This window comes from Hemitrygon akajei, chromosome 29, assembly GCF_048418815.1.
Source record: "Hemitrygon akajei chromosome 29, sHemAka1.3, whole genome shotgun sequence".
Taxonomy (NCBI): domain Eukaryota; kingdom Metazoa; phylum Chordata; class Chondrichthyes; order Myliobatiformes; family Dasyatidae; genus Hemitrygon; species Hemitrygon akajei.
Window position 1 is genome coordinate 7,558,620 of NC_133152.1, and position 72,089 is coordinate 7,630,708.

Consider the following 72,089-nt stretch of genomic DNA (forward strand, 5'->3'; position numbering starts at 1 on the left):
GTAGATTAGTTACCTGGACCAGATGGACTACACCCCAGGGTTCTGAAAGAGGTAGCTGAAGAGATTGTGGAGACATTAGTGATGATATTTCAAGAACCACTAGATTCTGGAATGGTTCCAGAAGACTGGAAAATTGCAAATGTCACTCCACTCTTCAAGAAGGGTGGGAGGCAGAAGTTAGCCTGACCTCAGTTGTTGGGAAGATGTTGGATTTGATCGTTAAGGATGAAGTTTCAAGGTACTTGGAGGCACATGCCCAAATAGGCAAAAGTCAGCATGGTTTCCTTAAGGGAAAATCTTGCCTGACAAATCTGTTGGAATTCTTTGAAGAAATAACAAGCAGGATGGACAAAACAGAATTGTTAGATGTTATGTACTTGGATTTTTAAAAGGCCTTTGACAAAGAGCCAGATGTGAGACTGCTTAGCAAGACGAGACCCCATGGTATTACAGGAAAGATATTAGTTTGGATAGAACATTGTCTGATTGGCTGCAAACAAACAGAGGAAACCTTTTCTGATTGGCTGTTGGTGACTAATGGTGTTCTGAAGGGGCCAGTGTTGGTATCACTTGCTTTTACATTATATGCCAAATATTTGGATCATAGACCATAGAACATAGAAAACCCACGACACAGTACATGGAACTGATGGCTTTGTGGCCAAGTTTTCAGATGATAGGTGAAAGGGTAGATAGTGTTGAGGAATCTGGGAGACTACAGAATGACTTAGATCAGGAGACTGGACAAAGAAGTGCTAGATGTAATATAGTGTAGAGAATTGAATGGTCATACACTTTGGTTGAAGGCATAAAAGCGTAGATGATTTTCTAACCAGAGAGAAAATTCAAAATTCGAGGCGCAAAGGGACTTGAGAATCCTCTTACAGGATTCCCTAAATGTTAACTTGCAGGTTGATTCAGTGGTGAGGAAGACAAATGCAATGTTAGCATTCATTTCAAGAGGACTAGAACATAAAAACAAGGATGTAATGTTGAGGCTTTATAAGGCTTCGGTGACTATTGTGAGCACATCTAAGAATGAATGTGCTGACATTGGAGAGGGTTCAAAGGAGGTTCACAAAAATGATCTGTGATTGAAAAACTTTTTGTATGAGGAATCTTTGATAGCTTCGGGCCTGCTCTAGCAGAAATTTTGAGGAATGAAGAGGTATCTTGCTGAACCAATAAAATGTTGAGAAACCTAGATAGCATGGACATGGAGAGGATGTTTCCTGTAACAGGGGAGTCTAGAACCAGAGGGCACAAGCTCAGAATAGTAGGGCTTCCATTTAGAATGGAGGTGAGGAGGAATTACTTTAGTAGTGAATCTGTTGCCACAGACAGCTGTGGAGGCTGTTGCGTGCATTTTAAGCAGACATTGAAAGTTGCTTGATAAATCAGGGCAGGTAGTTTATAAGGAGAAAGCAGGAGAATTGAGTTGAGAGGGAACTGAATCAGCCATAATCAAAAGGCAGAGCAGGCTTGAATGGCCAAATAGCCTAATTCTGCTCCAATGTCCTATGGTCTTATGGTCTTATAACAAAGGAATTATATTTACCACTGAAATCTCTGAATCTCTCAGGACATAACAAGGCAATCCTCATACTCTGTCAAAGTAATATAGTTCAAAGAGAAAAGCTGAAAGCCAGGCTGACGTGGACCCACAGCAAACACCCTCAACTTGTTCTGTGTGTATAAGCGAGCACATCAGGTCCCGATCAGAGCAGAGAATTCCCAGTGAAGAAATGGATGGAAGCATGACTTCACCAGGAAGGATTCATGGTGTTCCAACTCAGTCAAACTTTAATTAATTTTATTAGATTGTTTATGATAAAACCAGTGAAATCCAATTGAAATAATCATTTTTTGACATCTGGCATTTTTGATTTCCCACTGAATCTCCAGATGTCTGCATCTATGATGTCCAATGTATACTGCATTTCCTAATTTATGGGGGGGGGCTTTGTTTTTAACGTACTTTCACACTCCTGTGATGAGGTGCAGGCTTGTGTTTTAGATAGTTCTCTGCTTTTGGAGCAGATGCCTGTTGATAATGAATATATGGGATTTATATTAAGGCTAAATTTCTGAGTTAAACATGCAGAATAAGTTCTGCACAATGGCATTATTGTCATCACCAATTGGTAGAATGTTGTGATTCACAGCATTGGCTGGCTTTGAAGGAAATGAAGTTTTGTATTTAAATAGCAACTTTCACATCCCTTTACGAATGTCCTAAAGTGAGCATTTCTTAAAATGTCAGATGACATATAAATTAAACGCCATTGACTGTATGGACCAGGCCATGTGACTAAGAGTTTTGTTTAACCTGGACTGGAATACGTTTGCAAGTATTTCCGTGTCACGTTTAGCAATTCTGGAGACTGGACCAGACATAGGATAGGTTGTAAAGCTGTCAGTAATAAGATCATAAAACATAGGAGCAGAATTAGGCCATTCAGCCCATTGAGTCTGTTCCACCATTTGACTATGGCTGATCCATTTCCCTCTCAACATCATTCTCCTGCCTTCCCCTCATAACCCTTCATGTCCTGACTAATCAAAAATCTATCAACCTCTGACTTGGCCTCCATGGCCACCTGTGGCAACAAATTCTACAGATTCACCACCCTCTGGCTAAAGAAATCCCTCATCTCCTGAGGTTGAACCCTCTGGTGCCTCACCATAGGGAACATCCTCTCCACAACCACTCAATCTAGACCTTTCATTTCATTCCTTGTGTCCAGCTGTTGTTGAACATGTCCTCCTCTGACAGAAACTTCAGACTCTTTGGGGCCCGTTGTCCCTGATTGAAAATATCCAGTCAACACTGACATTTCCACTGAGACCAATTTACGATTTTCGGTGGGTACACCCGCACCAATCCTGCTGACAGTGCCTATAGAATAGGAACCTCAGGTCAAGGATATCTCCTTCCTCTCACCACATCCTCCACCCCCCACCTTCTGCCTGCATCCTCTCTGACCGCAACTTCACTTCTCTTGGGTTCTTCATGACTCCATGTCTCCCTCTCCCCCTTGTTTTCTATCAGTGTCCAAGCTGGTGCTTAGTGCTGTCAGGTACAATAATGAAGGAAGTTCTCTCACACCACAATCCTCCCTTCCTCTCCCTCTACCATCCTCCTCTCTGCTTATCATGTGCCTCCTCCTCCTCCTCCTCCTCCTCCTCCTCCTATTCCCTTCCTTTGCAGGACATCCTTTAGGGTAACAGGTTGTGATAATTATTCAGAGAAGGGGGTCAAGGGTTATGCGTCAACTGTCCAACACCCAACAGGGATGACCCTTACTCTCATCCATACAGTGCTTTGCAGGACGGCCTCCCATTTCAGCAAACCACCATCTATACAGCTCCCTCATGTTACTTTACACAAGAGTCTGATCTAAAAAGAGGCACATGTCATACATGTGTGTGTGTGTGTGTGTGTGAGAGAGAGAGAGAGAGAGAGAGAGAGCTGGAGGAATTAAACTTGAGGAAGAAGTTTAGCACTGAAGGTCTCAACTTGAAATATCTTCCTAGAGATTTATCCCATCTGACCACACTTGGCAGCATCTGAATGCCTCCATCAGGCAGTGATGCCTCCTCCAGTCAGGTATGTCCAGGACACAGACTGAAACACTTTCAAGATCTACCCCTTCTGACCATCCTTGGCAGCATTTGATTGCCTCCTCCAGGCAGGTATGTCCAGGACACAGACTGAAATGCCTCTGTGGTAACCACAGTGTGTTACTGCTGACAGATCATCATGGGCATAGCCCCTTTATGAACGAAGCATTATTCTATAAAATATGCAGCTTCAGTAACATTGGATGAATGGATTTTTCAAGCACTGGGCCAACCTGATTCAGGGTGTGAAAGGTTACGAGGAGAAGGCATGAGAATGGGGTTGAGCAGGAAATGGATGAGATGGCAGAGCAGAGTGAATGGACCAAACGGCCTAATTCTGCTCTTCCGTCTGGCCTATGGAGCTTGTTGCAGCCTGTCAATCACGTGTTGGTGAGCTACTTCCTGTCGGTCCCAGTGCTTCAGGGTGGAACAGGATTGAACCAGCCTGTCTGTCTGTGAGGCAACTGCAGCAAGGGTGGTGTTGCTCACTCCCAGCTCCCCTATTGTTAACTTTGCACGAGGCTGGCTTGAACATTCAGCTATTTTCCAGCAGTTTAGCTAGTGGCACTCAAATCTGTCACTGCTGCAGCTCTCTGAAGTTAAAGGAATGGCCATCATAACGCGTACTGCTTCCCATAAACAGATGCACTTCATGAAAAAATGTTCTTGCAGTTTTGCCCTGTGTTTGGATTTGAAGAATGTGATAATAATCCACAATCAGGTTGGTGTGTGGGCACTAGGTAATGGTTAGCTAACACTCCAAACATGGAGCTAATAGATTTCTAGACATCTTTGTGCAACACATCTGAAAATATCCGTAAATAACTCTTTCCTCAAACCTGTCGCAAGCACATTCACCTCCTGCAGTTCACTTTAATGACTACCAGTTAGAATACGAGGCTTTAATAAAACATGGGTTTCAAACAAGCAACTGGGTAAAAATCATGACCATTTGTAATCCACACATTAACAACAGCCATGTACAAATAACCTCCAGTGGGTCATGAAATGAGATGATACCTTTTGCACAGAATAATGAGAAGCACTATAAACTAAATAGAATTTATAAAAGTTTGAAGAAATAGAAATTACCTTTAAAGGCAAAAGCTAATAAATGTTTTAAGAGGGTGACAGCTTCTCAAGCTGTAGGGTTCAGAAGTACAGTTGCAAAGAAGTTATATCAAGACTTTGTAAACATTGGTTACATTTAGTGAGAGTATAGCGCTCTGATAGAAATATTGTCAAAACTTTCAGGTAGCTGAGAAGACATTACCTAATGGAGTTTAATTGTCTATAGAGACTGGAAGAGTGGAGATAATTTCCTTGGAGCAGTAAAGCTTAAGGGAAAGTTTATCAGAGATATTGAAAATCTTGAACTTCATTGACAACACAAGAAGGAAGAAACTGTCTTTTTCTTCAGAAGAAGGATCAGTAACCCCAGGATATCCCGGAAGTGAACAATGGGGCAGTGAAAATTATTTGATAAACTGCCTCTAAGAATGGTATAAGTAGATTGAATAGTGAATTTTAAATGGAAATTCAAATATGTGCTTGAAATAGAAACATTAGCAAGACGGCAGGAAAAAGATCAACACTGATTGGATCCTTCTTCAAAGAAACAATACAGAAGCGATGGCCTTTAGACAAAATGATTCCATGTGCTGTTGAATCAGCAATAACTGTCTGGCCTGCTGAGTTTTGCCAGCATTTTGTGTTTTTATTTAGACTAAAATCAGATATGGTTCACAGCATAAGACTAGTTGTGGGAATTGCATAGCCTAGCCCTGAGCTGGGAATGAGTGGGAAACTAAGGTTATCTGCAGTTAATAACATGGAAACAGGATCCTGTTCTATGTCTGTGATAGTGAAAGTGACTCCTTCCCTTCCCCCTCACTGTTAAGCCTCAAGTCATCCTCTGAAGAGTGAACAGGAGTGAATACAGAATGCTCGTCCAGGCAGCAGAGGTTTACAGTGATGTGTTATAGAGATGGAGGAGTGGAAGGAAAAAAATTTGAACCATGATCAGCAACTGCTTGGCTGAAAACATGGTTGATTCTTCCTGCTGCCTTGGTTTAAGCCATCATGTTCAAAAACACCTTCCACCCCAGACATTCTGCCTTCTCCTCCCTCCCATCAGATACAACAGCCTGAAAGCATGCACCATCAGGCTCAAGGACAGCTTCCACCTCACTGTTATAAGACTATTGAATGGCTCTCTAGTATAATAAGATGTACCCTTGGCCTCACAATCTTCCCCTTATTAACTTCCTCCAGGGTACTTTCTCCGTAAGCACAACGTTTTATTCTGCATTCTCTCACTGCCTTTCCTTTGAAATACCTTGATGTACTGATGTGTTGAATATGTTGGATAGCACGTAAAAACAAAGTTTTTCACTGTACCTCAGTACATGTGACAATAATAAACCAATTTACCAAAAGTAAATTGGATTCCAAGTGGGAGTTGGGATGGCGTAGGGAGTGAGGCAGATGGGATTCTTCTACATGGATTTGACCAGGATTCAAAGAGCTGCAGAACCTCCTGTAGTGTAATAATTCTGTGGAACAGAGGATAGAATCATTTTGGACAGTTTAGCAATTATTTTCTCATTACTTTAATGTTTTAATTTATCTCTATTGTAATTATAATCTGATCGATGCTCAAACTATTGCCAAAAAGACTGGATTGCTGGAATTATGTTTTATGTGCAATCTGTTCTGATTTTAATGCAAAGTCCTTTGCAAAGGAATGTTGTGGACTTCCTGTGAGTTGCAATGTATTAAATCCACAATTTTCCTTCTGCTACTGCAGGCACCTGAGGGACAGATGTACTGTACAAAGGAGCCCAGTCCTGTCTAGTTTAAGAGTGTGTAGCCTGTGCCTGGACCTGCTTCTCTGCTCTTGACACAGTCCCAGCACTTGGACAATATGGGCCCTTCGTCCAAAAATTGCCTCCACTCTTCAGTGGTTATCATTCAGTCCTAAGCCTTGATCAGTATGATTAAGAACATTGTCATCTGTATTCATCAAAAGAAATATTTATTTGATGAGCTATAGGAACGTTACTTAAAGTATCTGGGCCTAGAGGTTGATGGCTACCTGGTTCATTGTGTAATGTGGTGGTGTGTAAATGGGTCGTTTGCAATGGGTCAATGTGCAAATTGGTATAAATGTGTAATGGAGACATATGCAGTGGGGCAGTACATAGAGGGTCTGCATGTAACAGGGGTATGTGTAATGACTGTGTGTAATCAAGCGTTTGTAATGGGATCATGTTTTGTTGCATGAATGAAGTCACTGGAGTAAAGTACTGGCCATTATGAAGCAGCCTCTTTATTCGACAAAACAAGATATATCAGGCATCAGTGGAAAGGTCTGCCTATGCCCAGCACTACACACAATTTATCTGCTAAAGATCGAAAAAAAATTCAGGACAATTCAAATAAATCCATCTTTATGATAGTAGTTTAAAATGTCTGGATCTTCCCACCATCACACCCAAAGCAAGTATTAATCACTATCACATCCATGCAGTGGAACATGTGATTGGACTCATGCATATGCAGACAATCAGCTAAGTGCCTGTTTCCTGGCCTGACTCGTCTGTGATTAGAACCTGTTGTTCAGAGCTGCATTAAAATCAAATTCATAATCCATATTCAGATCTGAAGACAAATGGCCAAAGTTATCTGCTAAATGTGCTAAACCCAAAAGTTGCTTTAATAGTCCTTCATCTTGGCCCTCCTAGACAAAAATAAATTTGTACCTTAGGCAGCAAAAATGTCCTGCCTCGGAATTTCCGCCCAATTATTTTTTGTGCATCTACATCTATCCTATCATCCCTAATCATTTTCCTACAAAATGTTGAACAGAGAGATGGTCCAAAAATTAGAACAGCTGTCAGTGGAAATGTGGCTTTGCGCATATGCCCGTTGGCTGTTGCCCTGCTGTCCAGATGCAGCTTAATTGTCTTCCTTGTCTTCACCCCTTCAGTCTCTGATAGCTAAAACTCTCTTTCCAAAGGCACCAGCAAGGTAAACACATCAGGCTCAGAGGTCCTCTCATCAATTTACAGGAAGGGGTTGGGTGGTCTCTATTTGAACGACTACAAGGACCTGTCCCCAGTGGAACCCCCTTCCGAACTGTCCAGATGATCACTGGCCCGACTGCAGAAAGGGCCCGGCTCATTTGTATTCACTCCCCATTCAGAATGCCTTCAGATTCCACGTGCAATCTTTCTCAGTCTCCAATGCCATCAGAGTCGTGGAACCTGATGTCTCTGCTTTAACTTAAATCCCTCTCCAATATCTTTTCTGTTTTATGCTATTCCACTAATCCTCTACCTTCAGGAACCAGTCTTCATTGGAGTTCCATTACCATTACACTTTAGCATGCTATTTATGGCTTTCTATCACGCTCTTGGTGTCTTCTGCCGTCACATTTGCTGTGGGTCTGTTTCCACCAACTGTGGTCAGGTCCGGTGTGGCCGACCAGTCTTCATCTCTTAAGTTCTCTGTAATTACACGGTTACTGGGTGCGCGTGATCTCCTGCTCTGTCTGTGCAGGAGCAATAACAAAGTGAGTCATACCATTTAACCTAAGTCCAGTGTTTCCACTGGCTGCCTTGCCAAGTCTGCACACAGACACAAGTAACATTCATTAAAAGTATCATCTGTGTTTCTATCCACCTAGGACTAAACCTCGCCCTTTCTAGTTGCACCCTCACCCATGACTTGGTCACCCTGCTGTGGGAGGACTATCCCCTTTCCCTCCAGCTCTCTCTGATCAACAATGTGCTGCTGTTGTTTTGTTCGGTCCTTCAACACTTTAACTTGGTTGAAAGGTCTTTCACACACTGTGTCCTTCTACCTCATAGGCCCCAGGCTCACCACAACCTGTAATTACCCCATAAAGGAATCACATTGCTTATCCCTTCAATAACTCGTAGGGGCTGAGACCCAGTGTGCAGTTTGCAGTTACTCATAATCCCATCAGGATTCCTGGTCTACCTGATCAACCCATGTCTTTCCCGCCTCAGCTGTAGCTTTGGTTAAGGCATACTTGATTGTTTGGTTCATCCTTTTTACCATCCCTGAACTCTGAGGTTGGTAGGGTAGTTGGAGCTGTTGTTGAATCCCTAATGGTTGGTACATTTCCTTCATCACTTTCTCTGTGAAATATGCTCCTTGATCCGCGTCCACCTGGACTGGGGTTCCCCACCTGGCAGTGCCATCCCTTGCTGGGCCTCTGTACCTCCCTCTGCAATTGGATCCTCGACTTCCTAACTGGAAGACCACAATGTGTGCGGATTGGTGATAACATCTCCTCGCTGACAATCAACACTGGCACACCTCAAGAGTGTGTTCTTAGCCCACTGCTCTACACTCTATATACACAAGACTGTGTGGCTAGGCATAGCTCAAATACCATTCATAAATTTGCTGATGATACAACCATTGTTTGTAGAATCTCAGATGGTGACGAGAGGACATGCAGGACTGAGATATGCCAACTAGTGGAGTGGTACCGCAGCAACAATCTGGCACTCAACGTCAGTAAGACAAAAGAGTTGATTGTGGAATTCAGGAAGGGTAAGACAAAAGAACACATACCAATCCTCATAGATAGATCAGAAGTGGAGAGAGTGAGCAGCTTCAAGTTCCTAGTTGTCAAGATCTTTGAGGATCTAACCTGGTCCCAACATATCGATGTAGTTGAATTTCCCCATGGGGATGAATAAAGTATCTATCTATCTATCTATCTATCTATCTATTTAGTTATAAAGAAGGCAAGACATCAGATATACTTTATTAAGAGTTCAAAGAGATTTGGCATGTCAACAAATACACACAAAATATAGTTGTACCATGGAGTTGTACCATGAAGAGCATTCTGACAGGCTGCATAGTGATGGATAGTCTGGTATGGAGGGGCTACTGCACAGGACCGAAAGAAGCTGCAGAGGGTTGTAAATCTAGTCAGCTCCATCTTGGGCACTAGCCTACAAAGTACCCAGGACATCTTTAGGGAACAGTGTCTCAGAAAGGCAGAGTCCATTATTAAAGACCTCCAGCACCCAGGGCATGCCCTTTTCTCACTGTTGCCATCAGGTAGGAGATACAGAAGCCTGAAGGTACACACTCAGCGATTCAGGAACAGCTTCTTCCCCTCTGCCATCCAATTCCTAAATGGACATTGAATCTTTGGACACTATCTCACTTTTTTTTAACATACATTATCTCTGTTTTTGCACATTTTTTAACTTATTCAATATACATAATTGATTTGCTTGTTTATTTATTATTAATTTTTTTCCTCTGCTAGATTATATATTGCATTGAACTGCTGCTGCTAAGTTAACAGATTTGTCGTCACACGCCGGTGATAATAAACCTGATTCTGATTCTGATTCTGTTGGGAAAGCCTCTACCCACCGGGTGAAATAGTCTATAATTACTGGATAGTAGCGTTTCGCCCTGCTTTTCGTCAGGGGCTCCTTCACTTTACTCTGAACAGCTGTCAGTGCGGCTACACTGGTTACATTGTGTTCTCTGCTGGTTGTGTGCGTTCGTTGCCCCTGGCTTCTCCAGATTATTTCCCCCTTTCCTGAATCTATAATGGCACCTGCTTCCCTCAGGATGTCTAGTCCAAGGGTAGTACTCTCATTATCAGAACAGACCCAGAAATAGTCTGGAAGCTGCATGCTGCCGATATCAAGTATCTGTGACTCACATCTGTCTGCTTTCACCATTTTTCCACCTACAACTATAATATAAATAGCCTGTCCGGTTGTTGGCAAGAGGTGGTCAGTTATCGATACCGATGCCCCTGTGTCAACTAACATCTCGGATTGCCGGCCCCCTAAACATGCTGTTGTGTGCACCCATGGGTCACCAGTGCTGGCAATGGGGGCCACAGCCACATCTTTTTCTGACTTAGAAGCTGTCTTCACTTGCCCTGTGATCTGATCGACAGTCGGATGGGTCAGACTGGGTGCTGATGGAGTGAGAGATTTTGTGTCTGCTGTGTCTTTCATCTGTTTTTCTTTCCTATTTTTGGACAGTGCCTCCAACCATGTCCAGACAGGCCACAGCTGTAACATATCCACTCCTTTACCCTCCCATGTCTATTCCAGCAGTTCCTTGCCACATTCCCCAGCTGCAGGCACACAAAACAAACCCTCACAGCAGCTGAATCTACAATAGCCACTTTACGATTTCTCTTGCACTCTCTTTAGTCTATCTCACTGGCCCACAAAGCTATCACAAACTAGGTCAACCCCACCGCCATCCCTAAATCTAAATCTTCCTAATGGGTTGAGCTCAAGCCTTCCTTCATCATTTTCAGGAAGACTGGGTCAACCCTCCCTGGATTATCCGATCTGGAATACTCCTCATAAACTGGATATTTACATTCTGCTTAATCCTTGGCCATCTCACCAGCTCTTTGAATCACTGCCATTATCACTCACTCCCCCCAGTCGCTGCCTCACTTCCCCTTTGAAGAAACGATATCTGTCTTCATTGCTGGTGTTCCTGGAAGTTGCTGATGTACCATCCCGCACCTCCTGGGCCATCCTAATCCACATATTCCTCAGGCACTTCGCTTTTACCAACACATGCATATCATCAGGGTGCATCTGGTGAATTTCAACCATTTCCTCAAATTTGTGCCAGAATTCTGAATTGCCACATGTGACTTTAAACGAGGGCAACTCTGACAAAATGCCCTGTTTCTCCCTGATGACAAAGGGTTTATGAATGGTTATAATCAGGGTCAAGGGCTGTCACAGATCATCAAGGTTCTCGACCCGACACTGCCTGACCTCAGTAGGTGCCATCCTTACAGATATATCCTTTCCCCAAAATATCTCCACACTAATTCCCACGCCACACAAAATTTAAATGACAAGTACCAGTTAATCGAACGTACTTAAAACTGCAGAGTAAGTACTCCGCAATCTGCCAGTTTTGAGCACCTGACCTCATGATGCCCGCTGTACTCCATTGCAAAACACAAGAAAATTCAGGAGAATTCAAACAAATTCATATTTACAATAACAGTTTGAAATGTGTGGATCTTCCCACCATCACGTCCAAAACAAGTATTAATCACTGTCACATCCATGCAATGGAACGTGTGAGTGGACTCATGCATACGCAGACAATCGGCTAAGTGCCTGTTTCATGGCCTGTCTTGTCTGTGATTAGAACCTATTGTTCAGAGCTGCATTAAAATCAAATCCACAATCCATATTCAGATCTGAAGATTGGTGGCCGAAGTTATCTGCTAGATGTGCTAAACCCAAAAGTCACTCTAACGTGGGGTCATGGTCTGTACATAAAGGAATATCAAAGCAATGCAGATAAGTGGGATTTGTGTAGAGAGGCATGCTGGTCAGCATAGACATGGAGGATCTATCTGAATCCTGAGTTTGTGAGTTCAAGTGTCGTTCCACTGAATTAGTCACTCAATGCTTTATTGGTGCTAAGTTTTCAGAGTGAGATGAATTCGTCACTACTCCAGTGTTGTGCTGGGAGTGTGGCCTTGTCAGAGGTACTCACCACTGGGTGAAAAGTTAAATTGTAGTCCATCATCTGAAAATATCGTTCAATCTCTTGGATATTTAGTCAATAAAAGCAATGCAGTGCTAGCTGTGTTTTTAAATAATCCTCACCATTCTTCACAGCCATGAAAGGTTCCTTCAAAGAGCTGTAGACTACCTTTAAGATTTACCATGCTGACTAAAATCTGCTAAACCTATGCAGATTACTCCCATACTGCAAACTGTATACCAATTTTTAGGTTTTCACCCATTTTGTCCTTGTGTGATCCACTGCGAGGTAAATCTCTCAACACTTATACCAGTTCAATGGCTCAAGAGCTGTTGCAAAGTATTACAGGATTATTTTTGCAGGTGCATGGGGATTCTGCTCAATTTTTTATTACTACAGATCAAATTACATCTTCCAGATGTAATGGTTCAAATGTGAGCAGTAGTATCGCTCATTAATTCGGAGTTAACCCTGCCTCTCAATAAAAAAACCTTTCATCGCTAGATGAGCTACGATAACCTCTCATAAAACATTTTTAACTCAATATCAGTCCCCCACATAGAACCACCCATTAGTGCTAAGTTTTAGTATCCTAGTCAGGTCATGGTGGGGTGAATTCAAGACCAAAAATAAGAGGTGATTCAATAGGAGAGTGAAATGTGAGCCCACATCTGAAAAAGAGGAAGTTTCTTCATGGGTATGAATGTTTATCCAAATCCATTCAGTACCAAAGTAGCTGGAGACAAAGGAGTGACCTGAGAGGTATTTTTCCAGTCCCGTAACAATATTTCTTCTATGATATAATCAATCGGAATAAAAATTAAGGGCATTACCAAAATCAGAAGTCCCTGAATACTCCTGCCATTTGGATAGCACAGGTTTTCAGACCCCTACTAGGTACACCATCTGGGCCTGACACCTTGTTCACCCTCTTGAAAGATGTTCTGACATCGGCCTCTGGGATAGAGATTACAGGTTCACCAGATTCTGCAGGGATTCACACAGGTGTACTTTCATTCCCCCTTTCAAAACGTGCATAAAAGGCATTGAGCTCATCTGGGAGTGAGGCATCACAGTCATTCCTGATGTTAGCTTTCACTTTGTAGGAAGTAATGGCCTGCAAACCCTGCCAGAGCTGACATTCTAAGTTCAAAGTTCAAAAGTCCATGTACGTTTTATTATCAAATTATATTCTAATTATTATCAAATTATAAATTATACAACCCTGAAATTCATCTACCTACAGGCAGCCATAAAAGAGGAAACCCAATTTTATAAAAAGACCCAATGCACAGAGAGGGAAAAACAAATCAAGTCAAATCATGCAAACAATAAAGCAAGCATCAGTGTTCAGTACAGAATGGAGAAATAAACCCGAAGCTGGGAGCAGCCGAATTAGGCCTGTGGTCTCAATCCCAGTCCATCACACAGAGGCAAATTACCGCGAAGCTGGCTTACACTCAGACCAGAGCAGCGGGGTACGACACTGCCTCAGTCTCAGTGCCAAGGAGAGCGGAGTAAAACGTCGCAGAGCAGAACCGGCTCGACACCCACCTCCGGTCCCGACACCTTGCCTTTCCAGTCCATTTGGCCTGGCATTTAAATCGTCCAAGCACTAGGTCATCCCCTGAACTCGGACCCCACTGCAGCAACATGCTCTGGGCCTGGACCCTACTTTCCAGCCTGTGCTCGACCTTTCCAAACTGGCACTTAGCACGTATCAACCCTCGAATCGGCCTTGCTTCTTCATGGTTTGCAGTGATCATTTACCACATTTTCCAAATAAAAACATGTTGTCAAAAAAGAGTAGATTAATAATGTGCATCCAATTCCACCTCTGATCTCAATCAGAATTGGTTTTTTTACCCTTAAATAGCTCTCCATAGGCCACACCTGGACCTTTTGTATAGTTCTGGATCACTGTTCTTGAAAGCTGCAGATCCTAGCCCTCGGCAGACTACGAATCATTCTATCTCAATTTTCTAAATACATTATCAGAAATGATATGAGAGATGAGAAAGAAATACTGGTCACAACTTGCCTATTGATAAATTCAAATTCTTACTTTCTGGCAGTTGTTTGGGGTGCTGAACCATGAGGGTGGATGTTTGGGACTGCAATGTGGGGCAGCACCACTGGAGTTGTGTGGACATGTGAAAAATCCTGGAGACGAGAGACAGAGCAGGTCCTGGAATCTGTAGCAACAAACAATCTACTGGAGAACTCAGCAGGTCAAACAGCATCCATGGGGCGGGCAATGATTTGTCTGCGTTTTGGGTCAAGTCAGGACCTACAAAGAGGAAACAGTGAGAGAGAGTCCTGATGCAGGGTTCTGACGTGAAGTATCACCAATTCCTTCCTACCACAGATTCTGCTCAACCCGCGGAGACCATCCAGCAGATTGTTTGTTGCATGTGAGAAAACCTCACTGGAAACATCCGGCCAGGAAGGAAACAGCAGCAGAATAGCTGGAGAAATCCAGTAGGAATGAGCTGCATTGGATGCAGGTGTCTGATCTGACCAGTTTTGTGAGATTGAAATTTAGAGACAGTGACCTGTTGAGAACAAGGTTTTTCTTCAGTCTCCTCTTCCTCTTGGGATTGACTTTACCCACTTCAGCTGCTGCACACAACATGATTCCCCATCCCCACTCTGACAGAACTTCCTAAAGAAATGAGATCCATTCAGAATCTGCCCTCTCTCTGGAATTAACTGAACACAGAAAATCAGCACATCATCAACAGAAGACAGAGCTGTGGCGGGATGCAGATTCCTGGCTGAAAATTCAGGTGAAAACAATTCCAAGCCAGCTGTGAAGTGTACACACAGTAGTCCTTCAAAGATCCGCTTTGACAATGTTAAGATTCCTGGAGAAGCAGCTCTGTCATTGTCCCTGCCTTACCACAACGCCTGCATTACATACAGCCTTTCGTTTATTGTGTGGTTTCATTTATGCTGAATGTCCAAATCTGCCACAGCAGGTCTCTAGCAGAAGTTATCTCACTGGCCCTCCACTCTGCTTTAAAGCACCTAGTCAACAACAGAACATATTCAGCCTGCTGTTCATCAATTACAGCTCAGAATTCAATTCTATCTTCCTCTTAGTACTAATTGTCATGCTTCTAAACCTGAGCCTCTGTACCTGCCTCTGCAATTAGATCCTTAACATCCTCATTAGGAGACCACAGTCAGTGTGGATCAGAAATAACATCTCCTTCTCACTGACAATCAACATAAGTGCACCTCAAGGATGCATGCATAGCTCATTGCTCTAGCCAGTCGATACTCATGACTGTGCAGCTAAGCACAGCTCAAATGCCATCTATAAATTTACAGATGATATCACTGTTGTTAAAATCGCAAGTAGTGATGAGGATGTGCACAGGAGTGGGATAGATCAGCTGCTTAAGTGGGGCTAAAATAACAATTTTTCACTGGACAGCAGCAAGACCAAAGAATTGATTTGGACTTCAGGAAGAGGAAATCAGGAGTACACACACCAGCCCTCGTCAAGGGCTCAGATGTGTGAGCAGCTCTAAATTCCCAGGTATCAACATCCTGGAGGATCCGTTCTGGGCCAACACAATGATGAAATCAGAAAGAAGGCACGCCAGCAGCTCTACTTCATTAGAAGCTTGAGGAGATGGCTCTAAAAAAGGCACAAATGCCACCCCGTTGGAAGGAAGCGATAATCTCAGCTATAACGAAAGAAGGCAAGGATAAAATGGAATGCGGGTCATTTAGACCAATATCCGTTCTTAATGTAGATTATAGGTTATTTACCTCCATCATGGCCAAACGATCAGAGGAGTTTCTACCCATACTGATACGTAACGATCAGATAGGTTTTATATGACAACGCCAGACACAAGGCAATATATGAAGGACTCTTCACATTATGGATCATATACAAAAATATAAAATTGAAGCAATAGTGATAAGCATGGACACTGAAAAAGCTTTTGATTCCGTTAATTGGAATTTTCTTTACAGAGTTTTACATAGATTTGGTTTCCAAGACGCAATTATTAAAACTATACAGACACTATATGACAATCCTACTGCTAGGATTAAAATCAATGGATATTTATCAAATAGTCTTACCCTAGAAAGGGGCATGAGACAGGGTTGTGCATGGTCACCGCTACTCTTCATGTTATATCTGGAACCATTAGCTCAATACATCAGACAAAATGAAGATATCAGGGGAATTACTATTAAAGGGACAGAGCATAAATTGGCTTATTATGCAGATGACATTTTGATCTATCCACGGCAACCAACATATTCTTTACCTAAATTGATGCAATCCTTTGAACAATATGGTCAATTATCAGGATACAAGATCAACATAGATAAAACCCAATTACTTTCATATTACTATAGCCTACCAAGAGAAATTGAAATTCTCCCTGGGCATGGCACACAGAGTCTTTCAAATATTTAGGCATCGTTATGCCAAAAGATTTGGCAAAATTATCAGAATGTAATTATCAGCTTTTATATAAAAATATTAAGGAAGATGTGGCAAGATGGAACCTGATTCCTTTTTTCAGTCTCAGTTCAAGGATTGAGTCTATTAAAATGAACATACTGCCGAGACTGTTATATCTCTTTCAGACCCTACCAATAGAGATTAATCAAAATCAATTCAATAAATGGAACAAGATGTTATCAAGGTATATTTGGCAGGGTAAAAGGCCTAGAGTTCGTCTCAAACCTTTTCAATTAGCAAAGGAAAAGGGGGGATGGGACCTACCTTCTCTTAGAGATTATTATTTTGCTGCACAGTTGAGAGCTGTGATATGTTGGTGCAACCCATCATATGACGCTCAATGGAAAAACATTGAGGAGCGGGTACATCCCATCCCCATACAAGCAATTTTGGCTGATAACAACCTGCAAAGGTACATAAATACTATTGATAACCCATGGGTGAAATTGACTCTTAAAATATGGAAAACTACTATAAAAGAATATAATCTAGAGGGAGATATTGCAATTCTTAAATGGTGTGCATATGACTCGGATTTTCACCAAATAAATTGGATGCTAGATTTAAGGACTGGACAGCTAAAGGAATAACAGTTCTTTGCAACATAATGAAAGAAGGAACACTGTTCAGATTTGAAATGCTTAAAGAGAAACACTTATTAGAAAAACACGATTTTTATCGGTATTTAATAAGACCCTTCAAAATGTAACCGAAGCAAGTACATGCTTGATAGAGCTATTTAGAAAAGCATATAATTCAGATAATGGTAGTAGAATCATTTCAAGCATGTATAAGGGGTTGTCAAATCTTAAAACACATTTGACTTCATACATTAAAACAAAATGGGAGAAGGAAGGAGGGATAATTTATATCTGAGGAAGAATGGACAATAATATGGAAGTATCAATGAAAGTGTACCAGTTCACAGAAATGGAGGGAGCTTGGATGGAAAAACTTCAAAGATATTTTATTACACCCTCTCAGAAATCCCATTATGATAGTAACCTCCCTACTTGCTGGAGAAATTGTGGAAATCAAAATGCAAATCATTATCATATTTTTTGGGACTGCCCTGTTATCAAAAACTATTGGAGGGGGATACACAATGCCCTACAAGACATCTTTAAATGTGAAATACCCTTAGAGAGTAAGACCATATATTTTGGATATATACCTCAAGAATGGTTGAAAAGAGATAAATATTTAATGAATATACTGTTGGTGACTGGTAAAACGACTCTTACTAGGAAATGGTTATCACAGGAGAGCCCAACTTTAAATACATGGATGGAAATTACAATGGACATTTACAAAATGGAGAAGATAACAGCATCTGTTAACCATAAGCTGGAACAATCTGATTCATACTGGGAAAAATGGTTTAACTACATAACACTTCATAGGCCTGATTTTATTCTCACAAATCAATATGTTGTAAAAAAAAAAGATCACTTCCTACTTGTACATTGTTCTTTCCTTTTGCTTGTTTTTTCTTTCCACTCTTTTCTATAAGTGTATACCTCAGATAAATACTTTGTGGAGATTTGTGATATATATGATTATATGATATATATGTACAATGTCTGAAATATATCTTATGGAAATGTTTGTTTGATGAACTTCAATGAAAAAAAATTACAAAAAAAATGACTAGTTGCATCACAGCCCAGTAGAGAGACTCCAAAGTTCAAAGTAAAATGTACTATCAGAGTACATACAACCCTGAGATTCTTTTTCTTGCGGGCATATTTAGCAAATCTAGAGAACAGTGACTGTAAACAGGATCAATGAACAACAAATGTAAATATAAATAAATAACAATCGATAATGAATATGAAATAACATGAAATGAAAGAGCATGAAATAACAAGATAACGAGTCCTTAAAATGAGACCATCGGCTGTGGGAACACCAGAAACAGAATGCATGTAGTTGTCCCCTTTTGTTCAAGAGCCTAATGGTTGATGGGTAGTAACTGTTCTTGAACCTGGCAGTATAAGTCCTGAGGTACTTGTACCTTCTACCTGATGGCAGCAACGAGAAAAGAGCCCGGCCTGGGTGGTGAGCATCTCTGATGATGGATGCTGCTTTTCTATGGCAATGTTTCATGTAGATGTGCTCAGTGGTTGGGAGGGCTTTATCAGTGATGTACTGGGCTGAATCCATTACCCTCTGTAGGATTTTCTGCTCAGAGTCATTGGTGTTGCCATACTAGGGTATAATGTAGCCAGTCAGCACACTTTCCACCACACAACTATAGAAGTTTGCCAAGGTTTTTGATTACGTGCCAAACCTCTACAGACTCCTGAGGAAGTAGAAGTGCTGTCGGGCTTTCTTTGCAATTATATTTATATGATGGGTCCAGGACAGGTCCTCTGACATAGTGATCACAAAAGGCTGCAGAGTGTTATAGACACAGCCAGTTCCATAACATATGCAACATTTCCCACTACAAGGGATAATTTCAAGAGGCATTGTCAAGAAGACAACACCCATCACTAAAGACCCTCACCATCCTGGACATGCCTCTTCTCATTACTACATTCAGTAGGAGGTACGGGAGTCTGACAGCTGACATTCTTTGATTCAGAACCAGTTTCTTCCCTTCTGCCATCACATATCTGAACACTCCATGAATCTATAAACTACACTTCATTATTCCTTTTTTGCACTGTTTAATGTATTGATTTTGTAATTCATAGTAATTTTATGACTTTGCACTGTACTGCTGCTGTAAAACAACAAATTGCATGTTATATTAGAGAATAAGTCCTAATTCTGATTCATTACTCTCGGTTTCCTACATATAGAAGACTAACATTCTTAGAAGACAGAATGTTATTGCTTTTCCCTTGAACTACTTCAATGCACTGACGTGCTGAGTGATCTGTGTGGATGGCATGGAAACCAATGTTTTCACTGTATCTCAGTACATGTGGCAATAATAAACCAATTTACCAGTGTTTATTTGTAAGTTTCTGGCCTCATGCTACTTGAATCTGTAAAACTAAGCATACAGTAAACTCCTACATGTTAAGAACAGTTAAAGTTCAAGTCAAAAAATATTTCACTGGGGAACAATACTTCCCATCACTGAGAACAGGTAGTATAACACTATTCCCTGTGCTCTACAGGTCCAAACTTAAATCTGAAGACCATCTCTAATTCTATGCCAGCTGCTTCTTAAGAAGAACCATGTCAAACCTCTAGAACTTAAATAGATGATAACATCTGTAGACAAATACTAATCATATCTTTTTAATCCTTCAAAACATTCAGTTGGGAATGCATCTAACAAAGTTGTCTGAGTTTTCAATCCTATTATATTATTCCTATTAACAATTCGAACAGTTTAGCCAAAACACATAACATGATACATTGGTAATTGTTTTCCTTCTGGTCTTATTTAAATACCAATGACATTACCAAAGCTTAGTTTAATACTGCAGACTCCAAAGATACTTGAAAGATTATAGTGAAAACTTTTACCATTTTTTCATCCACTCCTCCTTAATATCCTGATGTAAAAAAAAGCATTAAGGTTTCAAAATTTCTCTATAATAAGCTGCATTCATTTCGCCATTCCCAAGTCTGCTTTTATATTTAAAAATCTATCCAAATGATTCATTTTTGATATTTCATTTATGAGATTCCCATTGATGGTTTCTCTTTCCCTATAGAGTAATCCTCTTTTGAAATTCCTCATCCCTGTTCCAAATGGATGTTTCTGCTTTCTGAGGCTGTGCTCTCTGGTCCTAGATTCACCAGCTATAGGAAACATCCTCCTTACATCCGCTTTATCCAGACCAGTCAATAATCTATAAATTTCAATGAGAACCCTTTTCATTCTTCTAATCTTCAGCTAGTACAGGCCAGAGCTTTCAAATGCTTCTCATAAGTTAACCTTTTCATTATTGTGAACCTCATCTGGCTCCTCTCCAATGTCAGCACATCTTTCCTCAGTTAAGGGGACCAAAACTGCTCACGAGTATGGGCAAGTATATTCTGATCAATGCCTTATAAAGCCTCAGCATTACATCCTTGCACTTATATTCCAGTCCTCTGGAAATGAATACTAACATTACATTTGCCTTCCTTTCCACTGACTCAACCTACAAGTTAACCTTTAGGGAATCCTGCACAAGGACTCCCAAGTCCCTTTGCACCTCTACTTTGGTTGCAAGAACAGGAAAACAGATTATTATCTGAACGGAGTCCGATTAGGAAAAGGGTAGGTGCAACGAGACCTGGGTGTCATTGTACACCAGTCATTGAAGGTGGGCATGCAGGTACAGCAGGCGGTGAAAAAGGCAAATGGTATGTTGGCATTCATAGCAAAAGGATTTGAGTACAGGAGCAGGGACGTTCTACTGCAGTTGTACAAGGCCTTGGTGAGACCGCACCTAGAATATTGTGTGCAGTTTTGGTCCCCTAATCTGAGGAAAGACATTCTTGCCATAGAGGGAGTACAGAGAAGATTCACCAGATTGATTCCTGGGATGGCAGGACTTTCATATGAAGAAAGACTGGATCGACTAGGCTTATACTCACTGGAATTTAGAAGATTGAGGGGGGATCTTTTTGAAACGTATAAAATTCTAAAGGGATTGGACAGGCTAGATGCAGGAAGATTGTTTCCGATGTTGGGGAAGTCCAGAACAATGGGTCACAGTTTAAGGATAATGGGGAAGCCTTTTAGGACCGAGATGAGGAAAAACTTCTTCACACAGAGAGTGGTGAATCTGTGGAATTCTCTGCCACAGGAAACAGTTGAGGTCAGTTCACTGGCTATATTTAAGAGGAAGTTAGATATGGCCCTTGTGGCTAAAGGGATCAGGGGGTATGGAGAGAAAGCAGGTACGGGGTTCTGAGTTGGATAATCAGCCATGATCATATTGAATGGTGGTGCAGGCTAGAAGGGCCAAATGGCCTACTCCTGCACCTATTTTCTATGTTTCTATGTTTCTATGTTTACTTCCCTACACTATATTCTGTTGCGCATTCTCCCAATCTGTCTAAGTCCATCTGCAGACACCCTGCTTCCTCAAAACTACTTGTCCCTCTGCCTATCTTTGTATTGTCCGCAAACTTGGTCACAAAACGTAAGAAGAATTGGACACAGAAACGACCCCTGCAAAAGGCCACTGATCACTGGCAGCCAACCAGAAAAGGCCTCCTTTATTCCCACTCTTTGTCTTCTGACAGTCAGCCAATTTTTCTCTCCATGCTAGCTTCTTTCCTGTCATACCATGGGCAAAAAATCTTGTTAAGCAGCCTCATGTGCAGCACCTTGTCAAAAGCCTTCTGAAAATCTAAGTAAACAATATTGATTGATTCTCCTGCGTCTATTTTGTCTGTTATTTCCCGGAAGTCTTACAAAGAAGTATTGCAAGACTTTCATTTAAGGAAACCATTCTGACTTTGGCCTATTTTATCATCTGCACCAAAACCACATCCTTAAATATAGATTCCAACTCTCAACTCTGACCCTAACACTCTTGAATTTCTGGTATACTGCTGGTATCTTAAACTGTGAAGACTAATGCAAAATACTTATCAAGTTTGTGTGCCATTTCTTTGTCCCCCAACCCATTACTACCTCTTCAGCGTCATTGTCCAGCAATCCATATAATCATATAACAATTACAGCATGGAAACAGGCCATCTCGGCCCTTCTAGTCCGTGCCGATATCCAATATTGACTCTTGCCTCACTTTTACTCCTTATATATTTGAAATATCTTTTGGTTCCATCTTTTATATTATTGGCTAGCTTACCTTCATATCTCATCATTTCTTTCCTTATGGCTATTTTAGCTGCCTTCTGTTTGTTTTTAAAAGTTACCAAATCCTCTAACTTCCCACTGATTCTTGCGATATTATATGCCCTGTCTTTTGCTTTTATGTTGTCTTTGACTTCCCTTGTCAACCACGGTTACATCATCCTCCCTTTAGAGTACTTCTTCATTTTGGGGATGTATCTTTCTCGTGCCTTCTGAATTACGCCAGAAACTCTAGACATTGTTGTTTTGCCATCATCCATACTTGTGTCTCCTTCCAATCAAGCTCCTCTCTCATGCCTCTGTAATTCCCATTACTCCACTGCACTACCAATGCATCTGACTTTATCTTCTCCTTCTCAAACTGCAGGGTGAATTCTTTCATATAATGAACACTGCCTCCTAATGGTTTATTTACCTTGTGCTCCCTAATCAAATCTGGTTCAGTACACAACACCCAGTCCAGAATTGTCTTCCCCCTAGTGGGCAACAACCACAAGCTGCTCTAAAAAACATCTCATTGGCATTCAATAAATTCCCACAGTTGGATGTTAAGCTCGAACTATGATCTTCTTTCAGTGCTAACTCAGCAATGCCCACAAAGTTGTATCTGCCATCTCTAATTGCACTCCAAGGTCATCTACCTTATTCCATATACTGTGCGCATTCAAATACAAAACCTTCACTCTCTGGTACACTTTGAACACCAATAGTGTTCAAAGTGTATACTTATCATTGAGGGAAATGGCCACAGGAGTACTCTGCACTGGCTACCTATTCCTGGTCCCTCTCCAGAAACTTATGGGTGACCACCTCCCTGTAGCTCCTATCTATCACCTTCTCATTCTCCCATATGAGCTGAATGTGATCAAGATGCAGCTTCAGTTCCTTAACATGGTCTCTAAGGAGCTGCAGCTCAATGCTTTTCATTCAGATGCAGTTATCAAGGAGATTGAATGTCTCCCAAAGTTTCCACATCTCACACAGATGTTACTTTCCACTCATCAGCCCAATCTGGAACTTTCTCTTAATCTTGTTAGATGATGCTGTGGACAATGTTAATATCTGGAGATTTCCAAATGAACAGAACATCATGCATTCTTCAGCAATCATGCCCATTTCTCAATGAATGGGTGGGCATTGATGAAGATCTGCAAATGAATCAGTTTCAGATATAAACAGCTCTGGAGCTTAGAGGTTTGGTGCCAAGCAGCATCCAACCACAACGACTATGTTGGGTGGAGGACCAGCTAGGGCTGAGTGTTCTCCTCCGTTTATATTGACTCAAACTTCATGAAGGACCAGGTGCTGCAAGGCTGTCCAGGGACTCGGTGTTACCTGTGTAACCCTCTCACAGGGGCTCATATACATACCTGGCTCGTTAGCTAACTCTGCTAACAGCCACATGACTCCGCAGTGAGAAGTATCACAAGTTGAGGGTCAGTATGATTTGGGTTCAACCAAACAAGAAAGTTGGGATGTTCAGATTAAGGAACATTTATTGTAGCAAACACTGTGTAAATACTGCCCCATACAAAGCTAACATTCGCCAGAAAGATAGCGAATTGTACACCACCATAAAATTGCAAAGAAAATATATTTACCAATATTTCAACCTTAACAAAGAGTTAAGAGGAAAAGAAAAGAACAATGAAAGGGCCCATTACAGATAAACCAGCTCAAATGCGCACATAAACAGGGAGAAGATCCAAAAATCTGAGATACAAAGGGACTTGGAAGTCCATGTACAGGACACCCTAAAGGTTAACTTGCAGATTGAGTTAGTGGTGAGGAAGGCAAATATAATGTTCGCATTCATTTCAAGAGGTCTTGAATACAAGAGCAGGGATGTGATGCTGGGCCTTTATAAAGCACTGGTGAGACATCACCTTGAGTATTGTGAACAGTTTTGGGCTCCTCAGCTATGAAGAGAAAAGAAAAGAAGGTCCAGAGGAGGTTCACCAGGATTATTCATTGAATGTAAGGGTTATCATACGAGGAACATTTGATGGCTCTGGGCCTGTACTCGCTGGAACTTAGAAGGTTTAGAGGAGGATTTCATTTAAACCTTTCACATGTTAAAAGGTCTAGATAGAGGAGATGTGGAAAGGCTGTTTCCATTGATGGTGAATCTAAGACAAGGGGGCACAGCGTCAAGATAGAGGGGCATCCATTTAAAACAGAAAAGCAGAGAGATTTCTTTAGCCAGAGAGTGGTGAATTTGTGGAACTTGTAGCCACAGGCAGCTGTGGAGGCCAGGTTGTTGGGTGTATTTACGGCGAAGGTTGATAGGTTCTTGATTGGACATGGCACCAAAGGTTACAGGGAGAAGGTTGGGGTTGAGGAGGGGAAAAAAGGACCAGTCATGATTGAAGGGCAGAGCAGACGCAATGGGCCAAATGGCCTAATTCTGCTCCTATGCCCTATGGTTGTATGGTCTTATATCAACAAAAACACACCATCCCTACTGTGAAGCATGGTGGTGGTTACATCATGCTGTGCATTACTTCACTGCATGGTAAAATGAATGCAGCAAAATACAGGGAAATCGTGGAGGAAAACCTAATGCAGTCTGCAAAAGAACTGTGACTTGGGAGAAGATTTGTTTTCCAGCAAGACAATGACCCCAAACATAAAGTCAAAGCTACACAACAATGGCTTAAAAACAATAAAGTTAATGTCCTGGAGTGGCCAAATCAGAGTCCAGACCACAATCCAACTGAGAATTTGTGGCTGAACCTGAATAGGGCTGTTCACTCACAATCCCCATGCAATCTGACAGAGCTTGAGCAGTTTTGTAAAGAAGAATGGGAAAAAATTCCAGTACCTTGAAGTGCAAAGCTGATAGAGATGTATCCACACAGACTCAAGGCTGTAACTGCTGCCAAAGGTGCATCTACTAAACACTGACTTGAAGGGGTGAGTAGTTACACAATCAATTATTTTGTGTTTTATAATTGTAATAAATTTAGACCAATTTGCAAAAATGTGTATTCACTTTGACACATAAGAATCTTTTCTGGTGACCAGTATCAAAACAGCCAAATTAAATCCACTGTGATTCAATGTTGTAAAACAATAAAAACAGAAAACTTACGAGGGGCTGGGGTAAATAATTTTTATCTGCACTGTATATATATGCCCATGACTTTTACACGCTATTTGATTTATTGTGTTTGTTATTGTGTTGTTTGTCTTACTTTGCTTTTTGGACTGTATCAGAGCCAAAGTAACAATTATTTTGTTCTCCTTTAAACTTGTGTACTGCAAATGATGCTGAACAATTTTGAATCTTGAATGCCAATAGTAACCAAAAATGTGCATGAAGTCGGTTGATTATTGTAAGTGTCCCCTCAGAGTGTCTATCGTAATAATAACAGGGAAGTCAGTAGGCCAATGCAAGAGTATGTTGCAGGGGTGGAAGGGACTGAGGAGAGAGGGAAAGGGAACCATAAGGTTGTTTAGAATTTGTCGGGATTAGAAAGACAATCCTCTGTCTTAAGAAGTAAGATCATCGAAATGTCTGTTGACTCTAATTTTCTCTGGTCACTGAGTTTACCTGCTCTGCTGAATGATCCAAGTATCTCTTTTATTTCAGATACCAACAGCTGCATCGTACCAATCAATGAAGCATTTTAATCTCTCCTGCAATAACTCACAAAGTGCCGGAGGAACTGGACAAACCAGGCAACATCAATGGAGGGAAATGGACAAAGGATGAAGACCTGCACTTTGTTTTATAAACCAGTCTTCATTTACACCTCATGCAGTGAGATCCACTGTGATTCACAAGCCTTCCCATGCAGCACCATCTGTGTTATTCAGATCCACTATGATTCACAAGGCTTCCCATGCAGCACCATCTGTGTTAGATCCACTGTGATTCACAAGCCTTCCCATGCAGCACCATCTGTGTTATTCAGATCCACTGTGATTCACAAGCCTTCCCATGCAGCACCATCTGTGTTAGATCCACTGTGATTCACAAGCCTTCCCATGCAGCACCATCTGTGTTATTCAGATCCACTGTGATTCACAATCCTTCCCATGCAGCACCATCTGTGTTATTCAGATCCACTGTGATTCACAAGCCTTCCCATGCAGCACCATCTGTGTTATTCAGATCCACTGTGATTCACAAGCCTTCCCATGCAGCACCATCTGTGTTAGATCCACTGTGATTCACAAGCCTTCCCATGCAGCACCATCTGTGTTAGATCCACTGTGATTCACAAGCCTTCCCATGCAGCACCATCTGTGTTATTCAGATCCACTGTGATTCACAAGCCTTCCCATGCAGCACCATCTGTGTTAGATCCACTGTGATTCACAATCCTTCCCATGCAGCACCATCTGTGTTATTCAGATCCACTGTGATTCACAAGCCTTCCCATGCAGCACCATCTGTGTTATTCAGATCCACTGTGATTCACAATCCTTCCCATGCAGCACCATCTGTGTTATTCAGATCCACTGTGATTCACAAGCCTTCCCATGCAGCACCATCTGTGTTATTCAGATCCACTGTGAATCACAAGCATTCCCATGCAGCACCATCTGTGTTAGATCCACTGTGATTCACAAGCCTTCCCATGCAGCACCATCTGTGTTAGATCCACTGTGATTCACAAGCCTTCCCATGCAGCACCATCTGTGTTATTCAGATCCACTGTGATTCACAAGCCTTCCCATGCAGCACCATCTGTGTAATTCAGATCCACTGTGATTCACAAGCCTTCCCATGCAGCACCATCTGTGTTAGATCCACTGTGATTCACAAGCCTTCCCATGCAGCACATCTGTGTTATTCAGATCCACTGTGATTCACAAGCCTTCCCATGCAGCACCATCTGTGTTATTCAGATCCACTGTGAATCACAAGCCTTCCCATGCAGCACCATCTGTGTTATTCAGATCCACGGTGATTCACAAGCCTTCCCATGCAGCACCATCTGTGTTATTCAGATCCACTGTGATTCACAAGCCTTCCCATGCAGCACCATCTGTGTTAGATCCACTGTGATTCACAAGCCTTCCCATGCAGCACTATCTGTGTTATTCAGATCCACTGTGATTCTCAATCCTTCCCATGCAGCACCATCTGTGTTATTCAGATCCACTGTGATTCACAAGCCTTCCCATGCAGCACCATCTGTGTTATTCAGATCCACTGTGATTCACAAGCCTTCCCATGCAGCACCATCTGTGTTAGATCCACTGTGATTCACAAGCCTTCCCATGCAGCACATCTGTGTTAGATCCACTGTGATTCACAAGCCTTCCCATGCAGCACCATCTGTGTTAGATCCACTGTGATTCACAAGCCTTCCCATGCAGCACTATCTGTGTTATTCAGATCCACTGTGATTCACAAGCCTTCCCATGCAGCACATCTGTGTTAGATCCACTGTGATTCACAAGCCTTCCCATGCAGCACCATCTGTGTTATTCAGATCCACTGTGATTCACAAGCCTTCCCATGCAGCACCATCTGTGTTAGATCCACTGTGATTCACAAGCCTTCCCATGCAGCACTATCTGTGTTATTCAGATCCACTGTGATTCACAAGCCTTCCCATGCAGCACATCTGTGTTAGATCCACTGTGATTCACAATCCTTCCCATGCAGCACCATCTGTGTTATTCAGATCCACTGTGATTCACAAGCCTTCCCATGCAGCACCATCTGTGTTAGATCCACTGTGATTCACAAGCCTTCCCATGCAGCACCATCTGTGTTAGATCCACTGTGATTCACAAGCCTTCCCATGCAGCACCATCTGTGTTATTCAGATCCACTGTGATTCACAAGCCTTCCCATGCAGCACCATCTGTGTTAGATCCACTGTGATTCACAAGCCTTCCCATGCAGCACCATCTGTGTTATTCAGATCCACTGTGATTCACAAGCCTTCCCATGCAGCACCATCTGTGTTAGATCCACTGTGATTCACAAGCCTTCCCATGCAGCACCATCTGTGTTATTCAGATCCACTGTGATTCACAAGCCTTCCCATGCAGCACCATCTGTGTTATTCAGATCCACTGTGATTCACAAGCCTTCCCATGCAGCACCATCTGTGTTAGATCCACTGTGATTCACAAGCCTTCCCATGCAGCACCATCTGTGTTAGATCCACTGTGATTCACAAGCCTTCCCATGCAGCACCATCTGTGTTATTCAGATCCACTGTGATTCACAAGCCTTCCCATGCAGCACCATCTGTGTTATTCAGATCCACTGTGAATCACCAGCCTTCCCATGCAGCACCATCTGTGTTAGATCCACTGTGATTCACAAGCCTTCCCATGCAGCACCATCTGTGTTATTCAGATCCACTGTGATTCACAAGCCTTCCCATGCAGCACCATCTGTGTTATTCAGATCCACTGTGATTCACAAGCCTTCCCATGCAGCACCATCTGTGTTATTCAGATCCACTGTGATTCACAACCCTTCCCATGCAGCACCATCTGTGTTATTCAGATCCACTGTGATTCACAAGCCTTCCCATGCAGCACCATCTGTGTTATTCAGATCCACTGTGAATCACAAGCCTTCCCATGCAGCACCATCTGTGTTATTCAGATCCACGGTGATTCACAAGCCTTCCCATGCAGCACCATCTGTGTTATTCAGATCCACTGTGATTCACAAGCCTTCCCATGCAGCACCATCTGTGTTAGATCCACTGTGATTCACAAGCCTTCCCATGCAGCACATCTGTGTTATTCAGATCCACTGTGATTCACAAGCCTTCCCATGCAGCACCATCTGTGTTATTCAGATCCACTGTGATTCTCAATCCTTCCCATGCAGCACCATCTGTGTTATTCAGATCCACTGTGATTCACAATACTTCCCATGCAGCACCATCTGTGTTATTCAGATCCACTGTGATTCACAAGCCTTCCCATGCAGCACCATCTGTGTTATTCAGATCCACTGTGATTCACAATCCTTCCCATGCAGCACCATCTGTGTTATTCAGATCCACTGTGATTCACAAGCCTTCCCATGCAGCACCATCTGTGTTATTCAGATCCACTGTGATTCACAAGCCTTCCCATGCAGCACCATCTGTGTTAGATCCACTGTGATTCACAAGCCTTCCCATGCAGCACCATCTGTGTTAGATCCACTGTGATTCACAAGCCTTCCCATGCAGCACCATCTGTGTTAGATCCACTGTGATTCACAAGCCTTCCCATGCAGCACCATCTGTGTTAGATCCACTGTGATTCACAAGCCTTCCCATGCAGCACCATCTGTGTTAGATCCACTGTGATTCACAAGCCTTCCCATGCAGCACCATCTGTGTTATTCAGATCCACTGTGAATCACCAGCCTTCCCATGCAGCACCATCTGTGTTAGATCCACTGTGATTCACAAGCCTTCCCATGCAGCACCATCTGTGTTAGATCCACTGTGATTCACAAGCCTTCCCATGCAGCACCATCTGTGTTATTCAGATCCACTGTGATTCACAAGCCTTCCCATGCAGCACCATCTGTGTTATTCAGATCCACTGTGATTCACAAGCCTTCCCATGCAGCACCATCTGTGTTATTCAGATCCACTGTGATTCACAAGCCTTCCCATGCAGCACCATCTGTGTTATTCAGATCCACTGTGATTCACAAGCCTTCCCATGCAGCACCATCTGTGTTATTCAGATCCACTGTGATTCACAAGCCTTCCCATGCAGCACCATCTGTGTTATTCAGATCCACTGTGATTCACAAGCCTTCCCATGCAGCACCATCTGTGTTATTCAGATCCACTGTGATTCACAAGCCTTCCCATGCAGCACCATCTGTGTTATTCAGATCCACTGTGATTCACAAGCCTTCCCATGCAGCACCATCTGTGTTAGATCCACTGTGATTCACAAGCCTTCCCATGCAGCACCATCTGTGTTATTCAGATCCACTGTGATTCACAAGCCTTCCCATGCAGCACCATCTGTGTTATTCAGATCCACTGTGATTCACAAGCCTTCCCATGCAGCACATCTGTGTTATTCAGATCCACTGTGATTCACAAGCCTTCCCATGCAGCACCATCTGTGTTATTCAGATCCACTGTGATTCACAAGCCTTCCCATGCAGCACCATCTGTGTTATTCAGATCCACTGTGATTCACAAGCCTTCCCATTCAGCACCATCTGTGTTAGATCCACTGTGATTCACAAGCCTTCCCATGCAGCACCATCTGTGTTATTCAGATCCACTATGATTCACAATCCTTCCCATGCAGCACCATCTGTGTTATTCAGATCCACTGTGATTCACAAGCCTTCCCATGCAGCACCATCTGTGTTATTCAGATCCACTGTGATTCGCAAGCCTGCCCATGCAGCAACATCTGTGTTAGATCCACTGTGATTCACAAGCCTTCCCATGCAGCACCATCTGTGTTATTCAGATCCACTATGATTCACAATCCTTCCCATGCAGCACCATCTGTGTTATTCAGATCCACTGTGATTCACAAGCCTTCCCATGCAGCACCATCTGTGTTATTCAGATCCACTGTGAATCACAAGCCTTCCCATGCAGCACCATCTGTGTTATTCAGATCCACTGTGATTCACAAGCCTTCCCATGCAGCACCATCTGTGTTATTCAGATCCACGGTGATTCACAAGCCTTCCCATGCAGCACCATCTGTGTTATTCAGATCCACTGTGATTCACAAGCCTTCCCATGCAGCACCATCTGTGTTATTCAGATCCACTATGATTCACAATCCTTCCCATGCAGCACCATCTGTGTTATTCAGATCCACTGTGATTCACAAGCCTTCCCATGCAGCACCATCTGTGTTATTCAGATCCACTGTGATTCACAAGCCTTCCCATGCAGCACCATCTGTGTTATTCAGATCCACTGTGATTCACAAGCCTTCCCATGCAGCACCATCTGTTAGATCCACTGTGATTCACAAGCCTTCCCATGCAGCACCATCTGTGTTAGATCCACTGTGATTCACAAGCCTTCCCATGCAGCACCATCTGTGTTATTCAGATCCACTGTGATTCACAAGCCTTCCCATGCAGCACCATCTGTGTTATTCAGATCCACTGTGATTCACAAGCCTTCCCATGCAGCACCATCTGTGTTATTCAGATCCACTGTGATTCACAAGCCTTCCCATGCAGCACCATCTGTGTTATTCAGATCCACTGTGATTCACAAGCCTTCCCATGCAGCACCATCTGTGTTAGATCCACTGTGATTCACAAGCCTTCCCATGCAGCACCATCTGTGTTATTCAGATCCACTGTGATTCACAAGCCTTCCCATGCAGCACCATCTGTGTTATTCAGATCCACTGTGAATCACCAGCCTTCCCATGCAGCACCATCTGTGTTAGATCCACTGTGATTCACAAGCCTTCCCATGCAGCACCATCTGTGTTATTCAGATCCACTGTGATTCACAAGCCTTCCCATGCAGCACCATCTGTGTTATTCAGATCCACTGTGATTCACAAGCCTTCCCATGCAGCACCATCTGTGTTATTCAGATCCACTGTGATTCACAAGCCTTCCCATGCAGCACCATCTGTGTTAGATCCACTGTGATTCACAATCCTTCCCATGCAGCACCATCTGTGTTATTCAGATCCACTGTGATTCACAAGCCTTCCCATGCAGCACCATCTGTGTTAGATCCACTGTGATTCACAAGCCTTCCCATGCAGCACCATCTGTGTTATTCAGATCCACTGTGATTCACAAGCCTTCCCATGCAGCACCATCTGTGTTAGATCCACTGTGATTCACAAGCCTTCCCATGCAGCACCATCTGTGTTAGATCCACTGTGATTCACAAGCCTTCCCATGCAGCACCATCTGTGTTAGATCCACTGTGATTCACAAGCCTTCCCATGCAGCACCTTCTGTGTTAGATCCACTGTGATTCACAAGCCTTCCCATGCAGCACTATCTGTGTTATTCAGATCCACTGTGATTCTCAATCCTTCCCATGCAGCACCATCTGTGTTATTCAGATCCACTGTGATTCACAAGCCTTCCCATGCAGCACCATCTGTGTTAGATCCACTGTGATTCACAAGCCTTCCCATGCAGCACCATCTGTGTTATTCAGATCCACTGTGATTCTCAATCCTTCCCATGCAGCACCATCTGTGTTATTCAGATCCACTGTGATTCACAATCCTTCCCATGCAGCACCATCTGTGTTATTCAGATCCACTGTGATTCACAAGCCTTCCCATGCAGCACCATCTGTGTTATTCAGATCCACTGTGATTCACAATCCTTCCCATGCAGCACCATCTGTGTTATTCAGATCCACTGTGATTCACAAGCCTTCCCATGCAGCACCATCTGTGTTATTCAGATCCACTGTGATTCACAAGCCTTCCCATGCAGCACCATCTGTGTTAGATCCACTGTGATTCACAAGCCTTCCCATGCAGCACCATCTGTGTTATTCAGATCCACTGTGATTCACAAGCCTTCCCATGCAGCACCATCTGTGTTAGATCCACTGTGATTCACAAGCCTTCCCATGCAGCACCATCTGTGTTATTCAGATCCACTGTGATTCACAAGCCTTCCCATGCAGCACCATCTGTGTTATTCAGATCCACTGTGAATCACCAGCCTTCCCATGCAGCACCATCTGTGTTAGATCCACTGTGATTCACAAGCCTTCCCATGCAGCACCATCTGTGTTAGATCCACTGTGATTCACAAGCCTTCCCATGCAGCACCATCTGTGTTATTCAGATCCACTATGATTCACAAGGCTTCCCATGCAGCACCATCTGTGTTATTCAGATCCACTGTGATTCACAATCCTTCCCATGCAGCACCATCTGTGTTATTCAGATCCACTGTGATTCACAAGCCTTCCCATGCAGCACCATCTGTGTTATTCAGAGCCACTGTGATTCACAAGCGTTCCCGTGCAGCAACATCTGTGTTAGATCCACTGTGATTCACAAGCCTTCCCACGAAGCAGCATCTGTGTTTTCTTCAACGCCACCCTACAATCCTATCTTTCATCTTCCCTCCCCATTCTTTGTCGCTTGAAATTACTATGTTTAGTCTGGTTCCCATGAAATGTCACCAGCCTGAAAAGTTAACCTTACCTCTCTCTCAACAGATACTGGCTGACCTGTGGAGTATTTGAAATACTTCCCGTCTTTTGTTTGAATTGCTTAGATAGAGTTAGTGTCATAGAGCACTACAGCCCAGCAACAAGCCCTTCAGCCCATCTGTCTGTTATACTGTTATTCTGGCTGTACTCAACATGCTCCTGGACCATATTTCTCCATACCCATCCCATCTGTCTCCTTAACCAATTGTCACTTTATTGTTGAAACATAACCCTCATGCACCACTTCCACTAGGTACTCAATCCACACTCTCATTGCCCTCTGAATTCCACCTCGTGTTTCCCCTTAAACATTTCACCTTTCACCCTTAACCCATAACCTCTAGTTCTAGTCTCACCGAATCTCAGTGGGAAATGACTGCTTTGCCCTATCTATACTCCTCATCATTTTGCATACCTCTATCAAATCTCCTCTCAGTCTCCGACACTTCAGGGAATAATGTCCTGAACTATTTAAACTTTCCTATCAATATCGTCCAAAAATTCCAACAACATAGGTCAATATGAAGAACATGCTAACAGCAACAGTGGGGTCAAAAAAACAGGTGTTGTTTCTAAGTTCTTGTTGGATGCAATCGAAGGGAGATGAGGAAGAGTGTTTTCACCAAGGTAGTGTTAAAGTTTTAGAACTCACTGCCTGAGAAAGTGATCGAGGCTGAAATTGCCATCATAGTGCTTGAACATGCACCTGAAAAACCTTGATTTACCAAGCAGCAGACGTGATGCTAGAAGATAATTTCATGGAGAGATGCAACATAGAAACAGGCCCTTCAGCCCATTATTTCCACGCCAATCTTCAAACACACATTTACACTAATCCTATCATAATTCCACTTTTATTCCCCCTCATTCACATCAACATCTTCCACTCATCTACACATTGAGGGCAATATAGATAGATAGATAGATAGATACTTTATTCATCCCCATGGGGAAATTCAACATTTTTTCCAATGTCCCATACACTTGTTGTAGCAAAACTAATTACATACAATACTTAACTCAGTAAAAATATGATATGCATCTAAATCACTCTCTCAAAAAGCATTAATAATAGCTTTTAAAAAGTTCTTAAGTAGTTTACTTAAATACATTAAATACAATCAACCCCGGCACTTTAACATATCTTACTCCTGGCGGTTGAATTGTAAAGCCTAATGGCATTGGGGAGTATTGACCTCTTCATCCTGTCTGAGGAGCATTGCATCGATAGCAGTGTTCAATTAACTTACCAAACAACACGTCTTTGTGATGTGTGCCAATAGACAATAGACAGTAGGTGCAGGAGTAGGCCATTTGGCCCTTCTAGCCAGCACCGCCATTCACTGTGATCATGGCTGATCATACACAATCAGTACCCTGTTCCTGCCCTCTCCCCATATCCCTTGACCCCGCTATCTATAAGAGCTCTATCTAACTCTCTCTTGAATGCATCCAGAGACTTGGCCTCCACTGCCTTCTGGGGCAGAGCATTCCACATATCCACCACTTTCTGGGTGAAAAAGTTTTCCGCAACTCTGTTCTAAATGGCCTACCCCTTATTCTTAAACTGTGGCCTCTAGTTCTGGACTCACCCATCAGCGGGAACATGCTTCCTGCCTCCAGCGTGTCTAATCCCTTAATAATCTTATATGTTTCAATCAGATCCCCTCTCATCCTTCTAAATTCCAGTGTATACAAGCCCAGTCACTCCAATCTTTCAACATATGACAGTCCTGCCATTCCGGGAATTAACCTTGTGAACCTACGCTGCACTCCCTCAATAGCAAGAATGTCCTTCCTCAAATTTGGAGACCAAAACTGCACACAATACTCCAGGTGGGGTCTCACCAGGGCCCTGTACAGCTGCAGAAGGACCTCTTTACTCCTATACTCAATTCCTATTATTATAAAGGCCAGCATGCCATTAGCTTTCTTCACTGCCTGCTGTACCTGCATGCTTGCTTTCATTGACTGATGTACAAGAACACATAGATCTCATTGTACTTCCCCTTTTCCTAACTTGACTCCATTTAGATAGTAATCTGCCTTCCTGCTCTTGCCACCAAAGTGGATAACCTCACATATATCCACATTAAACTGCATCTGCCATACATTTGCCCACTCACCCAACCTGTCCAAGTCACCCTGCATTCTCATAACATCCTCCTGACATTTCACACTGCCACCCAGCTTTGTGTCATCAGCAAATTTGCTAATGTTACTTTTAATCCCTTCATCTAAATCATTAATGTATATTGTAAACAGCTGCGGTCCCAGCACCGAACCTTGCGGTACCCCACTGGTCACAGCCTGCCATTCCGAAAGGGACCCGTTAATCGCTACTCTTTGTTTCCTGTCAGCCAGCCAATTTTCAATCCATGTCAGTACTTTGCCCCCAATACCATGTGCCCTAATTTTGCCCACTAATCTCCTATGTGGGACTTTATCAAAAGTTTTCTGAAAGTCCAGGTACACTACATCCACTGGATCTCCCTTGTCCATTTTCATAGTTACATCCTCAAAAAACCCCAGAAGATTAGTCAAGCATGATTTTCCCTTCATAAATCCATGCTGACTCGGACTGATCCTTCTACTGCTATCCAAATGTGTCGTAATTTCCTCTTTTATAATTGACTCCAGCATCTTTCCCACCACTGACGTCAGGCTAACCAGTCTATAATTCCCTGTTTTCTCTCTCCCTCCTTTCTTGAAAAGTGGGACAACATTAGCCACCCTCCAATCTGCAGGAACTGTTCCTGAATCTATGAAACATTGGAAAATGATTACCAATGCGACCACGATTTCTAGAGCCACCTCTTTAAGTACCCTGGGATGCAGACCATCAGGTCCCGGGGACTTATCAGCCTTCAGACTCAACAGTCTATCCAACACCGTTTCTTGCCTAATATAAATTTCCTTCAGTTCATCCTTTACCCTAGTTCCTTTGGCCACTATTACATCTGGGAGATTGTTTGTGTCTTCCCTAGTGAAGACACATCCAAAGTATCTGTTCAACTTGTCTGCCATTTCCTTGTTCCCCATAATAAATTCACCTGTTTCTGTCTTCAATGGCCCAATTTTGGTCTTAACTATTTTTTTGCTATTCACATACCTAAAGAAACTTTTACTATCCTCCTTTATATTCTTGGCTAGTTTACCTTCGTACCTCATTTTTTCTTGGTGTATTGCCTTTTTTTGTTATCTTCTGTTACTCTTTAAAAGCTTCCCAGTCCTCCGGTTTCCTGCTCATCTTTGCTATATTATACTTCTCTTTTATTTTTATACTGTCCTTTACTTCCCTCGTCAGTCAAGGCCGCCCCTTACTCCCCTTAGGATCTTTCTTCCTCTTTGGAATGAACCGATCCTGCACCTTCTGCATTATTCCCAAAAATACCTGCCATTGTTGTCCCACTGTCTTCCCTGCTAGGGTATTGTTCCATTGAACTTTGGCCAGCTCCTCCCTCATAGCTCCATAGTTCCCTTTGACAAAGCAGGAGCATACAGAGCAGGAACGATACCATTAAGCAAGGCATCCGTAGACCCATTTTGGAAACCCCTGATAGAGGAAACCCACATGGTCGCAGGAAGAATGTCCAAACTTCACACAGACTGCACCCAAAGTTAGAAATGAACCCAAGTCACTAGAGTTGTGGGACTGTGATTCCACTAGCTCCACCACTATACTGCACATCACCACACTGGACAATTCTTTGTTGATTGGTATAAACTCTAAACAGCTTTTTATTTTGCATGATGAGCTTTGTTCCATTCAAAGACAAAAACATTTGGACTTGTTCAAAAGAACAAAATTGAAGATCGATGACTGTGGTTGAAAACATCAATAACATCTTCCACAGATGCTCTGTTTTCCTGCATTGTTCTTTAAGATTTCTGTTGGACATTGCTTGCTGAACCAATCATTACTGTCCACTGTTGTTTGCAAACTCATTTATCTTGACTTACTAAAACCTAGACAATAGTTTTTATTTATATATTTAAAGTAGCTTTGCAGAATCTGCTTTAGCTCTGGAACTTCTTTAGTTCCTGCTGCTGTCTGTAAGGAGTTTGTACGTCCTCCCTGCAAACTCCCACAGTTCAAAGACATACCGAGTTGGTAGCTTAATTGGTCATTGTAAACTGTCCCAGAATTATGCTTAAATTAGTGGTTGCTGGGCGACACAGTTCAAAGGGCCAGGAGGACCTATTCTGCACTATATCTCGAATGCTCCAGGTGCAACCTTCTGCTACTGTCCCCAGCAACTGACCAATGGAGAGTGGGTTGTAGTTCTGATCCACTACAAATCCCTCAGCTGGCCTGAGAAGGAGCAGTGAGATGCAGCCCTTAGGACAGGGTCAAGGCTGGCTCTATCAAATGTCTTTGGAATTAATGCAACACGCACAAAATTGCAGAGGAACTTTGGAATTAGTGTTGGGTGCAGGACTCAATGTATGAGAAGCATATGATGTTTCTGGACCTCTTCAGAAGGAGTAGGAGGGGGACCTTATTGAAACCTATTGACTACTGAAATCAATGGACGTGGAAAGAATGGTGGGATCCAAGTGCATAGCCTCAGGATAAAGGAAAATCTCTTTAGAACTGAGTTTAGGAGGAATTTTTTTCAGCCAGATGGTGATGAATATGTGGAATTTATTACCTTGGAGGGCCAAAGAGGCCAAGTCACTGGTTGTATTTAAAGCAGAGATTGATAGGTTCTTGATTGGTAAGGATGTTGGACATTAAGGCGGGACAATAGAGTTCAGGAAAGATAAATCAGCCATGACTGAATGATGGAGCAAACTTGATGGGCTGAATGTCCTAATTATGCACCCATATTTTGTGGTCTTAGGGTATTCACCTCCCTACTTACAGTTGATCTATTCTTCTCTTAATCTTCTTGGTGTGCTCCCTATTTACATGAACATGGGCAATGTCTCCTTGGACCAGAACAACCACAGCACCAGGAGTTTATATGAAAGGTCAATTCTGGGAAGACTGCCTCAACCAGAAATTAAGCCCTGTATTGCCCACAGCAGGGCCCTTACTCCAGGGCATCAGGCGATACCAATAGCTTAATGTTGGACACAAAGATATAAAATGGGTAGAATCTCAGTCAATTATTAGCTCAATCATTTCAGTTTCCAATATTAGTAAGTTAGGCATTGGGGAGATATCCCATGTTCTATGACCCTTCTCTGGATTTCCCTGATTTTCTGCAACCTATTCTTGCTCACACATGCCCATAGCCTCCCCTTTGATTCTCCTTGGTATTAACTTGCATTGAGAAGTAATTTTGCAGTCACCAATTAACCCAGCTGCATGTCTTAGGGATGTGGGAGAAACCCCATGCACTGAAAGTTCGATCCTGAGGCCAGGATCAAACCTGGGTAGGTGGAGCAGTGAGGGAACTGCATTAACACTACATGACGTGCTGACCATAATTGCTGTACATTCTCTGCGTTTCTGATCATTTCTAGGCAATCAGTTCTGAGATTTGGCTGACAGATATTGACCACTGGCCTCACAAACTCACAGAACAGAAGATACACTCAGTGGCCACTTTATTAGGTATGGCTGTACACCTGCTCATTAATGCAAATATCTAATCAGCCAATCATGTGGCAGCAACTTAATGCATAAAAGCGTGCAGATATGGTTAAAACGTTCAGTTGTTGTTCAGACCAAGCATCAGCATGGGGATGAAATGTGATCTAAGTGATTTTGACAGTGGAATGACCTGGTGCCAGACAAGGTGTACTAAGTATCTGCAGATCTTAAGAAACGGCAGATCTCCTGGGATTTTCTCAGACAGCAGTCTCTGGAGTTTGCAATGATGCAAAAACAAAAAAAAAACATCTAGTGAGGTGCAGTTCTGTGGGCAAAAACCTTGTTAATGAGAGAAGTCAGAGAAGGCCAGACTGGTTCAAGCAAACAGGAAGGTGACAGTAACTCAGCTAACCATGCATCACAACAGCTGTGTGCAGAAGAGCATCTCTGAACACACAACATGTCGAACTTTGAAGTGGATGGGCTACAGCAGCAGAAGGCCACAAACTTTCAGGATGTACCTAATAAAGTGGTCACTGAGTGTAGATGAGAATCGAATTGACTTTATTACTTACATCTTTCACATACATAAGGAGTAAAAATATTTACATTACATCTCCGTCTAAATGTGCAATGTGCAATTTATAGTAATTTGTGATAAATAGTATGTACAATGGGATAGTCAATATAGCATAGAAATACAGTTCTATCAGCGTGAATTAATCAGTCTGGTGGCCTGGTGGGAAAAGCTGTCCTGGAGCCTGTTGGTCCTGGCTTTTATGCTGCAGTATCATTTCCCGGATGGCAGCAGCTGGAACAGTTTGTGGTTGGGGTGACACAGGTCTCCAATGACCTTTCAGGCCCTTTTTACACACCTCTCTTTGTAAATGTCCTGAATAGTGTAAAGTTTGCATCTACAGATGCACTGGGCTGACCACGTCACACTGCAGAGTCCTGCAATTGAAGGAAGTACAGTTCCCATACCAGTCAGTGATGCAGCCAGTCAGGATGCTCTCAATTGTGCCCCTGTAGAAAGTCCTTAGGATTTGGGGACTCATGCCAAACTTCTTCAACTGTTTGAGGTGAAAGAGGCACTGTAGTGCTTTTTTCACCACACAGCCAGAATGTACAGACCATGTGAGATCCGCAGTGATGGGTATGCTGAGGAACTTAAAGCTGTTCACCCTCGCAACCCCAGATCCATTGTCGTCAATAGGGGTTAGCCTGCCTCCATTCCTCCTGTAATCCACAACCAGCTCCTTTGTTTTTGCAACATTGAGGGAAAGATTCTCTCTTGACACCACTGTGTCAGGGTGATGACTTCTTCTCTGTAGGCTGCCTTGTTGTTATTTGAGATTAGGCCAATCAACGTAGTATCATCAGCAAATTTAATTAGCAGATTGAAGCTGTGGGTGCCGACATAGTCATGGGTATACAGAGAGTAAAGGAGAGGGCTTAGGGCACAGCGCTGGGGGGGTCCTGTATTGAGAGTCAGAGGGGTGGAGATTAGGGAGCCCACTCTTACCACCTGCAGGTGAACTGACAGGAAGTCCAGGATCCAGCTGCACAAGGCAGGGTGAAGGCCGAGGTCTCTGAGCTTCTTGTCGAGCCTGGAGAGAATTATGGTGTTGAATGCTGAACTGTAATCCAGGAACAGCATTCTCACATAAGCATCCTTCTTCTCCAGATGTGTAGAGCTGTGGCTATTGTGTCATCTGTCAATTGGTTGTGTCAGTAGGCGAATTGTAGGAGGTCCAGTGTGGGTGGTATCAAGCTGCAGATGTAATCTTTGACCAGCCTCTCAAAGCATTTGCTTATTATTGAGGTGAGTGCGACAGGACGTCAGTCGTTCAGAAATGCTACCTTGGTCTTTTTAGGTAGAGGAACAATGGTAGATGGTTTGAAACAGGAGGACACATTACTCTGGGAGTGGGAGAGATTAAAAATGTCTGTAAACACACCTGGGATGCTGTCTGGTCCTGCAGCCTCGTGACTGTCCACTTGTTGGAAACACCGGTGTACTTCGGCCTCAGAGATGACCAAGCTGCAAAACTGTAGAAAGTATGTGTAAAGTATGATCGCATACGAAAGTGATGCTTTTTGTAATGTGGAGTATTTAACACAACAACTGAGTTAGTTATTCCTCAGGAGTTTGGAGGGGAAAAATAGAGGATGATGATGAAGTTGTTGGGAGAAGCAAGAGCAAAACCAGAAGAGAGGACACTTCCAAGTCTCAGAAGTTACTAAAAGAGGGAGATTGTCCATAAAAACCGTGCCTGAAGCATTTATTGATGTTATTGACACAATTGGTCAACAGCTTCTTGTAACCTTATCTACGGCCCATTTATATAGGATACTCTTTACCATCCATTTAAATTCCTTTGTCTTCATGTTACAACCATTAGCTTTATTGGGAACTCCTCAAGATTGTTAAAGTTAATGAAGTGCAGCTTTTCTGTCTGAAATCTGGGCAATTCATGCTGAAGGGCTGTTTTCTCTTTTCTTTTCGTCATTGCTCATCATCTGTCCAAGCTGCCACAAGAACCAGTCAACGGGTGATGTGGCTAAACAGCAGAAAACACTTTTATTGCTGAAGCTGAAGACAAGCTAAAAATATCTGACAATCTGCTAGCTCCCAGCAGACTCTGCCGTCTGTAGTGTAGGGTGCATCACTCAGCTGTCCTGACAATGAATGGGATAATATGTAAGGAAACTTTCACTGAAATTAGAACTTACTCACTCAAAAAGGCCACTCGACCAGTCCATTGAGTCCACGCTGCTGTTCGAAGAGCAGTCCCATCATCCATCCATTCCATCTGCCTTTTTATTTCAGAATCAGAATCAGGTTTAACGTCACCAGCATATGTCATGAAATTTGTCGTTATGCAGCAGCAGTACATTGCAATGCATAACAATCAAAACTGTTTGAATTACAGTAAATGTATATACAGTATATTAAAAAGTTAAATTAAATAAGTGCTGCACAAAAAGTAGAGAGGTAGTGTTCATGGGTTCAATGTCCATTCAGAAATCTGATGGCAGAGGAAAAGAAGCTGTTCCTGAATTGTTGAGTGTGTACCTTCAGGCTCCTATACCTCCTCTCTGATGATAGCAATGAGAAAGGGGCATGTCCTGGGTGATTGGATCTCTTAATGACAGATGCTGCCTTTTTGAGGCATCACTCCTTGAAGATGCCCTGGATGCTGGGGAGGCTAGTGCTCATGATGGAGCTGATTGAGTTTCTGCAGCTCCTTTATCCTCCTCTATTCTCCTTTAACTTATTATCTCTCATTTGCCAATTAATTCCTCTTTGATTCTTTTGCCTCTTCCCTGCATTAAGGAGTAACTAACAGCAGCCAATATTGCCCGGACTCACTGAGTTGTCAAGGGAGGTTGAGGAGGCTGGGACTTCATTCCTTAGAGTGGGGAAAATTGAGGGAGTGACCTTATAAAATCATGAAAGGCATCGATAAGGTGAATGCAGTCTTTGTTTCCCAGGGAAGGGGAATCAAAGCTTAGAGGACATAGATTTACAGTAAGATGGGAAAGATTTAAAAGGGAGCTGATGGGCAATTTCTTCATGCGCGGGGTGGTGTGCATTTGGAACAAGCTGCCAGAGGAAGTGGCTCAGGCAGGTGCAATAACAACATTTCAAGACAATTGGACAGCTGCTTGAACAGGAATGGTTGAGAAGGTTATGGCCTAGATACTGGCAAATGTGAATAGCAGACCTGCTAGTACAGGGTGGGCCAAAGGGCCTGTTTCCATGGCTCTATGACTTTGATTCCAATTAATCTGTCAGGAAGCTTTTGGGATGTGGGAGGAGACCAGAATATCTGTGCAGTCACAGGGAGAACTCCAGACCAACTGTACTAGATGCCAGGATTAAGCCCAAGTCACTGCAGCTGCAAAGCAGTGCCATTAACTGCTGTGCCAACTTGACAGCTTGAGTCCTCCGCCCCCAGACACCACTCCACATTTCACAGTGAGACATTTTGAATAAACCACAAAGAGAAATATCTGCAAATAATCAAATATATATTTATTTGAGGGGATTTATTATAGGACGGATAATTCAGCCTTATTATTGACTGGGTGCACCAACTCCTCGCAACCATCGTTCTCACATATTTATTCTTCTCTCACTTAAGTATGCCTGTGCCTCCTTGTGATGGGCAGTTCCACATCCCTTCCTTCGGAAAACTTTGGAGACACAAGAGGCAGCAACAACTGTTCTTTCAGTTTGTGGATGCTGGGTGAGGGGTAGGAATGGACAGTGCCGGGTTGGAAACCGTGGAGGCGATGGGATCTGTAGTGCTCTGGGAGATAGTATGCTGGCACTCATTTGAATGTTTATGCTCCAGCAGAAGTTGTGAAGAAGTGTCCAAGAGCTACTGCCTGGCTCTGCAAGGTAGAAATCAACGTGCTGGACCACCCATTGTGCTCGGCTCTACCTTGGTCATCTTTTCCATCCTCTCCCCCTCCCATCCTCTTAGAATCATTGCCCTCCCCCACCTGGTTCTATACGCTCACACACACACTCACCCACACACATCCATCTGGGTTTCTTTTCACTTTGCTTACCCTTCCTATCCCCCTTCCCAATAAGGTTCCATCTCCCTTATCTGTTTCCAACTATCACCTACCAATCTCTCTCTCTAAACTCCCCCGTCTTGTTCCCCTATGTGGCTCCAACATCCCTCACCTCAAAGCAACTTCCACAGATCTCCTACCTGTCCTACCCCTCCCTCTCACCTCTTCATAGCTGCTATCTTGCCTCCAAAACTCAGTCCTGACCCAGGGTTTCAAACCAAAATATCAACTATTCCTCCCCCCTTCCCCATCCCCACCAATATATGCTGCTCAATCCCCTGAGTCCCTGCAGCAACTTCTTTGTTGCTTAGGGTACAGAGGAGGTGTGGAGTCTATATATCTTTTCTGCCCCCACAGGTAGCTGATCTATTGCTCACTGGCACACCTCCTCAGAGTTACTGGCAGCTGAAGGCAGCGTACTGAGGAGGCTCCAACATCACCATGCTGGGAGTATCCAGCACCCTCTCATTGCTGCTTCCTCTCTCCCTGGCCGGCCAAACCTTGAAGATGTCTGTTGTTCCTGTTCCAGTGATGAGTACAGGTTTCCCCCGCCATCCGAAGGTAGAGCATTCCTACGAAACGGTTTGTAAGCCGGAGTGTTGTAAAGTGAAGAAGCAATTACCATTTATTTATATGGGAAAAATCTGGGTGCATTCGCAGACCCAAAATGTAACCTACCAAATAACACATAAAACCTAAATTAACAGTAACATATAGTAAAAGCAGGAATGATGTGATAAATACACAGCCTATATAAAGTAGGAATACTTTTCTGCAATCATTGCAGCACTGTCCACCGTAGTGAAAATCTCACGCCAGCGCTCTTGGCAGAAACACTCTCTCCAGTAACCTTTAAGCTATGAAGCTGCCAAATCATACCAAATAACACATAAAAACACACAGCCTATATAAAGTAGAAACAATGTATGTACAGTGTAGAATCGGGAAAACACTGAGCACAGTGATGATAGTGTGTTAGGCTGAGTCGTCGGAGGTTGGTGTGGTGGTAGGTGGAGGAGACTGGGGTGTCACCTCATCGTCGTCTGTTTCCATCAGGGCAGGCAGGTCACCTTCTTCTCTGTCTGCCTGCCTCGATGTCAAAGGTCAAGGTTCATCATCTGCTGTGGCTGATGTGGAAGGCTTGAAAAACGACAGTATGCTTGACTGCTTAGCCTCGTACATTTTTCTATCATACAGTTCTTTGTAAGCACTCAAACCATCCTGCAAATATGCCCTAAACCTACGTACCCTTTCAAAATAAAAGTCATACTTCTCTGCAATCATTGCAACGTTGTCAATCGCAACGAAAATCTCACACAGTTGCTTCATGTTCAGTTCCTGGACGACTTCACTTTCGGGCCGTTCGCTACTGCGTTCGGTTTCGATTGTTATCCTTTCCTCTTCATCAGCTCTTCATCTGTCAGTTCTTGGTCATGGGATGCCAAAGCCTCTTCAACATCATCTTCGTCAACTTCCACAAACCCAGCCTCCTTAGCCAAACTCATTTTGTCCTTACTTCGTTCACCATGATCAAAACGCTTAATTATGTCTAGTTTTACGCTAAGTGTAACACCCTTATGAGCTCTTTTAGGCTTTTCCGATACCTTACAACTCATCTTGCTAATGGATGCACAAAATAAGTCGAGATAAAGCACAGATGCTCACAGGCACGTGTTTAAGCAATGGCAGCTAGAATGCAGTTCCGGGGGAGGAGCTTGGCTGCTCGGCGCGCGCTGCCTTTTTCGTAACAGTGAAAACACCTTCTGTTAGCGAAAACAGGTAACTAATGTAGGTTTCGGCCCGAAACGTCGACAGCGCTTCTCCCTATAGATGCTGCCTGGCCTGCTGTGTTCCACCAGCATTTTGTGTGTGTTGTTGTTTGAATTTCCAGCATCTGCAGATTTCCTCGTGTTTGCTAACTAATGTAGGTCTTTTGTAACAGCGAGGTGTTATAAAGTGAATGTTTGAAAAATGGGGGACACCTGTAGAGCTGTTGTCACCAGTTGCCTTCAGGCAGCCAACAATGGTTCCTCAGCTGCAGGTCGGCCATGGGTATTGGATCGGATTTATTAATGCCACTCAGATGTTTAAAATTCCCTACAAGTTGACATATTGGAGGTGACAGTAAATGATCTAAAACCCTTCTCTGGGAACAGAACTTCCACTGGAAGCACACAGAGCTGCCAGCACTGCTCTTTTTGAAGCATAATTCTCTAGCCAATGCCTCTTCATGAGCACACAATACTGGGGCTGCTTTTGAAGTGGGACATCATTAAAACAGTGTATGAAATATTTATTGATGCTGATATTGACACCACTGGTCAACAGTGTCCTATAACACTATCTTGTATCGTCAATTTTATCTTCCATTTAAATTCCTCTGTCTCATGTTACACCTGGTTTTATTTAAAAGGATCATCAACTGTGTACACATCAGTTAGCAGGTTTAGAAAATGTTAAAACTGTTGAATGTATTGATCAAATGCATACACGCACACACACACACACACATACACACACACACATATACACACACACACACACACACATATACACACACACACATATACACACACACACATATACACACACACACATACACATATACACACACACACACATACACACACACACCCGCACACACACACGCACACACACACATATACACACACACCCACACACACACACACACACATACACCCACACCCACACACACACATACACACACACACACACATACACACACACCCGCACACACACACGCACACACACACACACACACACACACACACACACACACATATGCAGGTGTATATAAATACGAATATATCATTCGTTGTTATGTGCCACGTTGTATGATGTGGGAGATCATGGTCTTTCCATGACCATGATTGTTCTTGGCACATTTTTCTACAGAAGTATTTTGCCATTGCCTTCTTCTGGGCAGTGCCTTTACATGACGGGTGACCCCAGCCATTCTCAATACTCTTCAGAATTGGTCTGCCTGGTGCCAGTGGTCGCATATTCAGGCCCAGGACTTGTGAAATGCATCAGCTGCTCATATGACCATCCACCACCTGTTACCATGGCTTTACAAGACCCTGACTCGGGGTGGGGTGAGGGTGCTGAGCAGGTGTTACACTTTGCCCAAGGGTGGCCTGCAGGCTAGTGGGGGGAAGGGGCGCCTTACACCTCCTTTGGTAGAAATGTATCTCCACCCTGCCACCTAATTGTATATATACTTTAGAGACAGATAAATTTTCAAAATAAAGCTTATTTTGAAATTCAAGGTTCCCAACACAGCGAGGTGTCTGCAAGGCAAAATCCATGCTGCAGGAATACACCAAAGCTGGGTGAATCTAATGCAAAGGCTCTGTGTGCTAGGACCACAGCCTGGGCTCGTTCCACTACCACACATGGAGGGGCTGAGTCGGGACAGTCCTTCAAGCACTGGAAGCAAACTGGCAATGGTGCTATGGTTAAAAAAGTGCTTACACTGCTGAATGTAGTATTGACCAAGTAACACCAAGAATTTAGCAAGTTTGGCACCATGCTTCCTTTTGCATCTATGTATTATTATAAAGTTTATTTGCAAAATAAAAAGAAATTGGCAAGTTTTTTTATTTATTTAAGAGTATTCAGTACTCTTTAGAGTTCAATTATTAGGATTTTGAGGAGACTGGTTATGTCCCCTAGGACTCGAGCTAATTTCTACAGGTGTACCATGGAGAGCATTCTAACTGGCTGCATCACTGCCTGGTATAGAGGCTCGAATTGACAAGATCAAAAGAGGCTGCAGAAGGTGGTAGGTAGACTCGGCAGCTCCATCGTGGGCACCAGCCTTCCCACTATTGAGGACATCTTCAAAAGGTGGTGCCTCAAGAATGTGGCATCCATCATTAAGAACCCCATCACCCAGAGCATTCCCTCTTCTCATTCCTACCATCAGGAAGGAGACACAGGAGCTTGAAGATGTACACTCAACATTTTTGGAACAGCTTCTTCCCCTCTGTTGTCAGATTTCTGAATGGTCCATGAATACTACCTCACTATTCCTCTTTTGTCCTACTTATTTGATTTTTTATTATAACATAGTATTTTTTCCATATCTTGCAATGTGGTGCTGCCTAAAAAACAACAAATCTGATGGCAGATGCCAGTGATAATAGACCTGATTCTCATCATAATTCTGAGAAGTCAACAAGAGTAAAATGCCAGGCACTGAAAGCCTTTCCGCCGACTAGGCTCCTAATACAATAAACCAGGGCTCCATGGTAGTGTAGCTCAAAGTGTTCCAGAGTACAGAGTTCAACTCCAGCGTCCTTCTGTAAGGAATTTGTGTGTTCTCCCTATGGAATGCATATGTTTTCCCCTAGTACGCCGGTTTCTTCCCACCATCCAATGACGTACCGTCAATTGTCCTGAGATTAGCTTACGGTTAATTGGGTTCGTTGGAAGTTGCTGGGTGGCTCACTAAATAAGAGTAAAATTAATTACTAAAATTAATTAAAATTCCAAGACAGAAATTCCGGTGGAGGAACTCAGCAGGTTGAGCGGTATTTTTGGCGGAAAGGGATTGTTGAGGGTCAAATCCTGTATCAGGACTGAGACTGGTGAGGAGAGATGCCAGTATAAAGAGGAGAGGGAGAGTCTTTACTTCACCCCCAGAGATCTGCTTGACCCTCTCAGTTCCTCCAGTAGATTGCTTGTTGCTCATTTGAGCACATTCTCATCAGGACTAAAGATTATCTTCTCTGCCTGATAAATGCGCAACATTGCAGCAAGAAAGATTAAGAGAAGGTTGAAGTATCTTTGTTTCACACCAGACTTCACATAGATTGGTTTTCTGGCAGATTCATTGGTTAGTATCATGGTAAGACACTGACCAACTTAAGCAGCCAAGTTTGAGAAGGATTTTCCACAAGCCTCTTGATTGACAAAATAGAAAACTACTATTGGTCACAAAGAGTCAAGAGAATTGGTTGATGTTATATGCCTGGAAATTACTTAATTTAAGATCTTGCTTTTTTTAATTCCCCACCTCTGAAAGTTTGACTTGACACCCCCAATATCTGGAGTCCTGGACACCCCCAATATCTGGAGTCCTGGACACCCCCAATATCTGGACACCCCCAATATCATACAGTACAGAACAGGCCCTTCGGCCCATCTGGCCTTTGCCTACCAAGATGCCCCGACCAAGCTAGTCTCATTTGCCATCTTTTGGCCCTTAATCTTCTAAATCTCTCCTATTCATGCGACTGTCCAATTGTCTTTAAAAGTTGCTATTGTACCTGCCTCAGCCATTTTCACATCCCACATACCACCATTTTAAAAAATAGTTGGTCCTCAAATTCCAATTAAATCATTGCCCTCTCACCATTAACCCATGCCCTGTCCATGTCACCTTAAACATACTGAGGGTGAAATACGAAATATAGTAGATGCGGGTTCAATTGTAACATTTAAAAGAAGTTTGAACAGGTACGTGGATAGGAGAGGGTTGGAAGGATACGGCCCAGGTTTAGGTAGATGTGACTAAGCAAAAGATCAGGTTGGATTGGACCAGATGAGCCAAGAAGCCTGTTTCTGTGCTGTAGTTATAAAACAACTAGAATATTAATACACTGACTGAACAGTTTACTAGATTTTTTAAAAACTCAATTCAGTAAGGGATTTTCCCTGTATGCATTTAGCTCCCTGATCCAACTGTTAAAGATTTAAAGATCAGTTTTATTTGTCACATCTACACCAAAACATTGAAACATACAGTGAAATGCATCATCTGCACCAATGACCAAACCAGTCCAAAGATGCGCTCAGCAGATGTTAGGCTAAAAGAACAGGAGCTGCAGTTTGTCTTTCTCTCAACTTTTATTCTTAAATGTTGGAAGGGAATTGAAAATATTCAAGCCAAGGATCTGAGAGAACTTCAGATGGTCATGGTGTTGTTCTCTAAGAGCAGAGCTTTTGGACCTTCGGAAACAAAAATTAAAATATGTAAATCAGCAATAGCCAGATAATTTGGAAACAGCTTGAAGGCCTAAAGAGAGAACAGAGCAGGGTTTCCCCTCTCTCTCCGCTCTCACAGTATCCGTGCTTGTACGCTTTGCCCCGGGAACAATCTCCAAACGTTTCAGAGTTTTCCTTCTTTCAGCTGGAGACCACCTCACTTCCTCTCAGACATCTGGATCCAGGCACCCAGGAGGCCATTTCCATCTGCCAACACAAAGCAGGGCTGAACAGAACATAATGAGAGCTTCCTTCCTGAGGTGGCGGAACCGAGAGAGAACTCAATTAGTAACCTCAGCAGACTAGCAGTTTAACAGAGAGGAAGCCCTGGGATGTTCAGAAGATGCTGCAGAGAGGATTAATCTCCAACTCACTCTCCCATCAACATTCCTGGGTAACACCATCCACCCGAGGGTCCTCTCAGATATTTCTCAGCTTTGCAGAGGGAGCGCAGTTGGAACTGGAAGTATTTTAATTTAGTGCAAAATACTTTCCACACCCTGTCTCCAGCAGAGTCACACCAAACAAAATAACACAGAGATCAGAGTTTCAAAGGCTGCCGGTGGATGTGGAATAACACTGGTGTAAGAAAGGAAGGGCCATTTTCTGGTTCTCATCCTCCAGCTGCCATCACTATGGTAACACTTCTTGGTAGGTAGCTAATGCACTTTCCTTTTAAGGTGGGAGGTTATTTTTGTTATGCAAGTCAAAAAATTCTGATAACATAGGGCTCAGCTGTAAATGATTTCTGGCATCAAAAGTGGATAGAGACTGGTCTGTAACTCTGCCATTCCAAAGCATTTCAGCTTTATCAAACTCTGGTTAGGCCTTATCAGGAGCATTGCATTCAGTTCTGGTCACTCCATTTTAGGAAGCATGGGCAGGCTTTGGGAAGAGCGCAGAAGAGGTTTGCACAGATGTTGCCCAGATTAGACGGTATGTGCCATGAGGAGAATTTAGATAAACTTGAGTTGAGTTGTCTTCTCTGGAGCCGCAGATACTGAGGGAAAGGCTGTTCAAAGTTTATAAAATGATGAGAGGTGTAGATATTGAACAACCAGTATCTTTTTTCTCAAGGTTGTAATGTCTAATACTAGAGGGAAAGGGAATGCATTTAAGGTGAAAGGGTTTAAGGCAAGTTTTTTTAATACAGAGTGGTGGTGCCTGGAAAGTGGTGGAGGCAGATATGATAGCGGCATTTAACAGGCTCGTAGATTAAGTAGCAACTGTGCAGAGATAGAGGTATGGGCAATGTGGAGGCAGAGGTACTAGTGAAGTCAGATATCACTAGCTTATTTACTTTGGTATAATTGTGGGCTGAAGGACCCGTTTCAGTGCCACACTGTCCTAATGCATCAGTTGGCATGATCTAGGGTTCATGGCAGCACTGCAGGGCATCTAGTGGGCACTGATTTCACATCAAGTGGCCATAAGAATCTTAACAAAAGGGACCAGCTTGAGAACAAAGAGGAATCCTCAAAACCCAGGCTGAAATAGATCCCAAAGTATGGCATCAGACTTCGGAAGATGTTTAGGATGCAGCTGTTCTCAAACTCCCTCCACGTCTTGTGAACATAAAGGCATGACTGGAACAGGCCAGCGCCATGCAGGGAGCTGGGACATGGATACTGGCCAAAACTCACTCTGCCACACCATTGTCTCCTAGATTTAGTGCTTCAAGGACATAGATAGCAACTAGAAAACACAAGCTTAGTGCAGGATGAGTATCCTGAGCACTCATCCACACAATGACAGACAATGGATACCCAGTGATGAAAGCAGACCTTGAATGGCAAAGGTCTCCCTATCCTGAAGCTCTCTCAGCATTCTCTGGTTGTGTTTGTACTGTTTCCAGCAAGGATAGCTTTACAGAATGCAAATGATCATAATAAACCAAATAATTCAGTCATGCTCCCTAGTAATTGAGTTTCTAACACATCTAATCCTCCTGGATGCCGATAGAGCTCTGAACATTAACCAAAGCCACAGAAGGTGGTACAGGCTATCAACCTGAATGTGAATTCAGAGTGGTGCTTGCCCCCAATTAGTTTGGATGTCCCTGTTCACAGAGATGCCTCATCCAGAGTTCTATGTGACAGCTGCAAAGTCTCAGCTGATCCTGGTGTTTCTATTGACCTCCCTTCTACACTGATGATAGGCATTTAGGATATATGTTCAACTTTCTGGAGGCTTTTCCAATTTATATTGGCTATAAGCTTTCTGCACCTTCACCTCCCAACAAGACTGAGTAATCTGTATTGCGAACAGTATCAATAGGTGATTCATCCGTAGGTGGTTTCTTTCCCCATCCTGAGACTATGAATAAACATTTCTTCATCAAAAGGAACAGCTGCATCTAGCCCTTCTCAGACTAAGTCCTGTTCTTATTATCTTGGCAGCTGATTCTCTTTACAAGTCATCCAGCATTTTAAGCAATCCATAAAGCACTGAAGGAACTCGTTAGGTCAGACACCATCTGTGGAGGGAACTGGACTGTCAGCATTTCAGATCAAGACCCTTCATCTGGAAGGGTCTCATCCTGAAATGTTGATTGTCCTGCAGTTCAGAGCTAAAACATCGACGGTCTAATTCCTTCCATAAATGCTGTCTGACCTGTTGAGTTCAATTTGCATGCTGCTCCAGATTCCAGCACTCTACAGCCTTTTGTGTATCCAGTATTTAAATTTCTCTGAAAGCCATAAAATTGCTAAATAAGAATTATTTTTCTACTTGCACTCACCTGAATACAATGCTTTCCTATGAAGTATGGATGTGCATGGTGCATAAACTTTTTGAAGTGGAAAGGAGAGATGAACGTGTAAGTCTCTCCATAACAGTGCATTCCCTCTCCAACAGCAAGCCTCATGTAGTACTGGCCGATGACACATGGAAACTGAGCTCCTTTCGGACTCAGGCTGAACGACAGAGATGGGCAGGAGGCCTGGCTCCTGCACATGTAGCATGCAGGCCCATTGTGAGGACACACCCCGCTGCTCGTGAACCAGATCCACAGCTATGGGTAAATAGCCCAGCCCCACTGCCTTATGGGCAGCCTCGGGAGAGGCGAAGGCTACAGGAATAAACCCAGATGGCAAATTCAGAGTGGAGCCCCTAAGGCGGCTGGACGTCACTGAACATCTTTCCGGCAGTTCCTGCAGCCAGACATATTTCTTCATAATCTTTCCTTTGGACTACACCGGTGAGGCCGAGCGGGGGATCCTGACATCTGAGCTTCTCAGGCCCTCCTTACTTTCCATCCAGGCTTGTGAAGATGATCATCGTCACCCATTGTCCTTCGAAACAAGCAGATGCCAACACAGTGCAGGTATGTCAAATTACAATAAGTTACCAATAAGTAAATAGATAGACAAGTAAATCATGCCAAAGCTAAATAGCAAGGTAGTGTTCATGGGTTCACGGACTGTTCAGAAATCTGATGACAAAAGGAAGAAGCTGTTCCTATGCAATGATTGTAGGTCTACAAGCCCCTGATGGTAGTAACAAAAAGAGGATATGTCCCAGATGATGAGAGTCCTTAATTAAGGATTTTGCCCTCTTGAGGCACCACCTTTTGAAGATTGCCTCAATGATGGGGAGGTGTGTGCCCATGATGAGATTACAAATCTCTGCAGCCTCTTTCGATCCTGGGCATTGAAGCCTCCATAACAAGCAGTGCAACCAGTCAGACTGATTTCCACGATAAATCTAGGGAAATTTGATAGCAAACTAAACAGTCTCTCAGTATACCATAAAGCCCATTACCGAACAACAATCAGACAATCGTTTCAACTTAGCCGCATATGCTGAAATGGACTCTCTCTCTTTTTGATTCCACTTTTGAAACCTAAGGCATTCTGCAATGAACAATGGCTTTGATTCTAAATGTTCCTGCATCACATTTATAATAACAGCAAAGCTCATTGTGGATAGTTTGGTTGGAGCAGATATACTTCAAAGCAAATGGAATGTCTTTAAACCTAATTAACTCAGCAAAATTGGTACTCATTTCTCATTGGCTATTTCATTTACTTCAAAATATTAGTCAATTAGCTCAATATACATGAGCCATTTACCTGTTGTGTAATCAAATTCGGCAATCTTTCTGGTGCAGCAGCCATTTCTGCTTTTATTTATGATTATTATCACCCAGTACTCACTCTTTATGAAGCCATGAATTCTTTCATTTTCTATTTTGTTTAACTCAACAGTCTCTGCCCGTGCTGGGCTGATTTTACACCTGCCGTTCCTCACTGAGCTTCAACAGGTAATTAGTCGTCTCTGGTTTGTTTTAAAAAATACCTTGAGGCCAATATCATGTTTTCTCACCAAAACATTAAACTAATTCTGCATTCCAAAATATGAGTCTAACTTTGTGTTTACGCACATCTGAGGCATGCACTTATCATGTGGTAGAGTGATGATGTATGCAATTCACATATTTATGCATATAACATAATTAATTATTTAAATGAACAGGAATGCTTAATCAACAACATATTTACAAGATTACTCAAATATTACTGACATATTAAATACTCAACACTTTCCACCATGGACCCTTCAAGGACGACTCCCAACTTCCTCTTCCTGAAGTCCATAATCAGTTCCTTGGTCTTGCTGGTGTTGACTGCGCAATTATTGTAACACTACTCAACCTGCTGATCTATTTAGTAGGGAACCCTGTACTCTGGGAGCCTAGAAAGACACCCGTAATTAACCAAATATGACCTACCAAACACGTGAAAATCTGCAGATGCTGCAAATCATATACAAAATGCTGGAGGAACTCAGCAGGCCAGGTAGCATCTACAGAAAGAGAAAACAGTTGATGTTTTGGGCCGAGACCCTTCATCAGGACTGGAAAAATAGATCAGAAGTTAGAGCAAGAAGGTAGGGGAAGGACAAAGTACAAGGTGGCAGGTGACAGGTAAAACCAGGATAGAAGAGGGTAGAAGACCATGGAAGAAAGGGAAGGGGGAGGAGCACCAGAGGGAGGTATGGGCATGAAAGGAGATGAGGTGAGAGAAGGAAACAGGAATGGGAATGTTTGGGGGTTGGGGGCAATTACCAGAAGTTCGAGAAATCCATGTTCATGCCATCAGGTTGGAGGCTACCCAGACGAAATGTAAGGTGTTGCTCCTCCAACCTGAGTGCGGCTTCATCGCAGCAGTAGAGGAAGCCGTGGACTGACATGTTGGAATGGGAAGTGGAATTGAAGTGGGTGGCTTCTGGGAGATCCCATTTTTTCTGGCAGAAGGAACGTAGGTGCTTGGCGAAGCAATCTCCCAATCCACATCAAGTCGCGCCAATACACAGGAGGCCACGCAGGGAGCACCGGATACAGTAGATGACCCAAAAACTCCTTCCAGGTGAAGTGTCACCTCACCTGGAAGGACTGTTTGGTGCCCTGAATGGTAGTGAGGGAGGAGGTGTGGGGGTAGGTGTAGCACTTGTTCCGCTTGTAAGGATAACTACCAGGAGGGACATCAATGAGGAGGGATGAATGAACAAGGGAATCACATAGGGAGCGATTCCTACAGAAAGCAGAAAGTGGGGGGAGGAGGGAAAGAGGTGCTTGGTGGTGGGATCCTGTTGTTGATGGCAGAAATAATGGATCCTGTGCTCCCAGTGGGGCCTCCTGTATATCAGTGAGACACGACATAGATTGGGAGACTGCTTCACTACCAGAAAAAGCAGGATCTCCCAATGGCCACCCATTTTACTTCTACTTCCCATTCCCATTCTGACATGTTAGTTCATGGCCTCCTCTACTGTCACGATGAAGCCACAATCAGGTTGGAGGAGAAACACTTTATATTCCGTCTAAGTAGCCTCCAATCTGGTGGCATGAACATCGATTTCTCGACCTTCCAGTAATGGCCAACCCTTCATCGTTCCCATTCCTATTTCCCTCTTTCACCTCATCTCCTTACCTACCCATCACCTTCCTCTGGTGCTCCTCCCCCTTCCCTTTCTTCCATGGTCTTCTACCCTCTCCTATCAGATTCCTCCTTTCTCTAGCCCCTCATCTCTTTCACCTATCAGCTTCCCAGCTCTTTACTTCACCCCTCCTCCTCTCCCAGTTTCACCTTCTTGCTCTAACTTCTCATCTTTTTTTCCACTCCAGATGAAGGGTTTCAGCCCAGAACATTGACCATTTACTCTTTTCCACAGATGCTGTCAGGCCTGTATTTTCTACGTGTTGACTTACCAAACAATATGTTTCATACTTGGACTTCAGCAGCTTATTATTTTATAAACTTTTTGTATTCTTCACTTCATTTCTGTGCATGAAAGTGAGCTCTTGAAGAAGTAAACTAACTTAGATGAAGTACAACCACGACTGGGGCACCAGGTGCAGTTCTACCTGGGCACCTTGGGGTAGATCTTCCTTCCAGCAGTGCTGGTAGATTTACCAGACTGATTTGGATGATGAGAAGGAATTCCCATGAGAAAAATAAATGCAGTATTGCCTGAACTCATTGGACAGAGAATGAGATATGATTTCACTGTAACATGAGCTTTTAACTGGAAACAGGGAGTGCAGGAAATCCTCAAAAGAGAAACAGAGTTAATGGTTCAGTCTGAAGGGAGGGTTGATGCTGATGTACTGTTTTATCAAACAGGAGAATCTGCCGTCAGGAGTGTCATTTTCTGCCTTTCTTGTTATCAAAGAGAAAAGCCCATTTCCCCAAGCAATCCTTTAGTCTTCTGCCCTCAACTCTCTCTGTGGCATTTTCACAGTTTGATATAGCAACTGCTCTGTCCAGAAATTGCAGAGAGTTGTGAATGAACCCACCTGTCATTCAAACCAGACTCACCCCCAGTGATTCTATCTACACGTAGCACTGCCTAGCATAATCATGGTGCTTCCATCCCCAGTCACTCTTCCCCACACTCTCATTGGACAGAAGGTATAAAAGCTTGAGAACATGTAAGACTTCTGGAAGAACCTCTTCATCTTTATATATAAGAGATTCTTTCCTCTTGATCTCTCAATCAACCTCATCATGGTTATAGCACCTTATTGTCTACCTGCACGGCACTTTTCCTGTAACTGCAACAGTGTATTCTGCATTCAGTTTACTTTTCCCTTTTGTACTACTTCAGTGTATTTATGTAACGAAGGATCTGTCAGGATGGTATACAGACAATAGATTTAATCTGTTTCACAGTACATGCAACAATAATAAAAAAAATTACCTATTACCAATTGTCAATTTTTTTGCTTGTAGTAATACTCCTGTGAAATATCTTGAGATCTTTTTGCTAGGTTAAGGATACTATAGGAGCGAGTTTGTTGTCGTTCTGCTAAAAGCCCCAATACAGCCTGAAATCAATGATATCGCCAAACTTCCCGCTAATGCTGGTCAGGAGATATAAAGGTTCATAGGTTCAGACGTTCATTTTATTGTCGAAGTATTCTGGAATAATACAACTCTGATATTTGTCTACTCCATTAAATACAGAAAGACTATGGGTGTTGATGGAAGGAAAGACACGAAATCCCCCACCTCGTCATAAAAAAATAACAAAACTCAGAGGCCCCAAAATCGACCCTCCCCCCACGGCAAAAAGAGCAATCACCAACACCCACACGTATCAACCCCTGACCCCCGCACTCTTGGAAAAGAACAGCAACAGTAGCACCAAACACCCAGCCCGCCCTTCACACACAGAAATATTAACAGATCACCCACCCACCACTTGTCCACAAGAAATAAACACTGAAAAACTGAAGGAAACCAATATACAGTCCAGTATCACGAACGTCTCCGAATATGGGAAGCATCTTGTTGTCTGAATATGAGGAGAGCAGCTGCACAAACTCAGTCCTTCCGTAAAGAGTGCCCACCTACCCAGGTCCTAATGCCACTGATCTGGGGCCGAACACGCCGACCCAGGTCAAGAGCATTGATCCAGCTGCTGGCTGTCTGTGCTGGAAGCCATCGCTGAACCCCTCCACATTCATCTCAATGCTTCAGTTTTCCTTGCTGCTTCAAGATGGAGTCGTTCCTGGCCCTGCACCTCCTCTCTGGTCTTTTCCACGATTCATCTTATGTTCTCAGACCTTTTTGGCCCCCCCATCTCTGATCTCCACCAGTCAGCTCTCCGGACACAGCACAACACTGGATCCTTTGACTGAGTTCCAAACTGTACATCACAGACTCCAGCAGTCTCCATAACACAAGCACGACAAAAAGAACAAACCGAAGGTGTAGATAAAGTGAAATAATTGGATAGATTTGCTACCTGAAAGATGTCGTCCGAGGAATCGTTATTCGCTGGCGTCATCTTGACTGGAAATGGATCGTATACTCCATATATCAGAATGACTCCCTCACTTACTGATGACACCATTGTTGTTGGCACAATCTCAGACATCAGTGAGGAGGTGTACAGGAGTGAGATAGATCAGCTGGATGAGTAGTGCCAAGACAATAACCTTGCACTCAATTTTAGCAATACCAAATAATTGACTGTGGACTTCAGGAAGGAGAAGTCAGGAGAACACACTCCAGTTCTTGAAAGGTCAGTGGTGGAAAGGGTGATCAGCTTCAAATTCCTGGGCATCAACACCTCAGAGAAACTATCCTGTGCCAAATGTATTGATGCAATCATGAGGAAGGCATGGAAATGGCTATACTTCATGAGGAATTTGAGGAGGTTTGGTATGTCAAAAAAGACCAGAGAAGTACTATAGCTAAACCGTGGAGAGCAGTCTGACTTGCTGTGTCACACCTTGGTATGGAAGCTCCAATGCACAAGATCAGAAAAAGGCTGTAGAGGGTTAAATTCAGCCTGCTCCATTATGGGCACAACCTGTGCTCCCCACTTCCTCCCCCACCATCACCACCACTGAGGACACCTTCAAAAGGAGGTGCTTCAAGAAGACAGCGTCCATCATCAAGGATGCTTACTCTCCAGAGTATACACTCTTCTCATTGCTACCATACAGGAGCTTGAAGGTGTACAGTCAGTGTTTTAGGAACAGTTTCTTCCCTTCCATTATCAGACTTCTGAACAGTCCATGAAATCATGAACACTAAATCACTAATCTCCTTCTCCATGGATTTATTTTATTTTTAATTACCACGTAGTCATTTTTATGTCTTGCATTGCCCTGCTGCCACAAAGAACAGGTTTCACAACGTATGTCAGTGATAATAAATCTGATTCTGATTTTGATTCTGGTTCTGGTTCTCATATTCGTCACTCTGTGTGGGGGATCTCTCACCTGTTTAGTGCAAGCCTTTGGCAAACAGGATAGAATCAGGATGATATAGGCTCAAATCCCACTCCAAAGCATTGCGCAAGTTTCGGGTAGATACCCTACTCTAATGCAATATTTTTGGGGTCTTGAAGTGATAGGCAGATGTACTAAAAAGAAGGACCATCTCCTCTCACAGGAGGATACAAAATATCCTGTGGCAGTTTGCACAAGGACAGGGCACCTCAGTCCGGTGTTCGACACAATATTTAGCCTGCCCTGAAATTATTCAGGAAATGATTTGGCCTTTTAGCGTATTGCTGGTGGTGAGACGTTCCTGTTGGCAGCTCATTTCCTGACTTCGTAACATGGACTACATTTTGTAATGTCCCGAGATGCATCCAACTTATCATTAAATGCTTAAACAGAGACAAGGTACATGTGTCATTGTTTGACAATCAAGATCTGATTATACCATCTGACAAATGAGGAACATCATGCAGACAGAGGCTTTCTTTGAGCCCTGCCATGTTGTGAATTTCCATGAGCTGCCCTGGAAATACATGAATGGTTGACAAGAGGTCACAAATGACTACCAGTAGCATTTGGTGTTCACCTATGCAGGGACTTTCCGACTGAATCCTGATGCCGTTGCAGGCATTCTGTCAGTGAAGGATGTTAGTGCACACCTCTGATTAGAGGGGTGCCATGGAGCAACGTTATATGAGTGTTTGTCTGGTAACTGATTCCCCAGAGGGAACTATTGTAACCTAGATCTACAAACCACAAAGAGGAATGAGATGAGTTAAATATTTTTTTTTGATGTGAGCCACACTAATTCAGCAAGGCAAAAAGAAAGGCTGACAGTTTTCTTGCACATCCAGTGATATATATATATAAAAAAATGAACAAACATTTTTAATTCTCACTGTGAAGGGCCAGTCTATTTTTAGTTTCCATTGCCAACTTTCACTTTATTGCAACACAGACATCATTTGCCATCTGCTTATGTCATGGGAATAAAATGTATCAAATAACATCCTGAATAATGAATGAACAAATCCTTCCCAGAGATTTATTTCCAAAACTGCAATGACTTTTCTGTCAAGCCGCCTGGCTCTGCAATATGGTGCTGCAACTTCAATAAACTGTGCTTCAGAATGAGAGGTCGTGGGTCAGAATTTGTGATTGCTGACTTTGTGAAGCTCTAGTCTGAGCAGTCCCGTTGTGGGTGGTTGCTCAACCCAGAGTAGAGGCTACAAACAAAGAAGAAAGAGCAAAGAGCCGGTTGAGTCTCTTCCTGCCCTGCACTCACACAATTTCAACACCCCTCTTCCGTCTCATGGCCCCACTCATCCCCAGTCAAGCAGCCACGGCCGGATTGATACCCTTGCTAGCTGGAGAATAAAAATAAAGCAATATCTAACCAGGATTACATTTTATAGATCAAGGAAGCAAGTGCAAACATATCTGCGGTTCTTCTCAACAGTGTCTAGGGGTATGCAATGTGGGATGAGAAGACAAGGAGCACATTTTTCCAGGTGGGTTTGAAAGGTTCTGTGGGACTAATGAAAGATGAACCAGGAAGATTTCTATTAATTGCTACCTTTTACTCTATAGTAACTACACAGTAAGCATAGTTCATTGATTGTGAAGTACCTCCAATTGTTAGTTAGCAGGCAGTATATAATGATAATGGTCTAGGAGGGAAGACAAGTAGATTAGTATATTAGGTATTGAAAATATACACAGATTAAGATAGCTATAGATGAGTGCTGTATAGATTGATACGATGACTGGCATAGACTTGGTGGCTGAGGGGTCTGTTTCCATTCTGTGACTCCGACACTAAATTGATCCCAGATCAACTGAGCAAGGTCTGCTACATTTTAGTCCAAGAACACTATTCACTAAGGTCGAGGAGATAAACTTTGGAGGCAGAGTAGCACATACTGCCACTCCTGTAACTCTACTGTTGGGGGGATCAGTCACTGAGCCAGTTCTTTTCTTATCAGAGACACAAGAGTCCGACGATGCTGGAATTGAGAGCGACAAACAAACAGCTGGAGGAACCCAGTAGTTCAGGCAGCATTTGTGGGGGGAAGAATGTTTCATGTTGAGACAAAGGGTAAAGGATCCAGGTGAAAATTCCTGTGGCTGATCCTCAACTCACCAAAACCCTCCTCCACTATCACTCATTCCCTTGCTACCTTTAATATCCAAAATCAACCTGGCCAGATATTTTCTAATCTCTCAAACAATGTAGCCATTGATACCTGCTTTGGCATTTATTTTGAAATATAGCCCTACCAACCTTCATTCTGATTGCTCTACCAACTTCAGCTCTGACGGCACTGTGGCCCTTAAATTTCAAATTCATTTGGATCATGTGAGGAGGGCAGACAATTCATTTTCACAGAGTTTTTTTTTAAATGAAGCGCGTTTACACAATCCTGTCTTGTGGCGCACACGCAAGTGTCAGGGACCAAGCCAAACACCTGAGCCAGCAGTCTGAGTCTGCCCGCTACACAACAAAGGACCCACAATCTTTTGGAAATAGGCAGCAATCAGCACGCTGTGGCCAATGGTCATCCATAAGTAAGTTGTTTACGGCAAAGCTCAGAAATACATACGTTACACAACTCTTACTTACCCTTCCAGTGCCAGACAAGGAATTCCCCTACTGTTAAAACAGAAGAGACAATGCCAAGGTTTGACAGTAATGATACACATCAATAGACAAGGTTTAATATGCCTCAGTGCAAAAGTACATAGTTTACCAGTAGGCTGCCCAGTCTTCAGTCAGGATGAATATTGCAATGTATCTGGCATGCAAGGAGCTTGTGAGCACCAGCCTACCACACTTTGATGATCATCAGAAAGTTGTAGAGCATGGAAGTCATCTTTTGTTAATGCAATCAAAGACCTGGGTCTTACTGCTGGTGAGGAATTGGACTTGCTGTCAAAAATGGCTTGGTAAAGAATCCCCTGACTGTGTTAGACACTTCAGAGCAGATCATATAAACAACTCAGCTGCTTATGACCTGGGACAGACTGGATGAGTGTTACAGTGCACCGGAGGTAGTAGAAAGTGCACTTCTCAGAAGCTGAACAGCTTTCCAAAGATTTCAAGTAAGTTAGGAGACCTTGGGGATCTGTTAATGGAGCTGCTTTCAGCAAAAGAAGATGGTTATCTGCCTGGCTTAGCCTATTTAGACACTGCCCATGGCAGTAGTCCTATTGTTGAAAAGCTGCAACATACTTTGCAAGAGAAATTGATTTTTCAAGGTTCAAGGTATAAAGAGGAGAAAGGGGTCAGTTTTCCCCTTCTCTGTCTTTATTGATTTCATCTACCAGTTCATCTCGGAGAATGAACCATCCTCTAAAACACACTAACATCTGTACTTTGTACCAATGTCTCCCAACCTACAGCTCAGAATGAATCTGTGTTTAAAGATGACCCAGATAGATGTTGCCCTATCCATAATAAACCTCAGCTGTTGAAAAATCCCTGTTGCTCTGGGTTAAAAACCATTGAGGAACAAAAGGGATTTTCATCATCACATCTTGCACGTAACTGCAAGGCCACAATAACGTGTGATGAATGTAATAATAATAGTCATGTTACAGCCCTACACCCTGGTCCTCCCCTGAGGGCATTTGAGGTTTCAGATTGCACTTCAGAGCATGGCAGGGAGGAAGAGGAAGAAACTTTGCCATCTGCGAAGTCTTTATGAACCGAGTTTTGTAACAGCAGTCTCATCACTGAATCCCATTCCAAGGTAAGCTTAGTCAACGTGTATCCTAATGGTCAATGAGGGAATGTTTTCAAGAGGTACTTTGCTCAATGACCAGAGCAACAGATCCTTAGGCTGGTCAGAATTCTCTGATCTGTTTGCCATCCATAGTGATTCTTGAAGACGTGTGCTGGTATAATGGAGTGATCAGGTAGAAGAGCGACAGGTTAGTGTAATGACATTCCAGACAATCACGAAGAAGTAGTGGCTCCTGAGGCTGCTGCCTGTCACACCCACCTCAAGTGTCTTACTGAACAGATCCCACCTCTAGATGATAAAGCACAATAACACTTCTGCTTGGGAGAGATATCCTCACAGCCCACAAGGTCAGGAAGCATATCAACAGTCCTGGTAATGGAGCCTTTGCGCAGAAGCTGGACTTAGGATGGGTACTTGATGGTGATTTGCGTTTAGGGAACATCCACAAACCTACTGTTCACAGCTTTCAGACAAACATTCTGGTAAACGGGAGGCCTTCCCTGTTTGGCTCTTACACAAGCCATATTAACCTTAAAGAACAGGCAAACTCCAGACGACAGCCTGAACGTGGTCTCTTGCAAAGTGACAGCATCTGCAGAACAGATGAAGACCACCATCTTCTGAAGAACTAAGGAAGATCATAGTCTTGCACTCTTTTTTGAAGATGAACTCTTTCTTGGGACTATAGACTAACAGTTTTTCCCAGATGAGTCCAAGAGCTGGGTGGTAATTCTCTGCTTTAAGTCTCCCAGACTATTTCCACCCAAATACAGAGAACAGGCTTTGACTCGCCTCTCTTCTCTATGACGCTAGCTTGATTGAAAGAGCAGTTTGTTGATTTCATGGAGAAGGTCTTTGACAATGACCATCCACAACTTGCCTCTCCACTGACTCAGAAAAAGGAAGGCACACTTGGAGTCTGTCACCCCAGAAAGATAAACCAGATCAGGGTAGGCTTTGAGTCTAGTGCTCAATACAAAGGCATCTATCTGAACTATATCAGTTCACCAGGCTAGACTTGAATAACAGTCCTGATCTGCTTTAGGAAAATGCATGTTTCAGTTACTGGTTATTTTCAGAAGATGTTTCATCATTTCACTGTGAGAGAAGACCATCGTGATGTCTTATACTTCCTCTGGTATTGAGACAATGACCTTAAAAAGGATGTGGTCGACTACAAGATGAGTGAGTGAGAGAAGCCTCTGTCGGTCAGGGTCAACCATGACGTGCAAGCCTGAGTAGTATGAAATGGAGAGTGAGCTGTTGCCCATGTAGCAAGCTCCACATCTGATGAATCCAAGGGAACAGCAGAGACCAATACAGTTCGGTACGAGCAGCATTCCAGCAGTTGCCAGTCAGTGTTGAACTCAACAGAGGATGACCTAGGAATCCAGTACTGGATTTTTCAATCAGGGCTTACTCCCAAAGCCTTCCCCATGTGTGGATATAGCCTCAAGGCAGCAGTGCTTCGAGATCAGAGTGTTCCTTCTCCTAGATGAGCTGCCAACCACGGCTGAGAAGCCACATCTGCTTAAATGCGACTGGTTTTAATGCACCAATAACCCGCCTTTGCCCCTTCCCCTGTCAGTGGAAACAGTTCCGCCAGGCTTAGCCACTTGAAGGCCAGGAGCTAGACGTGGTCGTCAGAGGCAATTTGAGGCTATCTTAATAGGTAGTGGGAGCTTGTCTCCACTACCACCCCCAGCTACAACAATCTTAAGGAACCAACAACAGGATGAAGGTTCATACATCTGGCAACAGTCCTTCACCAGCAGTGGCCACCTACATCTCAGAAGGGCTGCGAGGAAAAGGGAACAACAATACAGCTCAGATACCAAATGCTTTGTTGAACATGAATTCTACGTGGATGATGGGCTCACATCTCTGCCATCTGAGGAAGAAGCAATTAACCTGCTGACGAGAACACACGCTTCTCTTCCTGAGAATACCCTGAGGCTTCGCAAGATCATGTCAACAGCATTGATATTTTGAGAGCATTTACACAAGAAGACAACACAAAAGATATCAATGACCTTGATTAGGGTAGAGAAGCTAAACTCACTCAGCACAGCTTCTGCTTAAGCTAGGGAGCTGAAAATGACACACTTAGATTCCAGTGACAAGTCATTCACACAATGCCAAGTTCTGTCAACATGGAAGAGCAGATTATTATTTAAATGGTAAAAAACTGCAGCATGCTGCTGTGCAGAGGGACTTGGGAGTGCTCGTGCATGAATCACAAAAGGTTGGTTTGGAGGTGTAGCAGGCTATCAAGAAGGAAAATGTGATGTTAGCCTTCATTGCTAGAGGGATTGAATTTAAAAGCAGAGAGGTTAGGCTGTAAATGCACAGGGTACTGGGGAGGCCACACCTGGAGTACTATGTGCAGTTCTGGCCTCCTTACTTAAGGATGGATATACTGGCTTTGGAGACGGTGCAGAGGATGTTTGCTAGGTTGATTCCAGAGATGTGGGCGTTAGACTATGAGGAGAGATTGAGTTGCCTGGGACTGTACTCACTGGAATTCAGAACAATGAGAGGAGATCTTATAGAAACATATAAAATTATGAAAGGGATAGATAAGATAAAGGCAGGAAAGTTGTTTCCACTGATAGGTGAGATTAGAACTAGGGGACATAACCTCAAGATTTGGGGGAATAGATTTGGGATGGAGATGAGGGGGAACTGCTTTTCCCAGAGAGTAGTGGATCTGTGGAATTCTCTGCCCAATGAAGCAGTGGAGGCTACCTCAGTAAATAAGATAAAGTTGGATAGATTTTTGCATTGTAGGGGAGTTAAAGGTTATGGGGAAAAGGCAGGTAGTTGGTGATGAGTCCATGGCCAGATTGAATGGATGATCAGGCTCGACTCCTGCACCTATTTCTTATGTTCTTATGTTAACAATACACATCTTCTTCAACCCTCTCATTGCTCCTGTCTCGGTACCAGGAAGACTCCTACTCAGTGAACTACTTTATCAATGGAAACAAGCAGCTGCGAAGACCCTCTCCCACAAGAGAAAAGTTGGATGTGGGAGGACTGGAGAGAATCACTACAACATCTGCAGAATCTTCATATCCCACGTGCTTACACAATCGACTCTCTCTCAACCGCCAAACAAAAGGAGGTCTCCATCTTTTCAGATGCTTTAACGGAGGCTGTTTCTGCTGTTGCACATCTGACAAGGATGGCCAGATTTCTGTTGGCTTCATCTTGGGAAGGGCCAAAGTAGCATCACAAACTGAGCCTACCATACCCCAGCTAGAGCTTGTGTGCAACGGTGTTAACAGTAGAAATGGCAGAACTTTTATTGTTCGAGAGATGGACTTTGAACCTGGTGCTGTAACTTTCTACTATGACAGTAAGGTTGTGCTTGGATACATATATAATAAATCCAAAAGATTTTGTATGTATGTCCATAACAGAGTCCAAAGAATTTGACAGTCTATGGAGCCATAGCATTGGAAATATTTGCCCACAGAGCATAGTCCTACAGATTACACTCCCAGATCTGTCCAAGCATCCCAGCTCAACAACACCAATTGGTTCAGAGGACCAGTGCTTCTGTCCAACTCTCTCTGGACTTGCTGCACACAACCGGATGTAGAGTAATTGATCCTAATGCTGATATGGGATTCAACCATGAGTGACAAGCTGTGCCACTGGCACTTTTAGCAGGTCACTTATCTCAGGGAGCTTTGAAAAAAATCTCTTCCTGGAGCTTCCTGGAAAGCAACTCTGATCCATACTGTGCACTCTTTCAGGCCAACCACACAGCCCTCTACCGAGTACAGAGGCTGGCGTAGATGGTTGAGACCTCACAGCACTAGTGTACTGTCCAAGCCAATAAACATAATAATCCACTCTGTGCAAATGACCACCTTCTCTGAAAGGTATTCTTCCTAAGGGCGGAAAGCTCCCAAGAATAACTCGCACTAAATTGAATCCAGTCTATTCAGGGTGGAGGAAGATTAAGGCTTGCAGATTTGAGCAGCTCGGAGAGCAACCCCATTATTTTGCCTAGCAAGTATCACATGACGACAGTGTTCATATGTCGTGAACAGGCATCAAGGACGCACATTCATGAAAGGAGCCATTAGAGCTGCTGGCATGTGGCTTATTGGGAGCAAGAGATGCATAAGTAGCATCTTACATGGCTGAATCACTTGTAAAATGGAAAAGCAGATGACGTCAGACTTGCCAGAGGAGTGACTAAGCACCTCTCCACCCTTCACATACACTGGTCTGGATGTCTTTGGTCTTTGGACTGTGATTAATAGACATAAAAAAGAAATCTAGCTCATAGCAAGCCATGGGCAACACTCTACTTGTCTGAGTACTCGAGCTCTTCACATTGAAGTGATTGAGTCTCTAAAGTGATTGAGTCTCTAAAGCTCTTCACATAGAAGTGATTGAGTCTCTAAAGCTCTTCACATAGAAGTGATTGAGTCTCTAAAGCTCTTCACATAGAAGTGATTGAGTCTCTAAAGTGATTGAGTCTCTAAAGCTCATCACATAGAAGTGATTGAGTCTCTAAAGCTCATCACATAGAAGTGATTGAGTCTCTAAAGCTCTTCACATAGAAGTGATTGAGTCTCTAAAGCTCATCACATAGAAGTGATTGAGTTTCTAAAGTGATTGAGTCTCTAAAGCTCATCACATAGAAGTGATTGAGTCTCTAAAGCTCATCACATAGAAGTGATTGAGTCTCTAAAGCTCTTCACATAGAAGTGATTGAGTCTCTAAAGCTCATCACATAGAAGTGATTGAGTCTCTAAAGTGATTGAGTCTCTAAAGCTCATCACATAGAAGTGATTGAGACTCTAAAGCTCATCACATAGAAGTGATTGAGTCTCTAAAGTGATTGAGTCTCTAAAGCTCATCACATAGAAGTGATTGAGTCTCTAAAGTGATTGAGTCTCTAAAGCTCTTCACATAGAAGTGATTGAGTCTCTAAAGTGATTGAGTCTCTAAAGCTCTTCACATAGAAGTGATTGAGTCTCTAAAGCTCTTCACATAGAAGTGATTGAGTCTCTAAAGTGATTGAGTCTCTAAAGCTCATCACATAGAAGTGATTGAGTCTCTAAAGCTCTTCACATAGAAGTGATTGAGTCTCTAAAGCTCATCACATAGAAGTGATTGAGTCTCTAAAGTGATTGAGTCTCTAAAGCTCATCACATAGAAGTGATTGAGTCTCTAAAGCTCATCACATAGAAGTGATTGAGTCTCTAAAGTGATTGAGTATCTAAAGCTCATCACATAGAAGTGATTGAGTCTCTAAAGTGATTGAGTCTCTAAAGCTCTTCACATAGAAGTGATTGAGTCTCTAAAGCTCTTCACATAGAAGTGATTGAGTCTCTAAAGCTCATCACATAGAAGTGATTGAGTCTCTAAAGTGATTGAGTCTCTAAAGTTCATCACATAGAAGTGATTGAGTCTCTAAAGTGATTGAGTCTCTAAAGCTCTTCACATAGAAGTGATTGAGTCTCTAAAGCTCTTCACATAGAAGTGATTGAATCTCTAAAGTGATTGAGTCTCTAAAGCTCATCACATAGAAGTGATTGAGTCTCTAAGGCTCTTCACATAGAAGTGATTGAGTCTCTAAAGTGATTGAGTCTCTAAGGCTCTTCACATAGAAGTGATTGAATCTCTAAAGTGATTGAGTCTCTAAAGCTCATCACATAGAAGTGATTGAGTCTCTAAGGCTCTTCACATAGAAGTGATTGAGTCTCTAAAGCTCATCACATAGAAGTGATTGAGTCTCTAAAGTGATTGAGTCTCTAAGGCTCTTCACATAGAAGTGATTGAATCTCTAAAGATTTTCTCTTGAGGAATCCAGGCGGACTATGGCCTACTTTATCATGAGCCTCCACGTACTCTGAGACCTCATCCTTAATAAACGTAGGCATTCTTGAAATCTCCCTCCTTGGAATCTGGCACCAACCTGACTTTCCCAATCTACCTGCATGTTGAAATCTTCCATTACTGTTGTAACATTGCCTTTCTGGCATGCATTTTCTATGTCCAGTTGCAATTTGAAAACAACATCCTTAGGGGGATTGTGTACAACCCCCATCTGGGTCTTTTCACTCTTACAGTTCCTTATCTCTATCCACAATGATTCAATTCCTTCTGACCCCCATGCCAGCTCTTTCGGAAGATTCGATTTCATTTTTACCAACAGAGCAACACCGCCCCCTCTGCCTTCCTGCCTGTCCTTTCGATGCAATGGACGTTTTCTATCAGCTATGAATCAATGATGCCTACAATATCATACCTGCTAATCTGTAACTGTGCTACAAGTTCATTTACCTTATTCTGTATAGTGCGCACATCCAAATATAACACCTTCGGTCCTGTGTTCACCCTTTTTGATTTAGTCTGCCTTTCACATTGCAACTCATCCTGTTGACTGCATTTTTGTCCTATTAATGGCCTCTCCTCACTACACATTGCTTCTGTTTGTAAACCTGCTATCTCATGTTCAACACTATCATCTGACTTTCCAACGATACTTCTTGGAAGCAGTGGCACAGGCGGATACACACCCAGACCAGAGACACAAGGCAAGGTCATTTGATTCCAAACAATGTGTTTATTGATCATTACAGAATGTCTTTCTGGTGCTTCCCATTTCCTCCCCTCTCCCTTATCCTTTACCCAACCATGATTCCCCTTTCCCTGCCCTTTCCCACTCTCTGCCCACAATAGACACCGTAGCTAGGCACCTTAGCTATATATATTTGTGCCAAAGACTTTTGCACAGTACTGTAATTAAAGTAAAAAAGAATTCCTCATCAATTTTAGAGTGTACACTAGAAGTCCAACTACTCACTATTCCATTGCTTTTTCACCTTTCAATGAGGTTTGGGGCAACGATATCAGCTTCTCAACATCAGGCCAATTTGATTCACTCTGTGTAATATCAGGAAATAAATGAGAACACTGGGTACACAAAATGGCAGACAACAGCCCAGTTGTGGCACTGAAAACTAGCCACACCTCTAACCAAGCCATTCTGGTTCAGTTATAACAATGGCATCTACTCAGCACTGTAGAAACATGTCCAGATACAGTGCCTGTAAAAACTATTTACCTGCCTTGGAATTTTTCATGTTTTATTATTTTACAAAATTGACTCACAGTGGATTTAATTTTTGGCCTTCTTTGACACTGATCAACAGAGAAAGACTCTTTAATGTCAAAGTGAAAACTGATCTCTGCAAAGTGATCTAAATTAATTACAAATATAAAACACAAAACAATGATGGCATAAGTGTTCAGCCCCTTCAGGTCAGTATTTAGTAGATGTACCTTTGGCAGCAATTACAGCTTGAGTCTGTGTGGATAGGCTTCTATCAGTTTTGCACATCTGGACACTGCAATTTTTCCCCATTCTTCTCAAGCACACTGCTCAAGCTCTGTCAGATTGCAAGGGGATCATGAGTAAACAGCCCTTTTCAAGTCTAGCCACAAATTCTCAAATGGATTGAGGTCTGGACTCTAATTTAGCCACTCCAGGACATTAACTTTGTTGTTTTTAAGCCTTTCCTGTGTAGCTTTGGCATTATGCTTGTGTCATTGTCTTGCTGGAAAACAATCTTCTCCCAAGTCACTGTTCTCTTGCAGACTGCACCAGGTTTTCCTTCAGGATTTCCCTGCATTTTGCTGCATTCATTTTACCCTCTACCTTCACAAGCCTTCCAGGGCCTGTCTGCTGCAGTGAAGCATCTCCACAGCATGATGCAGCCACCACTGTATTTCATTGTAGGGATGCTGTGTTTTTGGTGATGTGCTATGCTGGGTTTATGCCAAACATAGTGTTTAGTCTGATGGGAAAAAAGCTCAATTTTGGCTTCATCAGACCATAGGATCTTCTTCCAGCTGACTTCAGAGTCTCTCACATGCCTTCTGCAAACTCTAGCTAAGATTTCATGTGAGGTTTTTTCGAACAATGGCTTTCTCTTTGCCACTCTCCCATAAAACTGCAACTGGTGAAGCACCCAGGTAACAGTTGTTGTATGTACATCTCGCCCATCTTAGCCACTGAAACTCCTCCAGAGTTGTCATAGGTCTCTTGGTGGCCTCTCTCACTAGTCCCCTTCTTGTACGGTCACTCAGTTTTTGAAGACAGCCTGCTCTAAGGAGATATACAGCTGTGCCATATTCTTTCATTTCTTGGTGATTAACTTAACTGTACTCCAAGGGATAAGCAGTGACTTAGAAATTTTCTTGTAGCCATCTCCTGACTTGTGCTTTTCAATAACATTTTTGCAGAGTTGCTTGGAGTGTTCTTTTGTCTTCATGGTGTAGTTTTTGCCAGGATACTGACTCACCAGCAGTTGGACCTTCCAGATACAGGTGTATTTTTACTACAATCAATTAAAGCACATTGACTGCACACGGTGATCTCCGTTTAACCAATTATGTGACTTCTAAAACCAACTGGCTACACAAGTGATGATTTGGTGTGTCATATTAAAGGGGGGTGAATACTTATGCAATCATATTTTGTGTTTTATATTTAGATTTAATTTAGATCTCTTTGTAGAGATCTGTTTTCACTTTGACACAAAATAGTCTTTTTTTCTGTTGATCAGTGTCAAAAAAGCCAAATTAATTCCACTGTAATTCAACGTTGTAAAGCAATAAAACATGAAAAACTCCAGTTGGAGGGGGGTGGTGAATACTTTTTATAGACACTGCATGCCCTGTCCACATGAAAAGCAGAATCTGGCCTCTTGTTTCCTCTCAGTTTCATTCTCAATCATCAGATAATTATGGAAATTTTACCAAGGAGAACTCACTGTCCTGTACGTACTCTAGTGATGCATTCTGAAGGACTGTATTCTGGATGTTAGATGAAAATGACTGTCTTTGAAGTAAAGGCAGCATTTGATCAAGTGTGTACCATCAAGAAGCATTTGGAAAACTGCAGTCAACTGGAGAAAACTGAAATCACCCTGGTGTCCGTGTTAGTCCTCACTCTAAGGAAGGTGGTGTGATTATTGGAGGTCATCACTTCAAGCGTAGAACATCACTGCAGCAGTTGTCCAGGGCAGATCTATGTTCAGCCGCATCATCAATGATCTTCTTTCCACCATAAGGTCAGAAATGGGGCTGGTTTATTAATATAACACAATATTCAACACGATTTTCATCTCTTACGCAAGTAAAACAGTTCAAGCCTGCACACAAGAAGACCTGGACAATATTATAGTGCATAGGCTGAGATATGGTAAGTAATAAAATCACCTTGCGAGTGCCAGGTTCTCAACAACCTTGATACTCAATGGCTTTGACAACACCAACAACATCCTAGAGGGTCACTAGTGGCCAACCATGAAAATACTGTGAGTACAG